This window comes from Amphiura filiformis, chromosome 9, assembly GCF_039555335.1.
Source record: "Amphiura filiformis chromosome 9, Afil_fr2py, whole genome shotgun sequence".
Classification (NCBI taxonomy): domain Eukaryota; kingdom Metazoa; phylum Echinodermata; class Ophiuroidea; order Amphilepidida; family Amphiuridae; genus Amphiura; species Amphiura filiformis.
This window is the reverse complement of record NC_092636.1, coordinates 45,040,637-45,092,330: the sequence shown is the minus strand read 5'-3', so window position 1 is coordinate 45,092,330 and position 51,694 is coordinate 45,040,637. Positions and strand designations below refer to the sequence as shown.

Genomic DNA, 51,694 nt, shown 5'->3' with positions numbered 1-51,694 from the left:
TTTATTTAGGAATCCTTGTGATGTCACCGGGGTTGGCGGCATAGCTAACTTGGGGTGCGTTTGCCTCACAGGTGTCATTCAGTAATTGCAAAAAAAATTAGTCACCGGGGTTGGCGGCATAGCTAACTTGGGGTGCGTTTGCCCCACAGGTGTCATTCAGTAAAGCATAAAATTAGTGATGTATGTAGGAATCCTTGTGGTGTCACCGGGATTGGCGGCATAGCTAACTTGGGGTGCGTTTGCCCCCACAGGTGTCATTCAGTAAAGCAAAAATTAGTAATTTATTTAGGAATCCTTGTGATGTCACCGGGGTTGGCGGCATAGCTAACTTGGGGTGCGTTTGCCTCACAGGTGTCATTCACCCCATTCAGTAAAGCATAAAATTAGTAATTTATTTAGGAATCCTAGTGATGTCTCCGGAGTCGGCGGCCTCCCTAATTTGCACTGCTTCTCCCCCCACCGGTCTCACTCTGTAAAGCATAAAATTAGTGATTTATGTAGGAATCCTTGTGATGTCACCGGGGTTGGCGGCATAGCTAACTTGGGGTGCGTTTTCCCCACAGGTGTCATTCAGTAAAGCATAAAATTAGTAATTTATTTAGGAATCCTTGTGATGTCACCGGGGTTGGCGGCATAGCTAACTTGGGGTGCGTTTGCCCCCCCCCCCCCCCCCCACTCCATTCAGTAAAGCATAAAATTAGTAATTTATTTAGGAATCCTTGTGATGTCACCGGGGTTGGCGGCATAGCTAACTTGGGGTGCGTTTGCCCCCACAGGTGTCATTCACCCCATTCAGTAAAGCATAAAATTAGTAATTTATTTAGGAATCCTAGTGATTAAACCGGGTTGGCGGCATAGCTAACTTGGGGTGCGTTTGCCCCACAGGTGTCATTCAGTAAAGCATAAAATTAGTGATTTATGTAGGAATCCTTGTGATGTCACCGGGGTTGGCGGCATAGCTAACTTGGGGTGCGTTTGCCCCACAGGTGTCATTCAGTAAAGCATAAAATTAGTAATTTATTTAGGAATCCTTGTGATGTCACCGGGGTTGGCGGCATAGCTAACTTGGGGTGCGTTTGCCCCCACAGGTGTCATTCACTCCATTCAGTAAAGCATAAAATTAGTAATTTATTTAGGAATCCTTGTGATGTCACCGGGGTTGGCGGCATAGCTAACTTGGGGTGCGTTTGCCCCCACAGGTGTCATTCACCCCATTCAGTAAAGCATAAAATTAGTAATTTATTTAGGAATCCTAGTGATGTCACCGGGGTTGGCGGCATAGCTAACTTGGGGTGCGTTTGCCCCACAGGTGTCATTCAGTAAAGCATAAAATTAGTGATTTATGTAGGAATCCTTGTGATGTCACCGGGGTTGGCGGCATAGCTAACTTGGGGTGCGTTTTCCCCCACAGGTGTCATTCAGTAAAGCATAAAATTAGTAATTTATTTAGGAATCCTTGTGATGTCACCGGGGTTGGCGGCATAGCTAACTTGGGGTGCGTTTTCCCCCACAGGTGTCATTCACCCCATTCAGTAAAGCATAAAATTAGTAATTTATTTAGGAATCCTTGTGATGTCACCAGGGTTGGCGGCATAGCTAACTTGGGGTGCGTTTGCCTGCCCCCACAGGTGTCATTCACCCCATTCAGTAAAGCATAAAATTAGTTATTTATTTAGGAATCCTAGTGATGTCACCGGGGTTGGCGGCATAGCTAACTTGGGGTGCGTTTGCCCCACAGGTGTCATTCACTCCATTCAGTAAAGCATAAAATTAGTAATTTATTTAGGAATCCTTGTGATGTCACCGGGGTTGGCGGCATAGCTAACTTGGGGTGCGTTTGCCCCCCACAGGTGTCATTCTCCCCATTCAGTAAAGCATAAAATTAGTTATTTATTTAGGAATCCTAGTGATGTCACCGGGGTTGGCGGCATAGCTAACTTGGGGTGCGTTTGCCCCCACAGGTGTCATTTAGTAAAGCATAAAATTAGTAATTTATTTAGGAATCCTTGTGATGTCACCGGGGTTGGCGGCATAGCTAACTTGGGGTGCGTTTGCCCCCACAGGTGTCATTCACCCCATTCAGTAAAGCATAAAATTAGTAATTTATTTAGGAATCCTAGTGATGTCACCGGGGTTGGCGGCATAGCTAACTTGGGGTGCGTTTGCCCCACAGGTGTCATTCAGTAAAGCATAAAATTAGTAATTTATTTAGGAATCCTTGTGATGTCACCGGGGTTGGCGGCATAGCTAACTTGGGGTGCGTTTGCCCCACAGGTGTCATTCAGTAAAGCATAAAATTAGTAATTTATTTAGGAATCCTAGTGATGTCACCGGGGTTGGCGGCATAGCTAACTTGGGGTGCGTTTGCCCCACAGGTGTCATTCAGTAAAGCATAAAATTAGTAATTTATTTAGGAATCCTTGTGATGTCACCGGGGTTGGCGGCATAGCTGACTTGGGGTGCGTTTGCCCCCACAGGTGTCATTCACCCCATTCAGTAAAGCATAAAATTAGTAATTTATTTAGGAATCCTAGTGATGTCACCGGGGTTGGCGGCATAGCTAACTTGGGGTGCGTTTGCCCCCACAGGTGTCATTCAGTAAAGCATAAAATTTGTGATTTATGTAGGAATCCTTGTGATGTCACCGGGGTTGGCGGCATAGCTAACTTGGGGTGCGTTTGCCCCCACAGGTGTCATTCAGTAAAGCATAAAATTAGTAATTTATTTAGGAATCCTTGTGATGTCACCGGGGTTGGCGGCATAGCTAACTTGGGGTGCGTTTGCCCCCACAGGTGTCATTCAGTAATTGCAAAAAATTAGTCACCGGGGTTGGCGGCATAGCTAACTTGGGGTGCGTTTGCCCCCACAGATGTCATTCAGTAATTGCAAAAAATTAGTCACCGGGGTTGGCGGCATAGCTAACTTGGGGTGCGTTTGCCCCCACAGGTGTCATTCAGTAAAGCATAAAGTTAGTGATTTATGTAGGAATCCTTGTGATGTCACCAGGGTTGGCGGCATAGCTAACTTGGGGTGCGTTTGCCTGCCCCCACAGGTGTCATTCACCCCATTCAGTAAAGCATAAAATTAGTAATTTATTTAGGAATCCTTGTGATGTCACCAGGGTTGGCGGCATAGCTAACTTGGGGTGCGTTTTCCCCCCACAGGTGTCATTCACCCCATTCAGTAAAGCATAAAATTAGTTATTTATTTAGGAATCCTAGTGATGTCACCGGGGTTGGCGGCATAGCTAACTTGGGGTGCGTTTGCCCTCACTTTTTCATTCACTCCATTCAGTAAAGCATAAAATTAGTAATTTATTTAGGAATCCTTGTGATGTCACCGGGGTTGGCGGCATAGCTAACTTGGGGTGCGTTTGCCCCCACAGGTGTCATTCACCCCATTCAGTAAAGCATAAAATTAGTTATTTATTTAGGAATCCTAGTGATGTCACCGGGGTTGGCGGCATAGCTAACTTGGGGTGCGTTTGCCCTCACAGGTGTCATTCACGCCATACAGTAACTTAGGAATCCTTGTGACGTCACCGGGGTTGGCGGTATAGCTAAGTTGGGTGCGTTTGCCCCCACAGGTGTCATTCACGCCATTCAGTAAAGCATAAAATTAGTGATTTATTTAGGAATCCTTGTGATGTCACCGGGGTTGGCGGGATAGCTAACTTGGGGTGCGTTTGCCCCCACAGGTGTCATTCACCCCATTCAGTAAAGCATAAAATTAGTGATTTATTTAGGAATCCTTGTGATGTCACCGGGGTTGGCGGGATAGCTAACTTGGGGTGCGTTTGCCTCCCCCGGTGTCATGCAGTACAGCATAAACTTGGTGGGTTATTTAGGAATCCTTGTGATGTCACCGGGGTTGGCGGCATAGCTAACTTGGGGTGCGTTTGCCCCACAGATGTCATTCAGTAATTGCAAAAATTAGTCACCGGGGTTGGCGGCATAGCTAACTTGGGGTGCGTTTGCCCCACAGGTGTCATTCAGTAAAGCATAAAGTTAGTGATTTATGTAGGAATGCTTGTGATGTCACCGGGGTTTGCGGCATAGCTAACTTGGGGTGCGTTTGCCCCCACAGGTGTCATTCAGTAAAGCATAAAATTAGTAATTAGTCACCGGGGTTGGCGGCATAGCTAACTTGGGGTGCGTTTGCCCTCACAGGTGTCATTCAGTAAAGCAAAAAATTAGTAATTTAGTTAGGAATCCTTGTGATGTCACCGGGGTTGGCGGCATAGCTAACTTGGGGTGCGTTTGCCCCCACAGGTGTCATTCACTCCATTCAGTAAAGCATAAAATTAGTGATTTATGTAGGAATCCTTGTGATGTCACCGGGGTTGGCGGTATAGCTAACTTGGGGTGCGTTTGCCCCCACAGGTGCCATTCACTCCATTCAGTAAAGTTTAAAATTGGCAAATCATTTAGAAATCTTTGTAAGGGGGATGTCATTTTCTATAGCAGGGGGGGGGTCATGAATATAAATGTCGGTGACCGCAGTAAATTATAATTTTATGACCCCCGTATCGCTGACAAAAAAAATGTTACGACCCCCCTGTCTTGGGTCAAAAATTTTTATGACCCCCCTTCCGCCTACACAGAATCAAGACAAATTAAATTATTCATTGCCGGGAACAAAGGCGAGTAGTGCACCAAAACTTTAGAGCAAAGAAAATGTGCGGAGTGTATTAAAATTTGATTGTGTGTGTAAAAAGGCACGTGGAGCGCGCAAAATTTTGTCATATGATGCGTGTGCGCAGCCCTTCTATAACCACCCTATATTTGGGCTAAAAATTCTATGACCCCCAGTTTATTCTTGACCCCCCCCCCTTTCGAAGAAAATGACAGCCCCTAATTAAATAAGAATGCAATATACAGTTTACATGATTTGTTATCATGATTACAGGTGACTTTACAGCTGATGACTGATTCTCCTTGGGCATGGTCCAAAACCACGAAAAGGAGTTTTTATTTTTGGCATATTTAAAAACATTTTGGCATATTTTCATGGTCTAGTAAATGCATTCTAATATCACGTTTTCTGCGTTTTCCATCTTTCCATCATCTTTGGCTGAGGTGTATTATTCTAGATTTGTCTTGTTCCCCTCTTGTTCTGGTTTGGATTTTCTTTCCCTTTTGGCTCTTCTACTCTAGTCTTGGTCTGGTTAGGATTCCCTTTTCCTTATAACAAACGTGATATTGGAGTGTATGCGCTCGATCATATAGATCAAAAGGGGATGTGCTTTTTGGAATTAATCAAAAAGGGGTGATATTTGGGAGTGTGGTACATGCATGCAACCTTGCGATGTACACAACTAAATCAAAATTAATATGTCCAAGTATTGTGAGAAAAGCAGTTTTGTGAATCATGATAGAGTACAATATATATCATGTCAGTGACATCAGGTCATTTTGGTTTGTTCCTGTTGGACCCCCAGAAAAGGGTTTTACAGAGAGCACATGTATGTATGTATGTAGGTAGGTGTGTGTGTATGTATGTATATATTCAGGGCTGAGTTGAGATGTTTTATTATTTTTTGATATAACATGTAGATTACAAAGCATAATAAAGTTCTTTATTCGCAAATACTTTTCTGAAAAGGTTTGTCTCAAAGCGCGCAATTTTTTTCCCGGAAAAATTCGGCGAAAATCTTTTTTTCTCAAAATACCATAAAAATACCAATTCTGGAATATAAAAAAATCATATTTTGCATTTGTTCTCAATCCACTCATGAGCTTTGAGACGAACCTTTTTTTCTGTTTGGCCTAATCCAAATATCTCCTTTATACTTGAGTTGAAGATTAAAATGATGTTAAGTTTATTATGTGTAAAGCCATTTTATTTTTGGTTCAAAGAGATAAACAAAGTACTTATTTAATTTAATGTCACCAATTATAATTTGTATGATCTCCATTTAAAACAGAAACACTGTATGCATTTGAATTTTGTCATTTGTTGTAAAAAAAATGCTTGGATCTGTATAGTAATTTGACCTCCACAAAGCGATGTGAGATTAGAGATGAGATTACTTAGTAATAACAGATAATTGTTTTGATAATTTTGGCCAGTGGTGGCACCATGGGGGACCAAATGCCCCCCTCCCTAAGAACTCCCCGCCCCCTAGTAAAGATGCAAAATTACAAGATTGAGCAAAGTTGGATTTTCCCCCTGAAATTCACTTTGTCCCCCCCCCCCCCATGTGCTTAACCCCACAAAAAACTCCTGGTGTTGCCACTGGCTTATGATGGTTATAATTTACTGTGTGGTATGTTATCATGTTATGTAGGTATGTTATCATGATTTTTAGGTGAATTTGCAGCTGACTGTTTCTCCTTCGGCATAGTCTAAAACCATAATATAAGATGTTTTTACATGATATTTTTCATATATTATTTTTCATGATAGAGTAAATGCATTCTGATTATCACATTCTGTTCTGTGCTTTCCTTTTTGCTTCCCTTTTTTTGCTGAGATGCATTCTCATAGGTTTGTCTTGTTCTGGTTTAGGATTCTCTTTCCTCCCCTTTTTGGCTGAGGTGCATTCTCATAGGTTGGTTTTTGTTCTGGTTATGATTCTCTTTTTATAAATGTGATATCAGAGTGTATGTGCTCAACCATGTAGATTAAAAAGGATGTTATTTTTGGAATTTATCGAAAAGGGATGGGATTTTGGGGGTTCAAAAACCATCGTGTTACAGGCAACCTTGTGATGTGCTTGTCACATATACATACAACAACATCAAAATTATGTATTGTGAGAAAAACAGTTTTGCTAAAAACTCATCCGAATCAAGATCACATACATATTGTGTGTGACACTAATCTGGTTCATTAGACCAAAGAAGACTATTTTCATGAAGAATAAGAGTTCATAATACAACACCGACCATGATGTTAGAAGGTATGTGTTAGATCAAAAGGGATGTGATTTTTGGAATAAAAGTGATGTGATGTGTATACATGGATAAAAAATATTATATATGTCCAGGTATTGTGAGAATATTGGTTATTATTAGGCCAAAAAAAAAAGGTTTGTCTCAAAGCTCACGAGAAATTTAAAAACAAATGCGAAATGCGATTTTTTATTTTTTTTATTTTTTATTCCCGACTTTTTTCATGGTATTTTGAGAAAAAAGCCTGATTTGCGCCGATTTTTTCTGGAAACAATAAAAAAATAATTTTGAAATAAAAAAAATGTCAGCATTTCTTTTTTGTCAAATCGTGCGATGTTACAAACGTGCGCGCAAGCTTTGAGACAAACCTTTTTTTTTGGCCTTATTAGGGCTGTCCAATAATTATGAGCTTTCCCCAAAGTAAAATTTCCAAATGGTGTGCTTACAATTGCTTGCCAAAATTGGTTACCCCACATGCCTGCCAAACATTCTTTGCCCCCCCCCATGCACATGCCCAATTTTTAATGTAATACAAGTGTAGCGAGCAGGAAATTGTGCATTTAAATGCCCAAAATTGCCACTCCTTTTGCTTGCCAAAATATTCTCCCCTCCCCAATTTTACCCTTTCCAGGGCTCATAATTATTTTTATTACATTATTATTTATATAGGCCTATTAGTATTATTATTATTATCTTTGGTGTTATTATTATTATTATTGTTATTATTATTGTTATGGGTTATTATTATTATTATTATTAAACAGTCGGAGATAAATCATGTTGTATATCGCTCCTTTTGTCACGTCTCATTGTCAAATACAGGGTGATCTGCACCTAAAAATACGGAGGTAAACTGTTTTATGTGAAAGTTTTATGAATGCAACGATAACGCATTTAATTCGAAAAACAAGATTTGAAAGACGCCCATAAAAGTTGCATAGATATTAGTCTTTGCGAATTGTCTCAATAATGTTAAAGGAAAACTCACTCGGTAGGCTTTTATGATATATACATGAAAAATGAAAGGTTTTTTTAAAAATAAAAACTGCTCAATTTAGCACAATATATTATAGCACAATATATTATTCATCCAACTGAAGTTCTACTTCTGATTCCAGAAAAATACACACTAATTTTGCTAAATGAAACACCTAAATCTTAATACTTTACTAGTTTCTGGCAATGAAAGACAAATTTGCAATTTGAGGGGAAATGAGCCAGAGTATCCAGAGTATGCACAATCATGACAATGGGCAAGTGGACTACGGAGTAGTCTATTTTAGACCCCTGCTCTTCAATAGCAGCATCACTTTTAGCAAACTCTTGCATATATCACAGGCAATCATACACACAGTAGCTAATGGAGATATGTCTTTGTGCTGCTGAGTGGTCAAATTGAAACAATGAGATGATGCATGTATTGTGCATTGAGCAAACTCTTGCATATATCACAGGCAATCATACACACAGTAGCTAATGGAGATATGTCTTTGTGCTGCTGAGTCATCAAGTTGAAACAATGAGATGATGCATACAACACTTCATAAAGTAGATTAGGGTTTGGAAAAATCTTTGGAAAAAAAACCACCGCATTTCAGAGTTGGCGAGGTTTGGGACAAACCTTTTTTTTTTTAATTTGAAGATATTAGAAAATGTGTTTTCTAAAAATTGGAATGCATAACCTGAAAATAGTCTTGGTACAAGTCTTTGGGCTTGATTGTTACAGCATAAGACAAACACTAAAAATGCACGTTTTGGCAATTATTTCGAAAAATTGGCCAAATATTTAAATAATACTTCTATTGCCGGTTGGAACTAAATATAGGATTTAGAGTAGCGAGGTTTCATTTTTTTAAAATATAAAATGATAATACATTAAGGTGCGGGATTGTAACTATCTAAAGTAAATTATCCTGACAAATATCCAATTAGCTATTCAGATATTTAAGATAAAGGATATTATGGATAATTTGGACAATAGTTGCACCTATTCATATTTTAGATATTTGGATATTTTAGATATTATCAATGCTATTATGGATATTTCTATATTTCATATATTAGGATATTTTAGATAATTTGGAAATTATTATGGCTAATTAGGATATTTTGGATATTTTAGATATTTGGATATTTTATATATTTTTGATAATTTGGATATTATGGCTAATTAGGATAATTTGGATATAAGAATGTTATTAAGGCTAATTAGGATATATCTTACATCATTTGGAAAGTATTAGGCTAATATGGATATTTCAAATATTTGGATATTTTATAGATAATTTGGATATTACTATGGCTAATTATGATAATTTGCATATTTTAGATAATTAGGATATTATTAAGGCTAATTAGGATATTTGGATATTTTTGATAATTAGGATATTATTAAGGGTAAATTGGATATTTTACATCATTCAGATATTATTAGGCCTAAGTGGGACAATTTGGATATTTCAGCTATTTGGATATTTTAGATAATAATAATAATAATAATAATAATAATTATTATTATTATTATGGTTATATTTCAGATATTTTAGATAATTTGGATATTTTAGATAATTAGGATAATTTGTATATTTTAGATCATTTGGATATTATTAGGCCTAATTAGAAAAGGATATTTGGATATTTTAGATAACTTAAGGCTAATTAGGTTAATTTGGATGTTTTAGATCATTTGGATAGGCCCTATTTGGATAGGCCCTATTATTAGGATAATTCAGATATTTGGATATTTGAATATTTTAAATATAGGTTTTCCCGTCCAATTTCAAACTTTGGTCGTTCAGTTTAGTATAAGTGTCATTCCTTTTCGCGCGAAATTGGTCTCGATTTCAATTTAGCAAATGTGCAATCTATTTCATTTAATACGCATTCAAAATTCTAAATAGTGCACCCAATTTCGCACATTGTGCAGCAAATTTCGCAAATTGTGCAGCCAAATTCACGTGGCCTTGAATTCAGAGCCTATTTGGAAATACAAATTCATTATGCGGAAACAAAAATGGAAAAATGTTCAATCGAATTCGCAAAGTGCAAAATCAAATCCAAAAGTTATTAAATATTTTACAATGGTTCAAATATAAAAATGCTATTTATCGTGTTTATATTGAATATTAGATACATGTATCGTCAACATTGTTCAAACAAGCATGTTGCTATATTAAATGTGAAGGGAAAACATATTTTTAAGTAATGTTTAAAATTGCCGTATGCATAGGCCTAGTAAAACAGAAAAAGAATTATAACTAATTATAATATTTAAAAGCATTTTCCCGGTTTAGTTCAGAAACCATAAAGTGATGTATGTCCCATAGTTCAATCAAGCTCAGTCTAGTTAATCATATATAAAAATATAATGAAACTTTTCCTTTAAGATAATGCTTCTTTTTCTTACGATAGATCTTTTTTAAATCTTCGTATTTTTAATTGTACAGGCTGAGTCAAAAAGAAGTAAACTCATGTTTGAGGGGCTGTAACTCGAGATCTGCAAGGAATCTGCTAAAAATAAAAATACCACTGGAAAGAGCAAATTCTACACGTCTAAATAAAAAAAAGAATTATTGCAATTGCTCACAGCAAACTAAAGTTATACTCATTTGAATACAACCACCCATTTTGTAGCTGCACACGGCCGATTGATTTTCATCCATTTCAATTTCGACGAATCAGCAAAGTGCTAACAGGATTTATTGTTGTAAAGACAACTTTTTCTTTTAATTAATATTCAACAAAGTCCATGACGGTACTATAGTTTGTATGGATACCAATTCAAGTCTTTACGAACGATCTGGCAGAAGCTTGATTGGGGAATGTTAGGTAAAGGATTGAGCTGATCTTTGGTCTTGCTGTAACGCATGTCTAACTCTAGCTATGTTCACTTGTGATCTAGCAGTTCGTGGTCTGCCTGAAGCTTCCAGCTGTCTGTTCCTTAGTGTCCCATACATATTGAGCTTGTTCACATTCTTATATACTGCTCCCTTACATGAAACCCGGTTAGCTGTAGGAAATTGGAGACGAAAAAGACGCGGAACTTCAGTGGGACTCTTAGCTTCATGATACTTCGTCGACAGAAACGTGTGCTCCCGTGCGGTAAATTGTGGTGCAGTGTTGTCATTTGGCCCGTTTTATTATAATGTAGTGCAACGAGGTAAAATTCATATTGAAAAGAGCTCTTTAACATGTAGGAATTATTGATCGAAACCACACCAATAACTTAAAAAGCATTTGAATATAGCGCCTTACCAATCAATATATTAAGGTAGGCCCCTACTTGGGAAGTGAAACCGTGTGCAGCTACAAAATGGGTGGTTGTATTCAAATGAGTATAACTTAAATTTGCTGTAAGAAATTGCAATAATTCTTTTTTTATTTAGAGGTGTAGAATTTGCTCTTTCCAGTGGTATTTTTATCTTTAGCAGATTCTTTACAGATCTCGAGTTACAGCCCCTCAAACATGAGTTTACTTCTTTTTGACTCAGCCGGTATAATATAACCTTTATCTATCGTATAAGAATAAAAACTGAATGAACACAGTCAAAACAACATCTAGAAATTAAATAAGCATATTTTGCAGTCGACTTATAAACACATCCTTCAACATCACAACCTGTTTAATTAGACCCCAATCGTGTCCATTTCATTGTGTGAAAATCTGAACTATAGGCCTATAGTATAACATTTTATTAATTTTTATGGGGGGGCACCGACCATGATTGAGGGGCACCGGGTCTGATTGGGGGCACAAGCCGCTTTTCAGCCATTTTCCTGTGGGATTTTTTAAAATTTCAGATCGATTGGGGGCACGTGCCCCCACCCCCGTGCCCCTATGACGCTACGCCACTGGAATAACTGACATGTTAAAGTGTTAATATTGCCAACACCCGAACGTGTTAAGCGACGTTTTAAACATATTTTAATGTGTTCGTGTGTTAAAAACAATATATATTAACATGTTACATTCGTATTCGTATTTGCAAGCATTAATGTGCTTTAATGAACACTGTACCTAAAGTATACTTCTCATTACAAGCATTACCCATTAAAACACGTGTGTGTTTATTCTGTGTTACATAGGGCTACTCATTTTTTTTTCTGCTGCAACGTAGACGTATAGGCCTATGTCAGTATACTTGAAAATCCGCATAAAATTGAAAATAGGATTAACCACGTTTCGCAGTCCCCCGTACATCTTTTGCGAAATTGATTGCCTATTCCTTTAAATTAGACGTCTAATGGTGAAATTGAAACATTCGAGAACGAAATTGAATTCATAATAATGAATTGTTCTGATCATACATTAATTTGATTGAACTAAAATGAAATCGATTGCTCATAATGCGAAAAAGAAATCGGGATTCGTTGCAATCATTCAATCTTGCGCGAAAACGAATGACACTTTTATTAAATCGAACGCACAAGTTGCAAAATTGGCCAGGAAAACCTATATTAAATATTAAAAGGGCATTTCGTGATCCACAGCATCATCCCCCTACTTTTCTCAAAAAAAGTTGAGATTTTTATATCAATGGAAACCTCTGGCTACATAATGTTTATGTACAAAATATTTCTTGCAGATTAATTCGTTTGGTACGGAAGCATATTAGTGCCAAAAAAAAAAAAAAAAAAATTAGAAACATTATTGCGAATATTCGCAATAATTATTGCGAATATAAAACTATCGAGAGTAGAAAGGAAAACGAGCAAGGTACACCAACTTGATGTGGGGAAACAAGTAAAATACAGACTAGACAATATGCAGGGGGGGGGCAAAACCAGCAAATGTAGGCATAGGAAGTATTTTACTTGTTTCCCCACATCAAGTTGGTGTACCTTGCTCGTTTTCCTTTCTGTTGTTTATATTCAAGGTATCCTCTTGTATCATTTATTGATCCTTGATGTATTTTGTGTCCTCGTCCGTTGGATTCACCATTACCCACTTTATCGAGAGTAGGTAGCTGGTGCAAAGTGTGAACATAAAACTATCTAGAGTAGATAGTGTGTGAGTAAAAACCTTTCTAAAGTAGATAGCAAAGTGTGAATAAAACTATCAACAGTAGATATCAGGTTATGAGTATGACAGTAGGCCTATATATAGCAGATATCAGTGTATGGGAATAAAAGTATCTTCAGTAGATAGTAGGTGTGATTATAAAACTATCTAGAGTAGATAGCAAAGTGTGAGTATAAAAGTATATTCAGAAGATAGCAGGGTATGAGTGTAAAACGAGCTAAAGTAGATGGCAGGGTGTGCGTATAAAAGAATCTTAAGTAGATGACAAGGTGTCCGTGTAAATATATCTACAGTAGACAGCAAAGCATGAGTATAAAAATATGTAGAGTAGATAGCAGGGTGTGAGTACAAAACGTTCTAAAGTAGATTTCAAAGGGTGAATAAAACTCCCAAGAAGTAAAAATCGGGGTGTGAGTATTTATAGTAGATATTAGAGTTTGAGAATAAAAGTATCTTCAGTAGTAGGCTGTGAGTATAAAAGTATCTTCAGTAGATTAGAGGGCGTAATTATAAAACTATCTAGAGTAGATAGCAAAGTTTGAGTATAAATGTATCTTCAGTAGATAGCAGGGTATGAGTGTAAAACGAGCTAAAGTAGATGACAGGGTATGCGTATTAAAGAATCTGATGTAGATGACATATCTAGAGTAGATATCAGGGTTTGAGAATAAAAGTATCTTCAGTAGATTGCAACATGCAAGTATAAAACTATCTTCAGTAGGTAATAAAGTGTGAGTATATAGAACCGTGACGCCGAAGCATGAAACACCGAGTGCATTAATAAGTAGGCCTACATAATCAAACTGGTGGTGTGATTATTGCGAATATTCGCAATAATTATTGCGAATATTCGCAATAATATTGCGAGTGTAAAACGAGCTAAAGTAGATGACAGGGTATGCGTATTAAAGAATCTGATGTAGATGACATATCTAGAGTAGATATCAGGGTTTGAGAATAAAAGTATCTTCAGTAGATTGCAACATGCAAGTATAAAACTATCTTCAGTAGGTAATAAAGTGTGAGTATATAGAACCGTGACGCCGAAGCATGAAACACCGAGTGCATTAATAAGTAGGCCTACATAATCAAACTGGTGGTGTGATTATTGCGAATATTCGCAATAATTATTGCGAATATTCGCAATAATATTGCGAATATTCGCAATAATATTGTGAATATTCGCAATAATGTTTCTATTTTTTTTTTTTTGCACTAATATGCTTCCGTAGTTTGGCAAAGATATCGCGAAATTTTAATTTCGTTCTGGTGCACCAGAACGAAATTACAACACATTGTCTATGGAGCAGTGTAATACACATAATCATGCATAACTCGCAAACGCAAAATCGGAATCAACTGAAATTTTGGGAATAAGCTTTTTTCGTGGATATCTACTGAAAAATGCCATAAAAAGAGGATGCTAGGATCACGAAATACTCCTTTAAATAAATAATTTGGATATTATCAAGGATAATCAAGGATAATTTGGATAATTATGATAATATTATTAAGGCTAATTATGATAATTTTGATATTTTATATCATTTATATCATTTGGATATTATTAGGCCTAATGAAGATAATTTGGATATTTCAGATATTTGGCTATTTTAGATAATTTGGATGTTATCAAGGCTAGTTAGGATAATTTAGATATTGTAAATCATTCGGATATTATTAGGCCTAATTAGGATAATTTGGATATTTCAGATATTTGGATATTTTAGATAATTAGGATTTTATTATGGATAATTTGGATACTTTAGATAATTAGGATAATTCGCTAATTAGGATAATTTTGATATCTTACATCATTTGGATATTATTAGGCCTAATTAGGATAATTTCAGGATATTTCAGATATTTGGATATTTTAGATCATTTGGATATTATCCAGGCTAATTAGGATATGTTAGATAATTAGGATATTATTAAGGATAATTATTTGGATATTTTAGATAATTGGGATATTATTAAGGCTATATTGTACATCATTAGGATATTAATTATTATTAGGCCTAATTGGGATAATTTGAATATTTTAGATAATTAGGATATTATTAGGGTACCTGCAGGTAATATGGGACCATTAAGGACGTTTAGCTTATGTGCATAAAAACTATAGAAGATATGCCCAAAAGAGATTGTTATGATGAACAACCTGTCCTTTAAGATTAATAAAACAGGCAATGTTATCTTGTTTTTATGTTTGTTTGGACGCTATGACGTCAAAATGACGTCATCCTCAAGTGTCTCATATTACCTGCATGTGCAGGTAATATGGGACACTGTGTTATCTCTATGGTGAAAATCAAAATGTTCAGAAAATCACTCTTTTGTTCTAAAAACATTTTTGTTACATGATTTTGAATGTTAAATGCAAATTTCAACAACAACAAAAAAATTCAATTTTCTAAATAGTTTTGCTTTTCGCATTGACAATGCACACAATTTCCTATGTGTCCCATATTACCTGCACCCATTCAGTTGAAAATCAGAGAAAATAATCATTTATAAATGGAAAGTGCCACTTTTCAGTGGAATTTTACCTGCTGATAAGCTTAACCCATCACCTAAAGATCATAAAAATCATAAAATGTGGCGTCATTGATTTTATATCAGGCCAAAAAAACGACGTAAATTTTTGGGCAATTTCACTCTTTTGGGCATTGATTTCCAAGAGTTTGATACACAGACTCCAAAACTGCATTTCTAGAAGCACAATTGATGTCTCTAAACACTTAACAAATCAACTTAAAGTGTGCACCTTCTCTAAGCTACTTCTTGTTAAAATGAAAACAGGTGTCCCATATTACCTGCTGTCCCATATTACCTGCAGCTACCCTATGGCTAATTAGGATAATTTGGATATTTCAGATATTTTGGATATTTTAGATAATTTGGATATTATCAAGGCTAATTAGGATAATTAGGATATGTTAGATAATTAGGATATTATTAAGGATAATTATTTGGATATTTTAGATAATTGGGATATTATTAAGACTATATTGTACATCATTAGGATATTAATTATTATTAGGCCTAATTGGGATAATTTGGATATTTTAGATAATTAGGATATTATTATGGATAATTAGGATATTTTAGATAATTAGGATATTATTAAGGCTAATTAGGATAATTTGCTAATTAGGATAATTTTGATATCTTACATCATTTGGATATTATTAGGATAATTTGGATATTTCAGATATTTAAGATTTTATTCTGGCTAATTAGGATAATTTTGATATTTTACATCATTTGGATATTATTAGCCTAATTAGGATAATTTGGATATTTGAGATAATTAGGATATTACTAGCGGGACACCCGCGCTTCGCGCGGGTCCCCGCTAGATGAGTAAATGGGAGTGTTCACTAAAACAGGGATTACTGAACAGGTAGAATCATTGAATAAGTAAATTTTATTTCCTGTTTTCATTTTTTTTACTGTAACTATACTATAACCCACATACCCGTACCTTTTTTCCTGATTTTCTTTTCTTTAATTAAGGGTATACGAGGTATTGTTGGTCGAAGCAGCCAAAACATAAAATCAATTTTTATTATCTGAATCAATATATTTGGATATTTTAGATAATTAGGATATTATTATGGCTAATTAAGATAATTGGGATATTCTAAATACTATCATCAGTAAATAACAAAATATTTTCAACCTCTCTAAATTTCTTTGTATTTTATAAATAAATACTATCATGAGTAGATAGCAGAAAAACAAACAAGCAAACAAGCAAACAAACAAAGAACCAAAAAACAAAAACAAAAAAACTTTCCTAACAGACGTTTTCTAAATTTGTGAAATATTTTTTGTTGTTTTATTAGGCCCGCAATGTTATCTTCAGAAGATAGCTGTTTGCGCGTTCCGAGAAAAAAATGCAGGGTGGGCTATGCTCGCGTGTGTTAACAGAAGATTTTGCATGTCGCAACAGGCCTATAATGATTGGCAAATCGGACCGTAAATGCTATCTTGAGTAGATAACAAACAAACAGACAAACAAACAAAAAATATAAAAAAGAATATACCAAATGACCTTTCTGACTCGTCTCATGCTAAATCAGTGATTTCTTTTCCTTTCTTTTTATTGCATTATGTCATTAGTTTCAAAACGCTATCATCAGTAGATAACAAATTCTTATTCAATGGGTGCGTCTTGTAAAGAATTCACGTAATTTGATTGGTTTTCTGGTGTATAATATCTCACAATAGTTGATAGTGATATTAGTCAAGGCGCGCGCCGGCACGCAACGGCGGCACGCTTGTTGCTCCTCAATGATCGCGCGATTATGCGTTCGCGTAATACACGTGCGAGAACTAAGAACGCGATACGGCGGCTTAGATGTTCGTGATGGTTTAGTTCATTTAAAACAACGGGGATGTCCTCACAAAAGTAACTTTATTTTTGTCTGAAAAAAGGCAGTTTTTCTCGCAAAAATTACATTAAAACTGAATAAGAATGAGAATAAAAGATAGGATTTTGTCTTTTCCTATTTTGTCTGCTGGCCAATATTTTTATCGTAGTGGATACCGGCTGCGCCGGCATCCACTACTCAAAATATTGGCCAGCCCATCCATTATGACACGATATTGTATAGGCAAAAGACAAAATCCTATCATTTATTCTCTAAATATATTCAACCTTTCTCAGTTTCACGTGTATTTTATAAATAAATACTATCTTAAGTTGATAGCGGTAAACAATCAAACAAACAAAAAACATCAAAACAAACTTTCCTAACAGAGGTTTTCTAGGTTTGTGAAATATTTTCTGTGTTGTTTTATTAGGGCCAGGGCCACAATGCTATCTTCAGAAGATATTTGTTTGCGAGTTCCGAGAAAATGAGGCAGGCCGTAAGTGGTGACATCAGATGATGCATGTCGCAAAGGGCCTATAATTTGCAAATCGCACCGTAAATGCTATCCTGTGTAGATAACAAACAAACGAACAAACAAACATGTAATATAAAAAAAAACCAATACCAAATGAACTTTCTGACTCGTCTCATGAGAAATCTATGATTTTTTAAAAATTATTTCATAATGTTCCAAATGCTATCGTCAGTAGATAACAAAATATGTTCAACCTTTCTTTTAAATTTCTTTGTATTTTATAAATAAATACTATCTTGAGTAGTTTAGCGAAAAAACAAACAAACGAACACAAAACATCAAAAACAAACTTTTCTAACAGACGTTTTCTAAATTTGTGAAATATTTTCTGTTGTTTATTAGGCCCGCAATGCTAACTTCAGAAGAGAAAATGATGCAGGTTGTAAGAAGATGATAGGCATATTCAGAAACAATACTAAGGGGACATCCTTCAAGATGGTAGTTCGCAGATGTTGTATGACGGAGGGATATTTGCATAATGTGACATTTATCTGTGTTGAACTTCATGTTCCAAATGTTTGACCAATGATGGAGAGTATTTAAGTCCTGTTAAGGGATCTAAAATGAGCGTTTATTGCGTTTCGACAGTATTTTTTGTGGGACATGAGAGCACCTCAGATCTATCGAATTGCATTCTGAATACGAAGCATGTCTTTCTGATATCAAATAATTTTCATTTTTGAAAATCACAATATAATACAAATTTTATGACAAATTATAAAAATTTGATATTTTTCAAATTGTTGATATATAACAGTCCTCGAAGTAAATTATATAAATCTAATGAAATATTCTTAAAGTGTATGTAGCAGGGAGGAAAAGCCGACGGTCAATTGAAAATTTTGACCTTTCGTATTGAAGATATGGATTTTTTTCCCAAAAAGACCAAATTTTTTTGGTGTTTTGGGAAAAAAATCCATATCTTCAATACGAAAGGTCAAAATTTTAAATTGATCGTCGGCTTTTCATCCCACCTACATACACTTTAAGTATAAGTCATCAGATTTATAAAGTTTACTTCAAGTACTGTTAAATATCAATTTTAACCATTTGCCATAAAATGTGTACATTGCGAATTTCAAAAAATCAAAATTATTTGATATCAGAAGGACATTCTTCGTATTCAGAATGCAATTCGATGTCTGATGTGCTCTAATGTCCCACAATAAATACTGTCCAAACGTTCATACCCAAGCCCTTAAAGGAGTGAAAATAGCGTGAGTCATCCTACATGTACCGGTATATTGGGGTGGGGTTTTATAAATTTTCCTATGGGATTTTCTATATTGATTGGGGTGTTTCCTTCCCTTTATTTCTAATAAAAAATTTTCCCAGCATGCTTTCTTTTCCTATCATATGCTTTAACTATTCTTTTGTTTCTGTAATTGACCTTTTCATTAAATCCCATAATTCTTTGCGGTTAGACCTGACATGTCACCATTTGACATCACGCCTATGTGCACATCGTTACTGCGCATTTGAAAGCTCGTAATGATGTGTGCGCAGTAACGATGTGTGCATCGTCGCACACCGACACCGCCTGGCTAATAATTATTTGGTGCAGAAGGGACACTAAAATGAATACACGGGATCGATACACGTGAATTGCTATGCACGATTTTGATATCAGACGAAAATCTTCTGATACCGGGTTAGAAAATGATGAATATCTCCCGTCATGATTTTTTTCACGAAACCAGATTTGGTCTCATAAACTTGGAAATACGTGTTGAACAGATATGATAGTCGCTAGAATGCGCTTTGAAAATTGGCCGTGCGCTTTGAACTCAAAATTTGACCATTTTATATTGCGTTGGTCCTGTTATGGACCCGGTTATGGACTACAGCGTGCAGCGTGTAGTACAGCTGCACTCACTGTAGGCAGTATAAAAGTCGATGACCATTGACCTCAATGGGGTATACAAGCTTAATCACGCACAACCAAGATCGATTACCCGGCTATTGTGAGTAGCCTTAGTTATGTCCCTCGACTAATTATTAGTTTAAAAGAGCTTTAAAGGTTTGAACCAAATGGCTAATCGTGGCTGTGGATTTAACCTACCATGGCGATTCCTGCCATGAAGATATAGGGTCGAAGACACTGTGCGTCGTGAAAACATTTCAAATTACTCAAAGTTTTACAACCTTTCTTAAAACGTACTCAACATCACGTAAAGTTATTCAGTTTCACAAAATTGTTTAGCATACTCTCAAAATTTCATAAAGTTACTCAAGGTTTCACAAAATTGCTTCACATTTTTCCAAAATTGAAAACGTTTTTGGACAATTTGGCAAACTTTGGGCGATTTCCCCTGTGACATGTGGCCTTCTAACTGCAAAGATTTACCGAAAAGGTCAATTCCCTTTCATTTTCAATCTGTCTGTTTGTTGTAATCCTTTACATTAGAGAACAATGGGCTATTCCAGAAATTAATGGCACCCCCTAAAGAAGACATGTCAATTTGTACCATAAATTTTGGGAATTCCCAGACCAAAATTTACATCTGTTATGTTGGTTACAGAATCATCAAAAGACAAACATTATAAGCAAACAACACAACTTTTGTTTTAAACTGTCAAATATATTTTTTAATATTGCATGGAAAAGCTCAATTAGGGCTCATATTGAAATTCCCTTACACAGGAAGGTGTGCGCCATCCTGCAGCTTTCCTGTGCTAGCCTTCTTTGTTAAAATCCTGGGCAGGGTGTATCACTGATGCATATAATCCATCCGTTTTATGACCGAGCTTTCCTGAGGCGCGCGCTTAGCGAGGGGAATCCTGCCTTCTTTCTGTGTGAAAACATGGTAGGGTATTTCAATATGAGCCCTTAATACAACATGTTTTCTGTATGCAAATTATTCATACATGTACATTCATTCATCACATTTCTGACACAATAAAGGATACACAAATCAATGGGATATACATGAGTAGCAGTAGCAATATCGAGGGGTCAGAGCCAAAAGGCCCTAAGTGCATTTTTGGTCAAAATGAGATTTGGGTACCAAAATAAACCATACAACACTGGGCACCTTCTGAATTTATAGCCATAATGAAGATATAGCCACAGAAACTGTTATCAGCAAAAATGTAAAGCCCTAAGTGTATTACTGCACAATACCTGAACCATGGGGCTTCGGCAGTTTAATGTGGTATACCACCGATGTCACAAGTTTCGTACTTTTTCTCTTTCATGTGACATCACCCCGGAGGTTACACTTTTGTTTCGAGATATTTAATGTAGAAAAGACCCCAACTATGAATATGGACCTGGGTCGTTTAAAGGAAATTATTGACCTGGGGCATATGAGGAGTGTCACCCCTGGTTGAGAAAATATTTTTCTCTTTCATTTGACACCACTCGGGGTCATACCTTCTTGGCATTTTGAGATATGAGAAGGTCCCCCATAATATGAATATTGACCCGGTAGGGAAATTATTTCGGACGACCTAAATATTGTAATTTTAGGGACGCACCATTAGATTCTCAGGGGGGCATGGGAGTTTGGGTCAGGCAGAATTTTTTTTTTTCGCCGGCCAATTTTTTTTTTGCCGCCTTCGGCAGCGGAGTATTTATTTTTCAATTTTAATGTATACCTTTATACAAAGTTGGGTAGGGGAAAATTTTTTTTTTACTCATCAGTGAGGCAAATTTTTTTTTTCGTCTCACTAGTAGGCAAAGTTTTTTTTTTCCGTCTCACTAGTGGGCGAAGTTGTTTTTTTCAAAATCTAATTGTGCGCCCCTTAGGGGGTTTGGGTCTACTTTCTACAAAAAATCTGCACAAGCACACTTCTCTTCAAAGGTCTACTTTTTTTAGAAGTCCTGCACCCCTCCCAAAATAAATCCTACGCACAGGCCTGTAGTCCATGATGGGATATAAATGTATGTAGACATTATTTTTTGAAATAAAAACTGGCTATATTGTAGCTGTCTAGAGTTATGACAAGAAATTCAGAGATTTGTGGGGAACATACTTCAGTACACGGGGGAAAGTTTAACATGACAAACCTTTTCAGCCTTCAAATATCTATACCATGTGTAAAGGACCATTTAATATTTATGCCAGGGGGAGTGGGAGTTTCAACAAAAAAAAAAGACAAAATCATTTTGCATTCCTCCTCACAATTTTCGGATTCCCCCCTTGTTTTCCACTTTTCTCCATTTAAAACTTAACAATCCCCCCAAAATTTTGGAAATCCCCCTTAAAACTGCCACTCACCCTCCTGGCATAAATATTGAATGGTCCCTTATACAATGCAGATGGATTAGAGTCCGAAGTTTACCATTTTCTAAAATCCATTTTCCGTGTTGTAATCCGTGTTGTAAAATTTGTAAATCCGTGTCTCATGAATAAAGCATAAAATGTATAATTGGAATATTCTCACGATAATAAGCTATAATATGCCGACTGTTACGATGTTTGGAGGGATATAGCGAGTTCATGCCTAGACCCTCCCTCGGGTCCGTGGAGAACGACTGGTAATGTAGATTACATAGCATTAAAAATCAAATCAGCGCTCAATGGACTTTCGCGTTCACTTATAATTAGACCCTCCCTCGGGTCCATGGAGAACGACTGGTAATGTAGATTACATAGCATCAGCGCTCAATGGACTTTCGCGTTCACTTATGGGCGTATTACACTAAATCACTGCGCGAAAGGTGCAATGGTGATGAGTTCCGGTTAAACGTATATGGCTACTGGAGACAACGTGGTGTCCTTAGGGACCATGTTCTTCGTGAGGTTGACATGTTCTGATTTAAATGAAAGATGCTAGCCTATTAATGACTAAAATAGATATGAAATTATACAAATCGATTTCACAAGAAAAGTAGGCCCTGTCCGAATTACTGCTAACGGAACAAGTTTTAATGTTAGTTTTGGTGTTGAAATAGCGGCGTCGCTTTTCAACATTTTTAATAAAAACTGATTCTATAAAGTTCCCCAAAATTGAAGCTTAAATAAAATTTCAGTCCTTAATTAATACAGGGATGACGTAAAAAAGTGACAAATATTGTCACGCCTGGTAGAAAACGCCGTTTGAAAAAGTTGATTTTTACGTGCTTTTCAATGGAGAAGTTATTTGGTGGTTTACGCCCTTATAATACGAGTATATTTCTATATTGCTGCATGGTTGACTGTGGTGGGTGTAATTAGTGGCGTCGATTTGTGGATGAAGAGGAATGGGTTTTTGGCATTGAAGAAAATAAGGGGGGGAGTTGGCATTTTTTTCATAGGGCATTACGTAATTATTTATTGTTACGTTCCAGAGTGAACCACCGAGACTGTAACCTAAATGAGGGTGGGCGCCGTGGTGGGAGAAATAAGAGGCGTCAATGTGTGGATGAAGAGGAATGGGTTTTGGCATTGAAGAAAATAAGGGGGAGTTGGCATTTTTTTCATAGGGCATTACGTAATTATTTATTGTTACATTATCCAGAGATGGAACCGAACCGAGACTGGGGGCCAGTCTAGTTCATGCCTTGGTAATATACCTTTATTTCGGTATTATTAAACAGTATTTTGATCATAAAAATTGACACACACAACTCTTGATTGTTTTTAACATTTATTCTCTTATCTTTTAACAATTTTTGTCACATCATACAAAAATGTAATTTTCCGTGTTGTACCTCCGATTCCGTGATTTTTTTCCGTTTTCAAAACGGAAAACTTCGGACTCTAAGATAGATGCAAAACTTTACATAACTATTACAGTTGCAATTCATTTCATTTCACCGTACACAATTATTGCTTAAAAGTCATTTAATTTCAGATCAAGACTATTATACATGTGTATCATTTTTACAACTGTTTTTTGGAATAATTCTGGTATACCCTGCACACAAGTATAACCCTAACCCTAATCTTAACCCCAAACCCTAACCCTAAAATACATGGCACGCAGGGTAAACCAGAATTGTAATTGAAACACAGGGTGCGCAGGGTTAACCAAAATTGTACACATTTCTGAAATTTCATTTCATTTCACTGTTTCATTTTCATTTTTTACTTGAACCATGAAGGGGATTGTTAAGTTTTTGATGGAGAAAAAGGGGTAAACAAGGGGGTATCAGAAAATTGTGAGTGGACGCGAGGGAGGAATGTACCATATTCGAACTAATTAGCAGCATTAGCATTGGACTAAAACCCTAAGTGTACTTATTCTGAATTGCACTGTGTGTAACATTACCTATACCATATTGGTTTGTCTTGCATGGAGAATAAAATAGTGAACCCACAGCGTTTTTCAGCAAAGACCCAAGGGCTGTGCAATAATTATGAGCCCCCCCCCCGGGGTAAAATTTCCAAACGGCTTGCCAAAATCACGTGCCCCCTCGGCCCGCCAAAAATCGCTTGCACCCCTTTTCGCCCGCCAAAAATCTTTGCCCCCCTTGAACATTCAAAATTTTTGGGATCCCAATTTGCAAACCCTAAATGGTCTAGATGTATGTTGCGAGTGCAGCGAGCAGGAAAATTTGCATATTTAAGCATTTCCGTACTGTTTTCCTAAGCCTTTTTAGAACGTTTTATTAAAAAGGCGCTTCATGAATGTGTGCCAAAAATCGCTTGCCCCCCCCCGTTCGGCTCGCCAAACATTTCTTGCCCCCCAATTTTACCCGCCCCCCAGGGCTCATAATTATTGCACAGCCCCCAATATCAAACAATATTTGTGACACGATCTGGTCAAAGGAGGCATTTTTGAACATTGAGTTACTGTGATTATTACATACCTACAATAGGCTATCTGTATTATTTACTGAAAACACCAAAGGTCTAGTATACTTGTTTCTAAAGTTATGCAAGTTTTTGATGCCTATTTTCTTATGTATTTCATTGTTTTTTACTCCATATTTTTACCTTTATCTCAGTTTCAAATTTGCCGCCTTTGGCCCCCATGGACCAGATTATGTCACATTTAAAGTGTCACAAACGTTTGTGCGCACAGTACTTAGCATACAATGTATGTTAACTTATCGGCACAATACATGAACTCACACAATGCAAACAAGCATGGACTTTAGATCAAAAGTGCTGCAAAATAATCCAGAGACACACTATTTTGTCCTCCATGAGTGATACCCAAACATGGTGCACAGTGTCAACACCCTATATTATAAATATTTTTTTTCATACAGCTCCATACTCCGTTGGTGAAATCAATATTCTATTATTGACATAGATAAAGAAAGTTTACATATGCATTGTGATATACATGTGTGATCGAATATTATTCTATTATACAAGCACCTGGATCTTAAATGTGTTCCTTTATATAATTGTAATTCTCAAAATTAAATATATCACAATTTTAACTTCCAAAAATGCAGTAAAAATGTATCCAGAGCAAACAGCAATGGCCGCTAATTAGTGTATTTAATTTCAAGTTAGTGTATTAAAAACAAAACCTGGGTTTTACCTGAAAACAAATCGAATTTTCTTGTAATAGCAACACCATATGGGATACTAGAGCATGCGCAAATCGTAATAATGTGTAGAATAGAACTTGGTGGTATCTCATATGATAGTCGTACTATGCTTAGCCTGAGTCGCTTAGCCTATCTCGAACAAAATCGCCATGCGTAGCTATTGAAAAACGAGAGGATTCGCCGTACTATCACGGCAATTTTTGACACGAAGATATAGGGATGATGACACTGTGTGGTGGAGTTGGTATTCCTTGCATCTAATCTCTTTGCCTACTGCATACTGCCTACCCAACAAACACAAACGTTTTACAGAAAACAGAGTTTTGGAATTTTACAGAAAACAGAGTTTTGGAATCTAATACGGGAACCTACTATTTGCAACTATTGCGACGTTGCGTCTGGAACCACCAGACTTCAACAGGCAGCTGACCCATTTTACTGAAAACATTTCAATGTTGGGTTATATAAAGATGTTATTCAGAATATAATTCTAAATAATATTTAGAAAACATTTTTGAAACTTGATGCAAAACATTTTAATATACCGTAATGTTAAAAGTGTTGACAAAATATTTTGCAAAAATGTTTGCCAAAAGATATTTTGCGAAAACATTTTGACAACATTCTTAAAATGTTGTAGTGGTTTTTCACATAAACCGTTTTCAAAATGTTTTTGTGACCTTTAAAGGTTAAAAATTATGAACTTTTGAATTTGTGTTTTCACAGTTATCATGAAGGGTTTTAGAGTCAAAATATGACTGATTTACTTGCTTCTAATGGGGGCAAAAATAATGTCAATACTTATTTAGGGTATGAAACTGCACTTGTCATACTTGTTTAGGGGTGCATTTTCAGACCTCGTAAATACTTGTTTTATAGGGTGCTATTTGAAACTTCGTGGCCACGCATGATACCCCCTTCTTGTCAATGACCAGTGGCCCCCGGGGTTCTAACGAATGTTTGATGACATAAAATCAATAATATGTTACGTATAATATCTGGTAGAAATATATTATTGATTTTACGTCATCAAATATTTGTTAGAAATTAAACATTACTGAAAATATAATGGCAATAGATTAAATAACGTAGATATGTTACATACAATATTGTATGTCTAATAAAAAGTCTGCATACTGCTTTACTCTAAATCAAACTCTTAAATTGCAACTCTAACTCCAACTTCTATGTTAACTCTAAATCGAACTCTAAATGTAACTCTAACTCCAACTCTAACTCTAACTCCAACTCGAACTCATAAAATGCATTTACTCTGCATAGATACTACATGTACAAGGTTATATTGTTAGATTGACTGTTACTCTTAGTGAAATGTTTAGTTCAATTTGTTTATTTACACTCAAATTTATTAGAATTTTACAATACAATTTTTGTAACAACTAAAAAACAAAAGCTAATTACAATTCAATGTACAAATTACATGCATTTCATTTCAATCAGCGAATATCCAATAGGAATTTTTTCTTTTGAGTACTATAGGCAGGTCCAATATTTAGAGAAGTGGATGCTAACAACTCTGATAAAAATTTACAAATGAGGTACCTCCGCCCCATACTGAGTGTATCACTTTTAGATACGATGAGAAATTATGAGTTATGTACAACGCTTAATGTCACCACAACAATAACAGGTGTGACCAAATGGGCTATTCCAGTTGAAATCCACACTACCCCTGTGGAAGATTTTGAAAATATCATTCACAGGGAGAGTATGAATTTCAAATGGAATGAACACATTAGCAACTCCTTTTGAAACTCAGGCTCCCTCTGTGGAAGATTCAGGTTGAATCTTTCTTAGAGGGTGTATGAAATTCAAATGGAGCTGACTAATGTGCTAATATTTCCAAAATCTTCCACAGGGGTAGTGGAGTTCAAATGGAATAGCCCAATGGTAGACTTCCCATTAAAGTTCCCAAGCAAGTTGAACATTATAAGGATTTTACCAAACCTACAGGAACAGGCCATCCACAACTGAACCTATCTCCCACTACTTAAAGCAGAGCAGATAGCTTAACAATCAACTGGAAAAGAGATGTACTCACAAATGCTAGGGAACTTCCAGTTCTATAATGCTATTATGTCAAAGTCAAGTGAGTCAAAAGTCATGTTCTGGATGACAACATTGAAACCTGTGATGTTTTCCCTGTGATTGACCAAATTGCATACTTGTCCACAGGGGGTGAAAACCAGGAGAAGGGCACTAAATGGTTGAATACTAAATGGTTAAAAATCTGGTTCCATTTTGATATGAGAAGCAGAGTGTGATTCAAATTCTGGAATTTCCCATGGTCTTTCTGAAGTTGTTTCTGTTGGTCTCTTTGCATGCGTTTCTGATGGTGTCTCTAGTGATGTTTCCTCTACAGGTGTTTCTATTGTTGTTTTTTTCTTATGCTGTTTCCGATGCTCTTGAATCAGTTGCATTGTTGTCTTCCCACAACAATCACACCTGTACGCTAATATTGCTTCTGGAGTATTTAACTCCACATCTAAACAATAACCATGGTCGTGGTCCACTGATTCTGGAATAATGGAGTTATTTTCATCACTCTGCATCTCGTTATTATGGGCATTTTGAACTTTATTACTGAACAAAGGATCCTGTTTGGAAGGTCTTTTTTCAATATTAATCATTATGTTGCACCCACATGGGCTAGCTACACAAGTAGGTTTATCTGTGTCTACTGCGTCAAATTTGATACTTTTGATAGGGACCCATTCGTTCTTTTTCTTTTGAGAGCTAGACAAACTACTTTGAGGTGACCTTCTCTTTGAACGGTCTCTTTTTTTTGCTTTCGGATTGCTCCCTCCAGCTTGATTTGCTGATCCAATACCTGTATCAGCCTCAACTTTTGTTACTTTAGTGGTGTTATCTATGCTAGCTTCATTTACTGAATCAACTTTCCTCTCACCAGACTGAACCGAACTGAACTGATGTGTCTCCACCTTCTCACCAACCACAGCTTGCTTTGCCTGTAACTTTTGTCTCAACGCATTACTGTCTTTGCTTTTTTTAATATGACATCGTTTCACATGATCCCTTAAACTCTGCTTCAGAAGAAATGTTTTTCAAGCACTGATTGCACTTTTTGCGATTTCACTCCCAAGTGGCGGAGCATACAGTTTTTCCTGCACTGCGCACTCTTGAAGCGTTTATTGCAGGTAGGGCATTGGAAAGGTTGCTCACCAGAGTGTATCAATTTGTGCTTCTTCATGTCGCTCCTTTTATACGTTCTATGATCGCATTGATCGCATGTGAAGTTTTTCTCTCCTTTATGCACCTTCATGTGGTACGCCAACGAAGAAGGACAACTGTAGACTTTATTGCATAACTCACATTTTATATTCAAAGCTTCCTTCTCTACATTCTTCACCTTCTCTGCTGCAACATCCGGTGCGATTTTGTGCTCATCTACGAGGTGATTCTGTAAATCGATAGTCGTTTTGAATGTTTTCTCGCACATTTTGCACGTAGCTCCTTCAACAGCAACACACCCAAAACACATGTGCATATAGAAGGATGAATAACTTGAAAATTTCTTTCGGCAAAGATAACAAATCTGATCAAATTCATCAAATTCTGTGCAAACGTCCCAATTCCCTAACTCCGACTTTTGAGCATGTTTGCTTGATATCACATGCTTTTTAAGACCTGTTTTTGAACTGTAACGCAACCTGCACACATCACACCTAAACGGTACCAAAGTCGGATGGGTAAACTTATGCGAGTTCAAATCTTCAACTTTTTCAAATTTCTCCGTGCACGCGATACACTGAACAGGTTTACTCTCTTTGTGCACCGATTTCAAATGTCTGTAGTACAAGCGATTGGACGAGAAGGCGAGTTTGCATTTCTGACACTTCCTGTTGATTGTTGGTTTCCTCCGCACCTGTTCGCTGATATTGTGCACTTTTTCCATGTGAACCCTCAAATTGCACTTCCATTTCATGGTACTACCACACAGTTCGCAGGTGTATTTGATGCCTTCATGTTCTGCCTCTATGTGTGTCTGTAAATGCTGTGGCTGATGGTACACCTTACCGCATTTGTGACACTGGTAATACGCAGGGTTAAGATATTCTTGAACTTTTGAAAACGACTCGGTGTTGGATTCTTCTCCTCCCTTCTCGTTGTTTTCTTCTAGCATCGTACTCGAGGAACTGGAAGTCATTTCTTGTGTCTCTTGCTCTGGTTGGTGATTGGAGAGTAGAAAATCGGTCTCTTGGAGCTGTCCTTGTGGCATAGTGTTAGACTCTGGTAATTGGACACAAGCTGAATCTGCATGCTCCGAGTTGATTGGTAGGATTCTTGGATCACAATCGCCATCAAACACAGAATTCGGCTCCATTTTAGTAGCGATTATCTATATGTTACAGCTGAAAAAAGAAAACAAAACATGTAAACATGATTAGAAACAGTACATGGAAATTGGACATGATAGATGGACCACGGTTTTTAGGGTCTCATGAGGGAGAGATACTCTATATTAGTTCTGAAACAATTTTTGAGACGCCATACATGTACATGTAGATTTCAAATTATACAGATTATGGGACCCAACTGGAGTCTACTGGACCCCATCATTTTTAGCCCTACATGTAGCAGAAACCCTGCAATGGTCTAATACAAGCATCGGATTGAAATACGGTACTGATTTTCTTTGTTTGATCCCACTTGTTTGGCTCGTAATTAAAAGGTGATATATCTGATAGTGCAAACAAACATTTTGTGGAAAAAAATCTTATTAAAAAAAATGATATTGCTTCCAAATGGAATGATAAATTTTATATTAAAAGCAAGTGAAAAACAAACTCTAGTGGATTAAAATCTTCTAACAGGTTATAAAGGTGATGAATGTCACAAGATTTTACTCATTTATCCATATAGGTGGGTGTCTGAAGAGGATCCTCTTGAGAAGTTTAAAAATTTTGCAAATCAAAGGCCCAATTGAAGCCATTTGGTAGGCAGATGTTTTTGACAGTTGACACTAAATTGTGTAAAATTTTAGTTGGGGAAAAAAAAGAAAGAAAAGAGGGGGTCATCAGGTACAGTATTCGACTTCAGAAAAGGGAGCCTATAATGTATTATGTCCATGTCACTTCTGAATTTGAGTTAGCCAGAAACACTCAGTCTTCTTCACTACGATTTCTACCCGGGATTATACTACTGGTATCCACGTACAATACGTCTGGGGCGTGGGGTAAAACAATTTCAGGGCACATAGTAAAATTTGCTCGAGAAGTCTAGCCAAGAATTTGCTCACCGATAGCTTCACATCCTAGGCTAGAGACCATTGCATTCAAAATCTGGTCGGATTTGCTGAAGCATGACAAAGCAATTGGAAGTTCAGAAGTAAACACAGCCGATTACGACATGCAATCGCATCAAAAATGTTGCTTAAATTACACTTCAGCAAAATTCGAATGCGTAACTATCATGTGGTCATGTTTTTGAGGTGGGCACCAAAAAAGGTGGAGCTGTCACATTTTCCCAATTTTTTTCTCTTCTTATTCCTATATTTTTGCTAAAATCCATCATGAAGAAATGGTTTTGGTCTTATTTTGAAGATAAATTATTGATTTAATGAAATAATAACAAATACAGTTGAACAAATGTATTAATTAATTACAACAGCAGAACAGCTTAATTAAGTTAATTAGTCAGGGGTGGAGCAGGAAGCGGAGGAGCTCTGTGTAATTCCAATGGGAAGTTGGTGTTCATTAAAATAAAATGTATGCACTTTGTTGCCTAGTAGAAGTAAAATGCATTTACATAATGTTAATCTTATTTTTTAACTTTCTATAACAACAATTGCCCAGTTAATCTTAATAAACTTAGTAATTAAGGGTTTAACAAGCTTTTAATTAATGCAGTGGAATGTGTGTCATGCAATACAATGGGCTTTAAATTTTGCATTCATGAAAAAAGGAATGAAAATAAATTTCATCTGCCATAAATATATCTTTTAAATTGTTTTATCTTTGAAATACCTATAAAATAAATCTTCTCAAAATAGATTATTACAGTGATACAGTCAAAGGATTTAATCTGATGACATATTGATCTCTGGTTATTGTTAAATAGTTTATTGATAGGCTAATTGTGCATGTACATGTATATGCCTACATGTACATCTACCATTGTTACAAATTATTTGCTGTATATTGATTTTTGGAACACTCTTTATGGGAATTGGATATTTAAATGTGATTTTATAGGAACTATATTTTGAATACATTTTCTAAATTTATACTACAATTAATGGCACTTAAGGAAATTTTACATTAAATCAAACAATTTAAAATACAACTTTTTTTACACCCTGTATAACACAATGGGCTTAACAATTAATAACAAATACATGTATAGTGCAAACTATATATTCAATGAAATGACTAATTATGTACATTCCAAATATCAAATTCATTTTCCAATTTAATATACTATGTAGAAATATTGGAGAGGTATTTTTCAGTGGAATCCCCTGTATATTTTTTGGCACTCCCTGTATATCCACTCAAACTTTACAGATTTGCAATCCTGACAATATGCTTCCTAAAAATGTATACTTTTACATAGTTTCGGTGAAAACTTTTTGAAATATAATCAGAAATTATACAAAATTTAAGGAGTTGATTTTTGACAAATTGCAAGATGTGACACAATTGGGTCCCACCTCAAAAAATATGACCATGCAAATTCGAAGCTAGAGTTCTCGAGGACCGTAAAGTAAAATATATCTAGACCAAATTCTCATTTCCTACTTCTCCTCACATGACGGTTTACTCAAGAAGTCTAGCTTCGAATATACTCACCGGTAGCTTCACATTCGAGGCTAGAGTCCATATTGCTATTGAAATCGATGAAGTATGAAACCGTGTCCAGCAATGGAAGTTTGGATCACGAAGGATGATCGCATCAAAAATTTGGATTATAAAGTTATTTTGATGAGTCAACTTTTGAACAGTCCAAAATTTTGTTGAAGTGCAAATTCACCAATATTTTTGAAATGATCACCCTTCGTGATCAGCTGTGTTTACTTCTGAACATCCACTGTTACATGTAACTGTTTCACACAGTGTCATGCTTCAGCGAATCCAACTAGATTTTGAATGCAATGGTCTCACCGCCTCGATAAGGAAGCTCATCGTCTAGCACATTTGTGTGGCTAGACTTCTCGAGCAACAGACTGCATGTGGCAAAATCGGAATCGGAATGCAATGTGCATGCATGATGATGAATGATGAATCATGGTTATAAATTATACGTGGAAATGGAATCATACAGTATTCAGTAATGTAAATGTAATCTACCAAAACACGTTTCAAAACGTAAAAAGGGGCCAAGTTTAAAAAATATGACGTAGGCTATGTATTATCAAAAAAATTTTAAGGTTTATGTTTCATTATATTGCGTGTTCATAAAGAGTAGTAGAGTATTATATATACTTAGCAAATTGACTGTCTGTCAACCGGTTACATATTATAGGCCCTACATATCTGTACATACATTAAGGCGCAGGATCGCACAAGACGATGAAGAATTTAACAAAGTGAGTATTTGCTACTTTTGCTTAAATCAAAATACATTATAACGTCTTTACGGAAAAACTTCAATCAAGCACGAACATTAATTAATTTACTCTACAAAATGAACACTGACAACTAAGAAAACAAACAAGTAGCCTAAAGATGACTTCGTATGGGTCTTTAGAAACTTTCATAAATGGGACCAAGTTTAAAAAAGGGTGAAAAGCCACACAGGAAAGATTTTTAAAACTTGGCCCCTTTTTACGTTTTGAAACGTGTTTTGGTAGATATTAATTCTTTTTTTTGAGATAAAAAGATATTGCGCGGTAAGTGGTTCTTTGTAGCCATGCGAGGCGTAAGTAGTTGGATATCCATATTTCATGTTAAAGGTTCTTTATTCTATGGGCAAACTAGTTGGATATCCATATTTCGCGATGAGTGGTTTTTGAAGCTTCGAGGGCAAACTAGTTGGATATCCATATTTCATGGTTAGCAGTTCTTTTGTAGCCCTGCGGGCAAACTTGTTGGATATCCATATTTCGCGGTTTGTGGTTCTTTGTAGCCCCTGCGAAGCAAACTAGTTGGATATCCATATTTCGCGATGAGTGGTTTTTACAGCTTCGAGGGCAAACTAGTTGGATATCCATATTTCGCGGTTAGCAGTTTTTGTAACTTCTGGGCCTATGTTCGATATCCTCATTTCAGCGGTTAGTGGTTTTAAACGACCGTAACCACCCCAATCAGCTGCATGGGGTAAAAGAATTATTTAAAAATAATAGCTGAACCCTATAGTTCAGCCAGGGACTGGAAACGACATATTGATGACTATATATATAGAGTGTATTCAATAAACCCAAGCGGAACGAGAGCTGCTAAGTAACCGCTATCCGAACCATAAACACATGCATTATCAGACAACGCGTGTTCCATTTCCTCATAGCTTCTCACGTTGTACACACGTCAGTCGAATTTGGCGGTGTTGGTTTGTTAGCCCTCCAAGTTATAACATCGTTCACTTTGTGTTGAACATTTTATGTGGGCCGCACTGTAATAACATAAAGATCATTCTGATCAGTGTGATGATATCATTTCAAGAGGTCACTTCCCGATTAACATGATTAACCTAAACAGCCTATGTGGAAGAATTTTATGCATGAGCATTGAGCAACCACATCAATGATACAGTAATGAATACCCTCTATTGTTATCGGATTAATTTTTACGACCTTCGATTACATGGGAGTAGCAACGAGGACACAGTGTTTGATTTCACTCACATAATAGATCAATATTGACCTTCATCCAGCAAGGATCAGCCAAGCACTACAGTGGCCAAGCACGAAAGGTTTCTTGTTATCTCTTCAAGTATTTTTACCTTAGGTCTATAATCATAATGCAGGCCTAAATCCCGGGCGTAAATTAAGTGTACTGTTCGAGTAGGAGGATTTGTTTGATATTATTCTTGATTTTGAATAATATTAAAGTACCTGTTTGTTTCCATATATCGGTTATTAAAATTACAATTCACCACATACACATTCCAGTTTGCGAGAGGTTTATAATGAATAAATGAATAGGTGTTATTATTTCAATTATAATTATTTAGGGAGAGTGTTTTAGGATTTTGTTAGAAAAGGGATGATTGTTGGTCATGTTTATTTTATTGTTGTATGTATTTTCCTGTCATTTCCTGCAAACCTAATAAAGATATTTTGATAATTGAAAATAGTCTGTATCATAAATCGTAGAGGTTGAAAGAGTCAACAAGCGCCAGAAATTATAATTTGCCATGGAACTTCGGTCATATTTTATTTGAAATATAACTGGATGTTAGGGTCTGCATGCATGGTATGCATAGTATGATGATATACAGACACTGACCTTTCCCTAAAACTATTAAGCAGCAAGTTGTGTATCACACCCATCATGGGTTCGAACCCCTTTATTGTATTTTATTGTTAAACCTGAATAGCGTGATTACTTTTGAATGAGCGGCAACACACATATTTTGTTTGAGGATAGCTGGATCTATCTCCTTTTCCTCACATCTTCTCTGTAGTACAAAGCTGTCTTTTTATCTAGTGTTTAGACAATGTTTACTCAACCATTGCTATCAATGGATGTTGCCATTTTTGACGACTTCTAACTTTTGAAATGCCCAAAATGAATCAATAAAACTGTGTATAAGATATATTTGCGGGGATATTTGGGCGCGATTACAAAAAAATTAGAAAATAAATGGGCACTTCTGGGTTGGGTATCTATAGAGGCCCTGCATGAAATTATTGATTGGCTCCAAACAAAGAATTTGAACCGTGTCCTTCACCGTAGTTATGGCGGAGTACAGTCCATTCAATCAAATGTTGTCATCAACCTATTTGATCGTAGTGCAGGGTTATGTGTGTGAGACTAACTGTCACGGTAGATTGCAATCATGCTTTTGTTGAATGCATTTGAGTAGTCTGCCATATTTACGGGATGATACGTCACATGCAATGCCTCTATAGATTCTATAGAATTTAAGTATGATATATTTTCGATGGTAATATATTTTCACTTTCAAAGTTTGTAGTTTTCATAATTGCAATTTCTGAATATTATATAAAAAGCGGAATAAGTCTATAAATGTAAGAGTATCGGATCATTTTGAATGTTAATAAATCGTAAACGGCTTGGCGTGTAGACACCAGCGATATCAGGGATTGCCGCGATCCTTGCAGTAGCTTTTATGAATAGAATACAATAGTGGATACAATAGCGGATACAATAGCGGAACAATAGAGCTCTCTTACGGGTAAATAAACCTCTCGCGTTTTGCTAAATTTCACTTCTTCTTTTTCATGAACTTACCGTTATTTCATTAAGTAACCGTTATTTTTAAAACTTGGCAAAACCTCGACGCGAGGTTTTTAATCAAATGATGTATAAAGTTGCCATCAATCATCATGATTAATAATATCATTGACTAGTGCCGTACTATTACGCTATGTTTTGTATTCGGCGAGGATGACGATATTTACGAGGGGGTATCAAAAAGTTTTAGAAATCGTCCAGAAGTGAAAGGGCTATATCAATGAAATTTTGTCAGTGCAATCACTGGTCCTTATGTACACTATGATGCAAAAATGGTCTCATAAGAATGTTTACTTTTTTTTACAGGCGCTAGATGTCAGTACCTGCCTATGTAACCGCATAACCAGCAAAATGGAGAAAATTGAGGCATGTAGCATGATTAAGTTCCATTTTAAGGGTTACAGTGCCCAAAAAATCTGTGATGAAATAAAAATTCATTTTCCAAAAAGCAACAGTGACAATATCACAATCACCACCGAAGATAACTTTCATTTCATCATCGATTTTCTAGGCATTGCAACCCTTCAAATGCAGGATCTTAATAACGCTGCTTGCCTCAATTTTCTCAATCTTGCAGTTTATGCGCAGTAACTGGGGCAGCAGGTTATTAGCATCTAGCGTCGCCTGTAAAAAAAGTAAACATACTTATGAGACCATTTTTGCACCATAGTGTACATAAGGACCAGTAATTGAACTGACAAAATTTCATTGATATAGCTCTTTCACTTCTGGGCGATTTCTAAAACTTTTTGATACCCCCTCGTACATCCTGAACTTGCAAACGGCCATAATGTGTTTTACTTGATATTTTTCACCCCTAAATAATCTTGTATAATTCCCTGCAATACCCTATTTGTGATAATAACTTACTTATCTCTCGAGCTAATACTTCAAGCTTCTGGATGGGCACTGAAATGTGCAAAAAAAAATCCAATTTCTTGCGCTCTCACCTTCGAAATTTCCTGCTCATCGCGAATCTTGTTTGCATGGACAACAGAAATAAATATGGCCGACCCCGCATTTAGCATTAGTCTTCAACTGCTACGCACGGTCATAATGAGAAATGGCCATTTCGTTCCACTATGTTTACTAGCTTCAAAATCGGGGCCGGAAGACTTAGGCTAAAACTAACTTTATACTACATCGCTAAGCGATAGCGATTTTTTTTGGCCAATGAGGTAGATTGTTATATTGGAAAAAGCGCGTATCTCATTGGTCAAGTACTGATCGGCGATGGAGTATAAATTCAGCTTAGCTGCGCATGCTCATATGCCAGTTTAAAATTAAATACTCGAGCATGCGACGAGAGAAACTGCGCTGAAAACGTAACTACAAATTGTTTTTTTTTAAGGAATGCATTGCGTCGATTGTACACCCAAACCTCGTATTATATACAAGCAACAATTTGGAGTGGTTCATAAATGCAGGTGAGACAAATTCAACAAAAAGTGACATAAATACGGTGAAATACCACCATGGACTTTAGCATTGTAACCACTTCAGTCGCTATACAGATGTTGTATTGCGACTGATTATTCGGTAGTAATCATTGACATGCATCAGTCAGTCTAAATTTGGGTGATGCCATGGGCCAGGCTATAACGAGCCCAGGCACGGCTTAGAGCACACTGATTTGTTTGCTCTGTACACTCAAAATATGTTCTTACCGTTCACATTCTGTAAAACTCCCCTTTGTAGCTTGATACATCTAAATAGTGCATGTGAGATTATATTTTTCAGCTCAATTTTTTGTTGCTAAACACAGCTCGTGTGCAATGAATGTTTTCGATAGAAAATTCCTGTTTTCAGGTAGCACCACTTAGTAACTGCATGGCGCGCGGACTGTCGCAGGTGAGTTTGTTTGCATTTTTATTCGGTAGGCATTATAGTTTCATTCCTCATGTTTCAAAAACAAACAGCTTATTGTTTGTATAATAATATATCCGCGAGTCATTCGGTACTCGTGTACGAGCTTGTGATTTCAGTTATGATGGCTAGATCATCAATTTTAAGTAAGCTTAAATTTTAACATGGACATGTCATGTCATGATGAGTCATGATGATTGAAGATCATTCATTACTTGTAAATTTAGCTTAACAGTTGCTCAAGAAGTCTAGCCAAGAATTTGCTCACCGATAGCTTCACATTCTAGGCTAGAGACCATTGCATTCAAAATCTAGTTGGATTCGCTGAAGCATGACACCGTGTAAAGTAATGGAAGTTCAGAAGTAAACACAGCCATGACACATGTGACAGCCGATCACGACAGACGATTTCATCATAAATGTTGCTAAAATTACACTTCAGCAAAATTTTAGACTGCTCAAAAGATACAGTTGACTCATCGAAATAACTGTCATCCAAATTTCAACATTAGCAGAATAAATAACCTCCGGTGCAAAAAACAGCACCGTTGACTGTCCGACCGAAAATCCATAGCAAAGTTACAAAAAGTACTCTAGCACCGAATGCGTAACTATCTTGTGCAAATTCGAAGCTAGAGTTCTCGAGTAACTTAACAGCAATAAATCAAGTAAGTTTTCAAAGTGTATGATTCATAGAATAAACTTTTGCAAAACATCAAAGTGTTATTTTTCAATAATATATTGCTTCAGATACCGTCAACAGGGGTGAGATTGATCAAATTGGGCCTTTTTATGTTTGTAACTCTGGCACATATAATTTTTTGGTGGATTATATTAATTGTTTATAACAAATAGGGTCCCCACTTTATATCAATATATAATGTATGATGGTAGGAATTGCATTTGTATAATTTTTTTTAAATCAAAGAGTGATCAATCTCACCCCAATATATGGGGTGAGATTGATCGCTCATTGTTGACTGTATAAAGTATGTAGGGGGCCTATATGATCAATGTCACTACTGCTATGGGGTTAGATTGATCAAAATTTGGTGTTTAAAAAAATTCTGAAACATTTTCAAATCAAAATGTTTTAGGCTAATGAAAGTCAATGTTATGTTTAGCGTAACATTTTTTTCAAACCACAATGAGGCAACTTTTTCATTATTCATTATTCATTATTTTGCAGTGTTTCATTAATTACAAAATAGCAGCCACTTCATCAACACTTGTCGCACTATATACCCTCCAATATTCTATTAAAACAACTCTAATCAACAGTAGGCCTTTTTTGAAGGCATATGAACCAACAAATTTGTATTAAAAATATTTTTCACCATCCAGGTATTTATACCAGGTATTTATACCAGCTCTCTTACCAGTTAAAAGGCCATAAATTGTTAAATGACTGTCCACATTATTGGTCCCAAACCAGCCCTCCTTGGGGTAATGGCCAATTATAGTTCAATTTGATGACAGAATCTTGTTTTTAGTTCTTTTTTATGTTGGAATAGGTTGATTTATCATTGGCATTTGTGCTTGTGTCCCCACTGGAAACTAATTGTGTACAAAATACAAAATAATGAATTGTTTTGGGATTTTGGCATCACAAACGCGGCCAGAAAATCCAAACGCGGGCGGGTGACGCTAAACATAACATTGACTTTCATTAGCCTTATGTTGATATACCAAATCTGGTACGAAAATGTTCTTCCAGTTTTTTTTTGTGCTTGTTGTTAAGCCTATTGAACAGTGTTCCATATGGTATTCCATAAGTTCTCACCCAGGTGATTAATCCTCATGATCAATCTCACCCAGGTGATCAATCTCACCCCTGTTGACGGTAAAAATCGACCAACAATACAGAATACATCTTGCAGGGGCGGATTTAGAGGGGGGCGCATCCGGCGCGCGCCCCCTCTATTTTTTGCAGATCGCAGGCATGAGAATTTTCAGTTTAAAAACTGAATTCAGTTTTTTTTATAGTTAAAATTTCCGCAACTTTATTTAATTTCAGCCTGTTTTCGGTACTTTTTGCCCAATTTCACGCACATTTTCAGTTTTTTCAGTTATTTTTAGGAAGGTGCAGTCTCATGCCTGAGATCGGCGCCTGACTCTGTGTATTTTGGCAGAGGGGCGCCTGACTTTGTGTGGGTGCCGAGCCGCGGCGGCAGCGACGGTGGCTCGGCGGCCCCTCTATTGAAAATTCCTGGATCCGCCCCTGTCTTGTACCCTTAAACATAAGCACTCACCCAAAATGACTTAGTTAAGCACCCTGGGTGGTTAATGGAACAAATACGGTATTTGCAAAGACCTTTAGCACTGCCCCATTTGGCACAGTTTATGGCGTACCGTACATGTAAACATGAAGTTGCCAACCAATCGGGTAAAAGAGCTACGGTACCGTACCTTATTCGTTCCATTTACCACCCACACCAGGGTGCTTTTAGAAAGTCATTTTGGATGGGCACTTATTTTTCACATTCTTTACATGCATGCATGTAAAAAAATATTCATCAGTCATCAACAGTGTGCTATATGTTTCAGACCATCAAATTCAATCCAGATTTGCATGGACAATTAATATTCACAGTTTGCTTGTTATAAAGTCACTGGGTGGGCGCTTACAGGGGCATGGGCGGTTAAAATGGAACAAATGTGGGTGTCACATACAGCTGATGTAATGTGATGACGTAGTCGGAATATTCAGTCCCACAACAAAATATTCACTTACTGACATGATCAGTGTTCTGGGCCTGAACTGGTTTGCTTCTGAATGCTGATGGCAAACAGGGTTGCCAAAAAATTTCAACCCGAATCGCGGGTCAAATAATCGAAAAGTCACCCAAATTTTCTCTTTACCATTGGTTTCTATAAGCAGGAAATTGTCAAAAGTCGCAGGGGAAATCAAAGTTGCCCAATTGGGCTACTAAATGGCAGGTTTGGCAACCCTGATGGTAAATTAGACAAAAGAAGCACACATGGGTCACAGTCGCGGGAGCCAATGTTGAAATGTCACCCAATTTTTTTCTTAACCATTGGTTTCTATAGGACAGGAAATTGTCAAAAGTCGCAGGGGAAATCTTCAAAAGTTGACCAATTGGGCTACCAAATCGCAGGTTTGGCAACCCTGATGGTAAATTGGACAAAAGAAGCACACATTTACACATGGGATCACAGCTTTTTAATCCCCTATTGATGTGGCGTGAATATATTGCTCATCCTTCTGATACAAAAATGTACTTGAGTGTTTGGATAACCGGAACACTTTTGACAGGTCTTTTGTACCTCTTTGTTTGCAAACAGACAAGGATGACAAAATTGTCCTCCCCAAATAGGAAAGTAACATGGGCTGTACACCCACTAGTGATGATGATGTGATTCAATCAGGACCCGACTACCAGTGTGAAAAGTCTTCTTCATTGTGTAGCTTCTTCATACATGATGTACACCATCACATGTAGGCCTACATGTACTCCCTATTCCAGAAAAGTACAGCGATAATTTTTTAAATTAAAAATATCCTATTTTGCCAAATGAAATATACATGTAACTAAATTCCCAGTTCCAACTGGCAATAAAAGTCAAATTTAAATATTTGTGCAATTTGAGAAAAAATGAGCCCAAAACATGTATTAATGTTGCATGTTTTCTCACAATTGTAGTCAGAAAATTTTAAAGACTTGTCACAAGTCTAAAAATCTTGAGTATATGCTAAGAGTTAGCTCGAAATTATATTTTATGTTATTTTTGATAATTGGTTATGAAAAAGATTAGAAAATATGTTTTCCAAAAATTAGAATGCATATAACTTGTCTTTTGGCTTGATTGTCACAGCATTCGAAAAATACCCTAAAAATGCATGTTTTTGGCTCTTATTTCCAAAATTGACCAAAAATTAAAATTTGACTTTCATTTCCAGTTAAAAACGGGATAATAATTTTTTAATCCAAAAAAAATTAGTGCTGTATTTTTCAGGATTGGGGAATAGTTTCTTCATTGTCATGATTGTGTATGTAATGTACATACACTGTCAATCCTGTCATGTAAAGTTTACCCTGAAAGGTGTTTTGTGTTATTTTTATTTATTTTTTCACGGATTTGTGGTTGATTTAAAAGAACTTTGGAAAAAAATTACAATTTTGTATCCAAAAGGGGCAGATGTATCATCTGTGTTCACTGCATTCTATTCTCTAAAAATCATTGGTTTTGTACACATTTTTATAGAAATGTGTACAAAACCAATGCATTTTTAGATCTTGAATAGATTATGCAGTGAACACAGATGATACATCTTCCCCTTTTGGATACAAAATTGTGATTTTATTTGGTAAATTTGTTTCCAATTTAAAAAATAAAAAAATCAATCATGAATGATTGTACATGTAGCACTTGGCATTAGGTCCAGGGACTCTCTAAACCTGCAAAAAAAAAGCATTTCGGGTGGGAAATCATGTATGTATTTTTGTGTGTTTTGGAAAATTGAGGTGCGTATTTCGGCCTCCAAAATCGTGCATTCCTGGCAGTCCTACATTTACAGCACTTTATTATTCACGGGAGAAGCAGTGATGTAACAGGAGTAACTACCATAGCAATGAGTCAAAACTATTTTTGAATGTCGTTGTTGGTCAGGAAAAAGCTCCTTGTAGTGTTTGTGGCCCCTGAACATTTTTAAAACAAAACTGCCAACCAGTTGCATAGGAGGTTTTGCTTTAAACATGTTCATGAGCCAGTGACAAAGGAGGTTTTTCCTAACCAACGACGATGTATTGCCATTCAGTCGGAAGAATTATATAATTGTGGGAGCACGTGTGGCCGAGTGGATAAGGCACCCGACTCATAATCCATATAGGTTGTGAGTTCGAGCCCAGCTCGTGCCAACGTGTTGTGTCCTTGGGCAGGGCACTTTATCCTCATTGCCTACTGGGGGATGTGGTTGGGTTGGATTGGATGTTTGTATCTAGTTGTTTGTTTCAATGTTGCAATATTGGCGGTGATTATTAAGCTGCTGCCTGCAAATTGCATTTTGTCTGTTTAGGTGTGCGAGTCACCATTAGAGTTTGAAATAAAACCTTCCTTTTTTTATCTTTTTTTTTTATAATAAATATTATGAAAACCAATTGAACTTTGTGTGAGTGATAATATCAGTTTCTTCTGGGCGATTGATACTGTGTTTCTGAGAATGCTAGCAAAGAGCATTCTGCATTGCTGATAGACATAATCAGCTCATAAATATTCAAGAGCAATTGAATAGTTTTCGTTAATTCAAAACATCTTAATTCTTATCTAATTTTACAGATATTTTCAGTACTGAACCATGGACGAGGTAGCCAGATATTCGAACCACGGGGAAGAGATGATGAATAGTATCAATCAACTGCGAGAAGAAGCATCACTCAGCGATGTCACTGTCACGGTCGGCGGTAACGGTTTTGCACGCACAAAGTGGTTCTTTGTGCCGCGAGTGGTTATTTCAAAGCTATGTTCACGTCAGGATTTCAAGAAAGTGACAAATCTGAAGTGTCGGTCGACGGCTGCGGTGACTCAACAATTTTTGAAAGGATTTTAGAGTTCATCTACACAGGTCAGCTTCGTCTCACCGATGATCTACTGCCCGATATCATCCAAATGGCATCGTACTTCCAATTTACTCATGTGCTTACTGTGTGTGAACGTTTCCTTCAAAGACGATTTCGAGACAAGACAATAGACTTTGAAACCGTTGTACATGTGTCTGGGGCATATGGCCCCCTTGGGAATATTGCAGAGGACTATATAGCCACCAATTTTAAGGAGTTTGCAGAGCTTCCCAGCTTTAATGAAACCCCATTGGATCTGTTAGAGACTCTATTAGACCGAAATGACTTGACAGCATTGGCGCAACAAGTCACAGAGAATGATGTGAGTTGACATTGGGCCATTCCATTTAAAATCCACACTACCTCTGTGGAAGATTTAGCTCAAATCTTCCACAGAGGGAGTATGAGTTTTGAATACAATCGACAATTGGGTAACTTATACCTGTTCAATATATTTTCTAGTCCCGAGCAAAGGCATTTTTGGTTCCTACAGATTCAAACAGGTCTTTTTGGGTCGGGTTTTCGGGTACCCAACCGATATTTCACCCGGGTAAGAGAGCCAGCATTTTTTTTAAATAAAGGTTAGGTTATTTGTTTTTAGGGTTTGGAGTGTCTCTGGAAGTAAAGCTAAATGCTAGGATCATTCATGGTTAACCTGCAAAAAAATCCTACTCCAAACCCGAAATAATAGATAATCTAACCTTAAACTTCGGGTACCCGATTACCCGCCCGAAAAATTCTTAAAATATGGAAAAGTTGTGGAAGATTGTGGAATTCCAAACAAATTTGTGTAAAATTGTGTAAAATTCAACAATATGAAATTGGAATTTAAGTTTTAACCTAAAATTTGCTCGAGAACTCTAGCCAAGAATTTGATCACCGATAGCTTCACATTCTAGGCTAGAGACCTTTGCATTCAAAATCTAGTTGGATTCGCTGTAGCATGACACAGTGTAAAGCAATGGAAGGTCAGAAGTAAACACAGCCGATCACGACAGGCGATTGCATCAAAAATGTTGCTAAAATTACACTTCAGCAAAATTTTAGACTGTCCAAAATACGCAAATCTTGCTCAAAAGATACTAGTCGACTCATCGAAATAACTTTCATTCAAATTTCAACATTAACAGAATAAATAACCTCCGGTGTAAAAAATTGCACCGCTGTCCGACTGAAAAACCATAGTAAAGTACTCTAGCATCGAATGCGTAACTATCGTGTGCAAATTCGAAGCTAGAGTTCTCGAGCTACCTAAAACCAGCAAGCATTTCCATGAATTTTATGGAATGGCTATGAGCACAGAATATGATTCTACCAAGGCATGCAATTCCCATGTTTGCAAAAGGGTATAAACTAATTATGAGATTTCTGTTTATCAATTACTTCATTGTAGGTGTTCAAAGCAGTCATGAATTGGTTGAAACACGACTGGGAGAATAGGAAAGAGCACGCAGACTCGCTTCTCAGGAGAGTCAGACTAGGTGTGGTTCCTGACCTGGACTTTTCAGAGGCGTTCACAGATGAAATCATGACCGTACCAGAATGCAGAGAGTTGTTTGAAGAAATCGTCAAGGATCAGTTCAAGATGTACGACGGTTACGATGTGGCTAACAGCGAAATGTTTAGAGCCAGGGGTGTAAAGGTAAATTCAGAATTTGAAATCAATTGGGAAAACATATTCAGATGAATCACAATTAAAATAGTACATGGTAGTGATATAAAAGCACATAAAAAATATACGTGGGCTCAAAATAAATGGGGGAAAATGGCGAATTAAAGCTTAAAATAGCGACTGAAAGTTCAATTACGACGGGAGCAATTTTTTTGATACATATAGAAACCAGCCTCCAAAATGAAGTTTATTTTGGCTCAGAACAAATGGGGAACAGGGGTGATTAGCCCTGTAGCCCCTTAGGTGATGAGGCATTATTTCCTGTGTATTTTCTGAAATGTAAAATGAGCAACGCTCAGTTGCTTATCCAGGAGCACAATAGAGTATAATAGTATACAAATATTAACTGTCTATGAGTGTGATGGTCGAAATATAATCACAAGGTGAAAGATGGATTGTTCCATTCCACGAGCTGGAACGGCGAGTGGAATGGAACAATACATCTTTCACCGAGTGATTATATTTCGACCATTATACAAATTTAAGACAGTTAATATTTGTTTTATATCACTCATGATACATAAATTCTATTACCGTACTGAAGCGAGTATAGTCCCACCTTCGAGTAAAGTCCCACCCCCAAATTTTCGAAAAATTTCAGAAATTAAATTTTTTTTTTTTTTTTTGTAAGTTATTTATTTTTTCGGCTTTGGAGTGTCCCAGGACCTAGACCTAAATGCTAGGATCATTCATGGTTGACCTAAAAAAAAAAATTTAAAAAAATTTAAAGATGTTTTGTATTTTTAATATGAAAATTGATACTTGGTATTCATGTCATAATCTATTAATGATTTCAAAATGCATTCAATTCATATATCGATGGTCCGTAGGCCTTAGTATGGCCCAAATGCCAAGGGAAAAAGAGATATCATGTAATAACCAACCATTGGCACTACTGTATAGTGAAAGGGTGTAATGCCCATTGATAAAATACTGATGAGCAGATCCATAATTCATTTCTAAGTCTGAAGAAGACTTTCTAATCATATAAATTTATTTTGTTTTAAATTCTTTCTATTTGATTTCTTATTTAACTCACAGGTGTTAATGTTCTTTGCTAAGGTGCATGACAAGCAAATCCAGGCCAAGTACTTCAACAGTAGACATTTAACCTGGCAACCCATCAAAGGCATCTGCTATTGGCCCGGTCTCTTCACCAAGCCAGAATACAACAGCTCCAGGTACGACCAACCAGATCCGGGACCAAAGAATATCGACCAGGTGTTTTCCGATGGAAGTCGACTGTACATAAACATTGACATGAAGCCCGAGTTTAAGCACTTCTTTTCTTTCAATTCCTTCACGGCAAATTGGAACGTGAAACATTACATGGATGGGCAGCTGAAGGAATCGACATGGGTCAATCTCGGCAGTTGCGTCTACGCAGTGGGTGGACGTAAGAGCAAGATCCATCCGTGGTCGAACAAAGTGATCCGGTTCACCCCAGACCCTACGCCGGGATTCTGGGCGTCGCTACCACCTATGCCGATACCAGATGACTGCATTGAAATCAAGCAACCACCTGTTGCAGTGGGATTCCAAGGCAAGCTGCTGGTGTACACAACATTGAAGAAGGTCTCGGATGGCGCTTTGCGCAGGGTCATCTTTGTGTGTTTCCCCGGTAACAACACTCAGGACAGTCACTGGTCCTGTCATCCAATCAGAATCTTCCCAGGTAAAGGCGATCAAGAGGTTAGACTTGTCACAGATGGAAAGAAATGCTACAGGGTATGTTATACGCCTAACATGTACGAAGGGACGCCGCTTGTCAACGAGCTTATCTTCAATTTCAAGAAGACCCCATCGGTGGTGGAGATTGGGAAAGCTCACGACCAGAGACGGATACCGGAGAACGGTATCGGAGCCTTCTGCTTGGGACGCCAGATATATGTGAACCTGAATGGGTACATACACAAGCTAGGTGTCAGCGTGTCTAAGGATAAAGATGACGAGGAGGAACTGAAGAAGCTGTTAGATGCCCTAGAGGAAGGCACACATCCGTCTGGCGACAACGAGCCATATTTTGTGGAACATCACTTCACTAAATATGGCATCAAAGTAGGCCTACCGGTCAAGTAAATATCATCATCAAAGACATTCCCGCTGGTGCTATTCTCTTGTAGTAAAGTGAATTTTGTTATGTGTGTTCATAACAAAATGGGCTATTTCAGCCGAAATCCACACTAACCCTGTGGAAGATTTTAGAAATATGTTCCATAAGGGGAGTATGTTTTTCAAATGTAATTGGCCAGGGTTAATCATTTTGAAACTCATACTCCCCCTGTATTATGGCTTTACCTTTATCTTCCACAACTGGATGGAGTATTTCAAATGGAAGCTACCCAATTGTCTATTCTATTCAAAACTCTTACTCCCTCTGTGGAAGACTTTAGCTAAATCTTCCACGCGGTAGTGTGGATTTTAAATGGAATAGCTCAATGGTTATTCTGTCTGTGGGAGTGTTGTCATATTTGGCTATTCCATGGCTATTCCTGAACCTCCCTCTGACACTGGAGTGAAAGATTGCTGTTGTGATGAATGGGAAAGTTAACAGAATTTGAAACAACAGCCTTATATTTTTATGAAACTTGTGTAAAATATTGTCCAGTCTCATACAAATGTTAATTGTGTAAACCAAAAAGAATTAACAACAACTGTAATTTTCCTATCACCCCAATGCAAAGTTCCACTCGATCCATGGATTAGAGTAATACAGCCTGTATCAAAATGATTGGTACCCACAAGTTTCCAGTGATAATGGACAAGACTGCCTCATCAAAATGCATCTTAAGATCCACCAATTTTTGTTAGATTAATGCGATAAAAGTTTATAAACTATAAATTCTGACCATTCCAAGAGGATCCTATGTTGCATTTGGAAGAAGAGCTAAAACTACTGGGTACTACCAATCATTTTGATACAGACTGTAGATAGAGCAAAAGTCAGGGTGTCCGACTGACAGAATACTAGAGATTGACTCCACACATATCCCTGTGTGTAATTTAGATAGTATGGACTCTTCCTGTGTGTGACATACTGTGGGATGAAATGTGTAAACCAGAGAGGTTTGAGTAGGGGAGTCCTGGTTCTACCATGTCTGCATGTCAAGTATGGAAGGAAAATTGTGTACATGTACCTGTGAAATTATTTTGTTATCACTCATGCGCCTGGCTAGGGTAGACCATGGGTCTGCCATTTTTGTGTGTTACTTATGGATTATTTTGCCAGATGCACATAGTTCTTTGATCTTATATGTGCATGTGCATGTTTGGGGCCTTCACCAAAATTGTAGAAGGTGCATATTTTGGTCCCTATCGTGACAATCCAGTATGGCAGATTTCCCATAACAATACACACCTGATTATTACGGAGTCCATACTCGACTCTCTAGTTAAAACCTCTTTGGTATAAACACATTGTTTACTGGCCATAAAAAGGTTTGTTTCAGTAGAAAATGAAATTTTGTTTTTCAAATTACAATTTTCTTATGTGACATGCATAAATTCCTATTTTTATGGCGTTTTTGGCCAAGTTTTTCAAAATTGTTCCTTTGACAAGTCAAAAAAAACCTTGTGTTTTCAGAACATGAAAAAAAAACCCCCTGTATTTGTTAAAATTCAAATTTTAAGAGCTACACACATGGTCTCCTGGGACAAATTTGTTGCAAACATGATTTCCAGAAGTGCTACTGGTCAGTTATTTGTGGAAAAGCTACCACCTTTTCTTCTGATTCTGTAAGGAGCAGTATTGTTCAATATGTTGTATTAGGTTCATCTGGATTGTCATTTAACTCTCTGAGGGGATTTCAATACTATCAAATCCACCAATGGCTGCAACTTCAGGAAAGAAGAAGCAAGGGTGCCAGTCTGAACTGCAGCAAGTTAGTCACCAAAAACTGGATTTGATAGTATGAATTCCCATCAAACAATATTGTTCAATTGTTCAATGGCCCAGATGTGTCACACATCAAAAATTCAAAGTTGTTGTTCTGAAAGTCAGTTTAAACTTTTAGAAAATCGAACAATATTATCATCAGAATATTATCATGTTTTTGCATGTTACATGTGTACAAGTTCATCCGGAGATTTTAAAATTGAGACATTTTGCAATTGAGTTTTACATGAATTATTAGGGTTTCTGTTTTATCCCTTTTATAAAAGAACTGTTGTTAACAGCTGTGCCATTCTTTTATCAATTTCTTCTGTAAATAACTATTAAGCAAAGAAGATATCTTACCCTTCCCAGAATCCTTTGCAACATACATCACCCTCCCATTCTTTGTACAGGTTCCCTTTGTATTCATTTTGAGAATATACTGGCTAAACATTATTTTGCCAGATATGGTAGGGACCTGTTCATTGAGGTATATTTCGTCACTATCCACCCATGTTGCACTAAGTAGCAAATCAGTACAGAAAATTGAAATAGGAGAAATGCATTATGGGAAGTTTAAGATATCTTCTCTGATATTACTACATTGTAAGTATGTTCTCAGGGATACAAACTATACTTTGAATCTTTGTATTGTCAGTCAGTGACAGAAGGTTGTATATCCACTAGCATGCATTCACTCGGTCGGACATCCGGGAACATTGTCCCCTTCGTCCCCTTTGCACAAGCGCGCGCATAGCAACCAGCTTGAGAAAGGGGAACTGCACATGCATGCACTAGTTTTACAAGGCTATTTCCCCTTTGTGACGTCAGCCCGATCAAGAGAATGGCTATACATTGGTTCCTCTCAATTTTGACGTAGGTGTGTATTTCGCTGACCGCTGTATGTAAAGTTCAAGCATGAGAATTTTCAGGCTTTTGCCTGACTTCAGGCAGTTTTTTTGTCCAAATTTACACATTTATATTTTTTCAGCCTGTTTTGGGCCTTTTAAGGCCGAATTCACACGGGTTTTTCAGGCAGTTTTCAAAAAAGCCATTCCATTGCCTGAAAGTTAATTGCACGGGCGCCGCGGGTCTGTCAGCACGCTTGCAGTGCAACGGCGAAAATGCACTGATGTCACTACCAAACTTGAGGTGAACCAAAGAATATCAGACAGAGGATGATTCAAGTACTACCCAACAGTCAACACCCACTGGTTAATTAGGCATGAGAAACAAATTTGTTATCTTTGGATCGATCGTCGATGCTTGTTATTAATGAACCAGCAACTAATTAGTGAGAATTAATGCAAAATTTATATTGATCATTGTCAATACAGGCAAAGATTCATATATTATCACAATTAACAATAGTAATTGATTTCATAAATAAATAGGATCGACCAAGCATTGATTGGCGATCAAACTAATTTGTTTCTATTGCCTTCGTAAATAAACTGTAATGCAGTTACCAGATTCCTATTGCTACTGTCAGGGGGTTGACAGTGATTCGCCGATTCTCCAAATTTGGCCAAATTTGCACGCCACGGTTTGCTGTACAGAAGTTGCCACGAATCACAAAATTTGACACACGTATGGAGGCCGCCATGGGGTGCTAACGGGTGCTAACACTACCATGGCTACGCGTACAGTACGCGTTCCAAACTGTCAACCATCGGGGGACAATCACCTCGAGCTTGACAACGATGATCTAAATGGACTATCGTCCAAGAAATTAAGATTAATTTTCATGATTGAAACAGTATTTTTCTTTTATAAATATTGGCCTGGATATTGGTCGATTTGATGTATTATTAAATTAAGTCCATGGATGCGCTAAAAATATTATTAAAAGTATTAAAAACAGCTGTCCAACATTTGAAAAAAATGCACTGTAGCAGGCTTGATAAAGTCTAACCATGGAGGTATATAAATAAATGGAGAATGATCGCCAGAATTCTAATCTCTTAAGTGGAGATTATCCGATTACCTCTATTCAATGAGTCACCAAACTTGAATGACTAGCCACTTCAGCCAAGCTATTGATCTCCACGATGGTTATGAGACTCTACCATGGTTCATTGATCGTCACTCCCAAAATTTCCTCATAGGAATTGACCCTACATTGACCGTGCATCGGAAGGCTTGTAAAAGAGACTGTATAATGACGTCAGCTAGTCAATTAGCTGTTCAAAGTCGCCAGTTTTGATAGCTTATAGTTTCAATGTATGATTGTGCGAAAACCCGATGAAATTTGGATGTTCTGTTCTCAAGTTATGAAACTGTTTTCAACACTAGTTGTGCCGTAACTTGACAAATATACTTAGTTTTCATGTTCATATATTAAGCTTTTAAGGGGGTCTGAGGGAGTTCAAATATAGTGCAAATGAAAGCAAAACGTTTTTACCTTCCGATTGTGAAAAAAATTATGTTGGGCCAATTTGGGCCAATTGAGTTAAGAGCGAGTAAAATTTACCGGAAGTACTTGAATTCAGCTAAAATCTTTTCATCATCATTAAACTTCTCATTTTATAATAAATAATTATCAGTATTTAGGCCTAAATGATTATTAATATTATTAGGGGACATCATTTTCTTTGGAGGGGGGTTCCAAATAGGCCTATACCGGGGGTCATAACTTTTGGAAAGAAAAATAGGGGTCATAGCCTAATTTAATTTTTCAAGAATCATGACCAAAATGTAGGGGGTCACAATATAACAGGTATAGGCCTACAGATAGGGTGTTTATTTTATTCAAAAGACTGATTTCAATGCAATTTTTTGGCGAAAATGACATTTTGATATTAAATTTTCTGAAACATGAGCACTTTCCAATAAACATTATAAGTAACTGCATTTAGCACCCCATTGAAATAAATGACCAGTGAAACAGACTTAACAATGTAATCAGCTTAGCATAATCAATATCCCCTGAAATTGCCTATTCAACAATAATTGGTCATAACCAACGTAGTACAAAAGATGCTTGGCTAGATCATTCTCCATTTATTTATATACCTCCATGGTCTAACC

The 51,694-nt window shown here is 36.8% G+C and overlaps 2 protein-coding genes across 2 annotated transcripts; one reads left to right on the top strand and one right to left on the bottom strand.

Annotated features, from left to right (window-relative positions):
• Positions 1–25,962: 25,962 nt before the first annotated feature.
• Positions 25,963–37,430, bottom strand: LOC140161048 (zinc finger protein 711-like). Its single transcript, XM_072184429.1, has 2 exons — positions 37,341–37,430; positions 25,963–29,667 (listed from the first exon to the last, which is right to left on the bottom strand). Exon 2 carries the CDS (start codon positions 29,637–29,639, stop codon positions 28,344–28,346), a length of 1,296 nt encoding a protein of 431 aa, XP_072040530.1. The 5' UTR covers positions 29,640–29,667; positions 37,341–37,430; the 3' UTR covers positions 25,963–28,343.
• Positions 37,431–37,485: 55 nt separating this feature from the next.
• Positions 37,486–48,274, top strand: LOC140161047 (kelch-like protein 41). The gene is made up of 4 exons (XM_072184428.1): positions 37,486–37,524; positions 42,838–43,440; positions 44,512–44,760; positions 45,832–48,274. The coding sequence occupies exons 2-4, from the start codon at positions 43,021–43,023 to the stop codon at positions 46,867–46,869; spliced, it is 1,707 nt and encodes a 568-aa protein (XP_072040529.1). The 5' UTR covers positions 37,486–37,524; positions 42,838–43,020; the 3' UTR covers positions 46,870–48,274.
• The last annotated feature ends 3,420 nt before the right edge of the window (positions 48,275–51,694 follow it).

Coding starts and splice junctions, on each gene's coding strand:
- LOC140161047 (XM_072184428.1), top strand. CDS start 43,021: ATGTTCACGTCAGGATTTCAAGAAAGTGACAAATCTGAAGTGTCGGTC. Junction 43,441..44,511: donor AACAAGTCACAGAGAATGAT/GTGAGTTGACAT, acceptor ACTTCATTGTAG/GTGTTCAAAGCAGTCATGAA. Junction 44,761..45,831: donor TTAGAGCCAGGGGTGTAAAG/GTAAATTCAGAA, acceptor TTTAACTCACAG/GTGTTAATGTTCTTTGCTAA.
- LOC140161048 (XM_072184429.1), bottom strand. CDS start 29,639: ATGGAGCCGAATTCTGTGTTTGATGGCGATTGTGATCCAAGAATCCTA.